The sequence below is a fragment of the Anomaloglossus baeobatrachus genome, chromosome 1 (genome assembly GCF_048569485.1).
Source record: "Anomaloglossus baeobatrachus isolate aAnoBae1 chromosome 1, aAnoBae1.hap1, whole genome shotgun sequence".
NCBI classification, from domain to species: Eukaryota; Metazoa; Chordata; class Amphibia; order Anura; family Aromobatidae; genus Anomaloglossus; species Anomaloglossus baeobatrachus.
Genome location: NC_134353.1, coordinates 459,726,421 through 459,798,509, shown reverse-complemented (window position 1 = coordinate 459,798,509; position 72,089 = coordinate 459,726,421). Strand labels below are relative to the sequence as shown.

At 45.8% G+C, this 72,089-nt stretch overlaps 1 protein-coding gene across 1 annotated transcript; it reads left to right on the top strand.

Moving 5' to 3' along the window:
- Positions 1 to 16,692: 16,692 nt before the first annotated feature.
- CIMAP1D (CIMAP1 family member D) lies at positions 16,693 to 70,666 on the top strand. Its single transcript, XM_075353317.1, has 4 exons — positions 16,693 to 16,744; positions 24,903 to 25,013; positions 27,149 to 27,262; positions 70,182 to 70,666. The coding sequence occupies exons 1-4, from the start codon at positions 16,693 to 16,695 to the stop codon at positions 70,664 to 70,666; spliced, it is 762 nt and encodes a 253-aa protein (XP_075209432.1).
- Positions 70,667 to 72,089: the final 1,423 nt, after the last annotated feature.

Here is a 72,089-nt window from a genome sequence, read left to right as displayed (position 1 = left end):
TACACATCTCATTTGCTGCAGAACCTCATCATACACATCTCAGTTGCTGCAGAACCTCATCATACACATCTCAGTTGCTGCAGAACCTCATCATACACATTTCAGCTGCTACAGAACCTCATCATACACATCATACACATCTCAGTTGCTGCAGAACGTCATCATACACATTTCAGCTGCTGCAGAACCTCATCATATGTGACGCCCTGGCAAAACCAGGGTGTCACAGAGCCTGCAGAAATCCAGCAAAGTGCAGGCCATTCTCCTCCTTGGCACCAACACAGTCCTCACACTGAGGTCAGTGAAAAGCTGACAGGGGAGGCTTGCAGTTCTCCGGAGAAAGTGGTAGCCAGGGTTGGGGGCCCTGGACTACCGGACTAGGTGGCTGTAAGGGCCCTTGCTGTGCATCCGTGTGCAGGACCAGAGAACACCCCTGCAGAGTCTACCGGCATCCGGCCTTGGTTCACTATAAGGACTCTGTGTGACTTTAATCTGAATAGTGAGTACACCAGTACCCTCAGGCCCAGCGCCACGCTACACCGCCCTGCCCTGCACCCCTCCAGCAGCTCCATCGTCATCACCCCAGGTTCAGCGTCCACAGATTCTGCCTATTTCAGCAGTGGGCGGCGCTCTAGGGGGTGCGGGGGTGGTGATAGGAGGGGGCGGTACCCTGAGACGCGTCGTGGGGCATGCCTGTTGCCCGGACATCGCTGCAGTGGCGTCCTTAACAGCGGGGCCGGAACAATACTTGTGACGTCACAGGAAGTTTTCTTCCGTCCGGTCTTCTCTGTGGACGCTGAACCTGGGCGGACTTCTGGTCTTCAGGACTTCCTATGACGCGTTCATGGAGGGTGGTTTCTTGAGATACTTTGGGTGCCTATTTAAGGTCAGTACTTGCACACTTTTTTACCCGTCCCCCAACGAAGCATACCTTAACGCGAAACACGTGTTGGGACGCCGGTCCCCTCGTGGTTACCCCGGTGGTGCAGTGATTTGAGTAGTGAATTGAGTAGGTGAGTTGTGCTGCTTGTACTATATGAAGGTTGTGTGTATTCCACATGTGGATTCCTCCTCACTGTGTTGTGATGCAGCTCTGCCTTTGGTTTGATAATCACCTCTAACAATTCCTTCAAAATCACGGCTGAGGAATTTTTCCCTTTCTACTCTCCGGGACACGTGGGGTTCTTTCCCCTTCAGCACCGCTCCCTCTGGTCCATATGTATTCTATATTTTTGTACCCAACAGCACTTTAATAAAATATTTAATATCTTTCTAACTTTGCTTGTATGGGCTTTTTATTAAGTAAATCTAAAGACTGTCCATCTCTGTTCTCATCATATATGAGTTGTTGCTAATAATTTGATTTTGTGATTTTCCGTGTTCCTGTATGTCTCAATTATTGTTTCTGTGGCTTATCACAGCTTATTTGCAGGATCTAATGGATCTCAAGGCCCGGAAGAAAGCGTGGGAGACACAACTGGACCGAGTGTTTGAAACTGAAGGGGATGAGTTACATAACCTGAGTTCCAGGACTGTCCTGGATCGCATGGGCGGCCTTAAAACAATGCTCAATAGGAAAACGCGCCTGTGGTGGAATGTGGCCTTCATGAAAAGATATGTTGAACGGGGTCTGGTGCCAAGGGGGCTGAGGGTCAGGGTATTTCCCTCTTTTGTTGTCTCGGAGGAATCCTTTAGGAAGAGGTGGGAGGAGGCTGCTGCTAGCTGATCCAACACCTTTATGAAGCTCCTCATTGAGATGAATGAGAAAAGTATTCACGATCTAGAAATAGAAATATCTGACTCTCAGGCCCAGTTGTCCTCGGAGCTAACCCCTGATGAATTGAGCAAATTCAATGAGTCGCTGAACAGGGAGTTCTCTAAGTGGGAGAGGGATATTTTGAGCATTAAGACCAAGAAATACCAGCGGGACGTCACAGATTATAGGAATGGCCAGGTTTTTCGATGGCGGGGTGCCTCCCAGAGCAAGAAGAAACATCATGCCTCATCTGTGTCTGTCTCGGCATCGTCGGTTTCTTCACTGGAGGAAAAATCAACATTGGAAAGGGCTAGGAATATTAGACCAAACACGAGAGCAACAACAACCCGGAATAAAAATGCGCCGGCTCTTGGTGGTGGGTGCGGGTCTCCTCTTCCGGGTCAAAGGAAGGGTGGCGATACTAATTTGGAGGTGATTAATTTGTCTCAGCACCAGCTTACTCCAACTCAGCTGGAGGTCTTTAAGCTGGGACTGACTTTTGTTCCACAGTCTAATTTTAGTGTTTTCACAGTGATTAAGGACCTTCATTTGTCCCTCCGGAGGCTGGTGCTGCATAAGTTACACTCCAAGAAAGACTCAGGAGAACCCTCTATGTTAGCTATGGAAGAGGAAGCTCTGGCGGCACTTGAGGAGCTGGAGGAGGAGTCCGCGGGCCACCCACCAGGTAATTTCCCCCATCATGTGAGGCCAAGGTCAACCACGTTCCCCCCTCTGTCACTTTGCCCTCCGATCCAGATCTTTGGAGACTTGGTCACCAAGGACATCCAGGAGCTCTCTCGGAGAGGTGGTACTAACAACCTCTCATTGAAACAGGAGAGGGCATTGAGAGAAATACAGGCCCTGGAAGGAGTGGTTATAAAACCTGCGGACAAGGGGGGTAACGTCGTAATTTGGCCAGTGGAACTCTATGAAAGGGAGGCATGGTGGCAGCTTAAACACCGGGAGGCTTATACGCCCCTCCACTCCAATCCAGTGAAGTCCTATACACACGATCTTGAGCAGATACTGTTTAGTGCTTTTGAGGCAGTGACCATTCCCAAGAAGATATATGAGGGCCTCCTAGTTAGATCGCCAGTGGTACCAACTTTCTACCTCCTCCCAAAGATCCATAAAAACCCCAATATACCCCCGGGGCGTCCTATTGTCTCGGGCATAGGAGGGCTTTGTGACGTCACGTGCAAGTTCATTGAACACTATTTGCACCCATTAGTTGAGACGTTGCCCTCTTATGTCCGAGACACCTCGGACGTCCTGAGGCGATTGGAGGGTCTGGTCTTAGAGGAGGAAGTATCACTGGCGACTATGGACGTGGAGGCTCTATATTCCAGTATAGGCCATCAGGAGGGACTTAAAGCTGTGCGATTTTATCTGGATGCCAGTAATCTTGATAGGTCTCTTGTCTATATTAATTATGGAATTGTTGGAGTTTGTGTTGACGCACAATTTCTTCGTGTTTCGGGATCGGTTCTTCCTCCAGCGGCGCGGCACTGCGATGGGGGCGGCTTGCGCGCCGTCCTACGCAGACCTCTTTCTCGGCTTTTGGGAGAGGGAGGTTTTCGGGGACAGCGTGCCGGCGAGCTCCCATGCGCAGTGCTGGCTCCACTATATTGACGTCGTGTTGGTCGTCTGGGGGGGAACCGGTTCTGAGTTCAAGGATTTTGTGCGTCGACTCAACTCCAACAATCTTAACATCTATTTGACCTACCATATTGGTCCATGGACCATCGACTTCCTGGACATCCGGATCTCAATCGAACACAGCAGGATGGTATCCACTAATATCTTCCGCAAGCCCACTGCGGTGAATGCTCTGCTTCATGCTACCTCGGGACATCCACAGTCCACAATTAACGCGATTCCGACCAGCCAGTTTTTGCGGTTGCGCAGACTGTGCTTGTCGGATCGGGTTTTTGAAGTGGAATCATGTGACATGAGGGAGAGATTCGCCAATAGGGGCTATAGCAGAAGGTCTATCAAGCGGGGGTACCAGCGAGCGAGATCTTCTCAACGAGACCAATTATTGGTGGAGAGAAAGTCTTCAGCAGCGAATTCTAAACCTGTGGCTAGATTTATCTCCACCTACTGCCGTCAATGGGACCAAATAAGAGGGGTGCTGAGTAAACACTGGGGGGTTCTTCAGACTGAGTCCTCCCTGGTGGGATATCTTCCAGCACGACCTCTTATGACAGCCAAAAGAGGCAGGAGCCTTAGGGATACCTTAGTACACAGCCAGCCATTATGTGGCTGCGGTGCCCCCTCTTTTTGGCTGTGGTCCTCAACGGGTAGGTTGTTACCCGTGCGGCAGCTGTCGGGGATGTCAGAATATTATTTGGGCTACTCATTTCTCTACAGCCAACGGGAAGAGAGAGTATCGGATCCGAGAGTATATCTCCTGCAGCACATCTGGCATAATTTATTATGCCATGTGTGGCTGTGGCATGATATACATCGGTTTGACTTCCCGTGAGCTTAGAATATGCACAAGAGAACATGTGCGCGACATCCTCGCAGCCAAGGAAGCTGCAAATCCAGACACCTTGAAAACGATACCCCGACACTTTAGGGTGGCCCACAATTGTGATCCAAAAACTCTTAAGATTCGAGGTATTGACAAGGTTCACATGGGTATTCGGGGTGGAGACATTAAAAAACGACTGGCACAGGTCGAATGTCGCTGGATCTTCACCTTGGGGACTATGTCCCCACATGGTCTCAATGAGCGCCTCACCTTTGCGCCTTTCCTGTAGTCTGACGTTTCATTGTTCCCCCCCCCTTTTTAGGTGATGGGGTGCATTAGCGGCACTGGCGTGCACGTGTGACCGCTTGGCACTTATGATATATCATCTGGTTGAGCATTTTGGATCGCCCATACGGTCCTTCTTTTTCTTTATGATATAAATATATAAATATGATTATTCACATGCTGGATTCCGTTTTACATCATGGACAAGGAAGATATGGTGTGTCGACATCATCCCATATATAATTGGCCATATGGACTCCTATGGGGCAAACTCTTGCATTATTGTTAAAACATCTTGGAAAATTTGGAATCTGGTGTTTGTCCATATGCATTGGGAAGGTGTTATGTATTACATATTGAATTCTGTTCCTTTCCCTGTCTCTCTCCTATGTTAGTAGTCTGACAGGGTTTCGTGGATTCTTTTACATCCTTCCTGTCTCCCTCCATTGCATCTGGCTCTCCCCTGTGATATGGGATAGCTAATGGATGGTCTTTTTGGGATTTTCTGTTTGCTTACTTTTCCTCTAGTGGGCGACAGCTGCCCCTTTGTTGAGGGAGGAAGATTGGATGTATTGTGAGGCGTCTTGGGGTATACCCGTTGTTTTGGATATCACTGCAGTGGCTTTGCCTGCGTTGGTATGGGGCGGGCGTTCCCTGGCTGGCTATGCGGAGAAGATTCTGCCTATTTCAGCAGTGGGCGGCGCTCTAGGGGGTGCGGGGGTGGTGATAGGAGGGGGCGGTACCCTGAGACGCGTCGTGGGGCGTGCCTGTTGCCCGGACATCGCTGCGGTGGCGTCCTTAACAGCGGGGCCGGAACAATACTTGTGACGTCACAGGAAGTTTTCTTCCGTCCGGTCTTCTCTGTGGACGCTGAACCTGGGCGGACTTCCGGTCTTCAGGACTTCCTATGACGCGTTCATGGAGGGTGGTTTCTTGAGATACTTTGGGTGCCTATTTAAGGTCAGTACTTGCACACTTTTTTACCCGTCCCCCGACGAAGCATACCTTAACGCGAAACACGTGTTGGGACGCCGGTCCCCTCGTGGTTACCCCGGTGGTGCAGTGATTTGAGTAGTGAATTGAGTAGGTGAGTTGTGCTGCTTGTACTATATGAAGGTTGTGTGTATTCCACATGTGGATTCCTCCTCACTGTGTTGTGATGCAGCTCTGCCTTTGGTTTGATAATCACCTCTAACAATTCCTTCAAAATCACGGCTGAGGAAATTTTCCCTTTCTACTCTCCGGGACATGTGGGGTTCTATCCCCTTCACCACCGCTCCCTCTGGTCCATATGTATTCTATATTTCTGTACCCAACAGCACTTTAATAAAATATTTAATACCTTTCTAATAGTGATGAGCGAGTACTAAAAATCTCGGGTGCTCGAAGCTCGGGCCGAGCCTCCCAAGATACTCGTGTACTCGGCCCGAGCAACGAGCCCAATGTTATCCTATGGGAAACCCGAGTATTTTTGTGAAATGACCACCGGCAGCATGTAGAAACCCTAAAAATGGCACAAAAGTCTCAGAAGAGTGCTCAAATGACATGGCAACAGCATGGGGAAGACCCCTTGAAGCATTTATCACTCAAAAGTCACAGCTGTGAACAATTTTGTCCGCGTTTTACGCCATTTTTACGGACTCACCAGAAAACCTTCCAAAATGACACCAAAATGAATTTTCATGGCGGAAATGTTAAGGGCACATAACCAATAGTGAGATAGAGCTAATGTATGTTACTTTTTGAGATTACTACATGAAAGATTTTACGTAAAACATTGTGTGGCACTCCGATGTCCCTGAGAAGAGACGTACATAAAGGCCTCTGAGTCTAATGTGCCCATTTTGAGGAAGTGAGTCTTTGTAGTATTTTCCTTTGCCAGGGCAGTCCAAAATTGTGAGGTTCACCAATGCCCCTGCATACAGACGTGCATGATGGCCTGTAAACCTGAAGTGCCCATTGGAAGGAAGTGGGTCTATTGTAGTATAGCCCTTAGGCAGGGCAGCCAAAAATTGGGAGGCTCCACGTTGTCCCTGGATAGAGACGTGCATGAGGGCCTGTAAACCTGAAGTGCCCATTGGAAGGAAGTGGGTCTATTGTAGTATAGCCCTTAGGCAGGGCAGCCAAAAATTGGGAGGCTCCATGTTGTCCCTGGATAGAGACGTGCATGAGGGCCTGTAAACCTGAAGTGCCCATTGGAAGGAAGTGGGTCTATTGTAGTATAGCCCTTAGGCAGGGCAGCCAAAAATTGGGAGGCTCCACGTTGTCCCTGGATAGAGACGTGCATGAGGGCCTGTAAACCTGAAGTGCCCATTGGAAGGAAGTGGGTCTATTGTAGTATAGCCCTTAGGCAGGGCAGCCAAAAATTGGGAGGCTCCACGTTGTTCCTGGATAGAGACGTGCATGAGGGCCTGTAAACCTGAAGTGCCCATTGGAAGGAAGTGGGTCTATTGTAGTATAGCCCTTAGGCAGGGCAGCCAAAAATTGGGAGGCTCCACGTTGTCCCTGGATAGAGACGTGCATGAGGGCCTGTAAACCTGAAGTGCCCATTGGAAGGAAGTGGGTCTATTGTAGTATAGCCCTTACGCAGGGCAGCCAAAAATTGGGAGGCTCCACGTTGTCCCTGGATAGAGACGTGCATGAGGGCCTCAAAACATTAAGTGTCCCTTGTCAGGAAGTGGGTCTTTTGTAGTATAGCCCTTTGGCAGGGCAGCCAAAAATTGGGAGGCTCCACGTTGTCCCTGGATAGAGACGTGCATGAGGGCCTCAAAACATTAAGTGTCCATTGTCAGGAAGTGGGTCTTTTGTAGTATAGCCCTTTGGCAGGGCAGCCAAAAATTGGGAGGCTCCATGTTGTCCCTGGATAGAGACGTGCATGAGGGCCTCAAAACATTAAGTGTCCATTGTCAGGAAGTGGGTCTTTTGTAGTATAGCCCTTTGGCAGGGCAGCCAAAAATTGGGAGGCTCCACGTTGTCCCTGGATAGAGACGTGCATGAGGGCCTCAAAACATTGTTCCCATTGCAAAGGAGCGGGTCTCCTGTCGTTGTAATGTCCATTCTGCAAAGAATGGGCAAAAATATTTACCGCTGGGGGTATACCTGAAACAAAGGCCTAACTCTTGTAACGGTCATCATGGTGGCGCATGAGGAGAAGGAGGAGCAGTCCAGCGATTATCCAAAGTCCAGAAGTGTGTACCCATGGGTGACTGGAGGTACATGGCAAATTCCCGTTACAAACTTTAAATTCCGCTCTCATTTGCTGGTGGTGTGGTGAAGTCTGGCCCAATCCAACCCTTGTTCATCTTGATCAGAGTCAGCCTGTCAGCATTTTCAGTTGACAGGCGGGTGCGTTTATCTGTAATGATTCCACCTGCGGCACTAAAAACACGCTCTGACAAAACGCTAGCGGCAGGGCAGGCCAGGACTTCCAAGGCGTAGAGAGCCAATTCATGCACGTGTCCACCTTGGATACCCAATAATTGTAAGGCACAGAGGAATGTCGGAGTACAGTTGTTCGATCTGCAAGGTACTCCTTGAGCATCTGGGCAAACTTAGGATTTCTTGTGGCACTACCCCGCACCTCAGGGGCTGTGGTACGTGAGGGGCTGAGAAAACTGTCCCACATCTTAAAGACTGTTCCCCTACCTCTGGCGGATTGGACTTGTGCCTCTCTCGGCTGTACGCCTTGGTTGTCCACTGATTCCTGACCTATGCCGCTAGCGTTTTGTGAGGGGAATGCTTTGCCTACTTCCGTGACTATGGCCTTCCGGAACTGCTGCATTTTGGTTGACCTCTCCGCCTCGGGAATAAGAGACATAAAGTTCTCCTTGTAGCGTGGGTCTAACAGTGTTACCAACCAGTAATGATTGTCGGCCAAGATGTTCTTAACGCGAGGGTCACGAGACAGGCAGCTTACCATAAAGTCAGCCATGTGCGCCAGACTCTTAACAGCCAGGACTTCAGTAGCCTGACCAACACGTTGACTGAACATGCTGTCCTCCTCCTCCTCCTCCTCCTCCTCCTCCTCATCTACCCTGTCCTCTGGCCAGCCATGCTGAACCGAGGATATGACTGGTGTGCATGTGATATCCTCAATTTGGCCGGAGATTTGCTCCATGTCTTCATCCTCCTCCTCGTCATAGTCCTCCACTGCACGTTGTGATGAGACGAGGCTGGGCTGTGTGTTATCACCCACACCCACTACTGTTTCTTGCTGCAACTCATCGCGCTCCGCCTGCAATGCATCATGTTTGGTTTTGAGCAGAGACCGTTTTAGAAGGCAGAGTAGCGGTATGGTGACGCTAATAATGGCGTCATCACCACTCACCATCTTGGTGGAGTCCTCAAAGTTTTGGAGGATGGTACATAGGTCGGACATCCATCTCCACTCCTCAGGTGTTATGTGTGGAGTTTGACCCATTTCCCGACGGTTTAGGTGATGCAGGTACTCAACAACTGCCCTCTTCTGCTCACATATCCTGACCAACATGTGCAGAGTTGAATTCCAACGCGTGGGGACATCACACACCAGTCTGTGAGCCGGAAGATGCAAACTGCGCTGAAAGCCGGCAAGGCCGGCTGAAGCAGTAGGTGACTTTCGAAAATGTGCAGACAGGCGGCGAACTTTTACCAGCAGATCAGACAGCTCTGGGTATGACTTTAGAAACCGCTGAACCACGAGGTTGAGCACATGGGCCACGCATGGAACATGTGTCAGCTGGCCTCGCCTCAAAGCCGCCACCAGGTTCCGGCCATTGTCACACACGACCTTTCCTGGCTTTAGGTTCAGAGGTGTGAGCCAGTGATCTGCCTGCTGTTTCAGAGCTGTCCACAGCTCTTCTGCATTGTGGGGTTTGTCACCTTATGCAGATTAGCTTCAGCACAGCCTGTTGCCGCTTCGCCGAGGCAGTGCTGCAGTGCTTCCAGCTTGGGACTGGTGTGGAGGGTACAGTGGATGAGGATGCGCAGGAGGAGGAGGAGGCTGAAGAGCATGACATTCCGGAGCTGTAGAGTGTGGGTGAAACACTGACTGAGGTAGGGCCTGCAAACCTTGGTGTGGGAAGGACGTGTTCCGTCCCTCGCTCAGACTGGGTCCCAGCTTCCACAATATTAACCCAGTGTGCCGTCAACGAGATGTAGCGGCCTTGCCCACAAGCACTTGTCCACGTGTCTGTGGTTAGGTGGACTTTGGGTGAAACAGCGTTGTTCAGGGCACGTGTGATGTTTTGTGACACGTGGTTATGCAACGCGGGGACGGCACACCGGGAGAAATAGTGGCGGCTGGGGACCGAGTAACGTGGGACAGCTGCCGCCATCAGGTCGCGGAATGCTTCTGTCTCCACCAGCCTAAAAGGCAACATTTCCAGCGCAAGCAGTCGCAAAATGTTAGCATTTAGAACTGTGGCATGTGGGGTGTTGGCAGTGTATTTGCGCCTGCGTTCAAAGGTTTGCTGAATGGATAACTGAACGCTGCGCTGGGACAAGGACGTGCTTGATGATGGTGTTATTTCTGCGTAGGCAACTGCAGGTGCAGGACCGGAGGAGGCTTGTTCGCAGGCAGCATGGACAGGGGATTGGCTCGCATGCACAACCAGCGAAGACGTAGCAGTGACATTAGCAAGCACTGCTCCTCGACTCTGTTGTACTTCCCACAAAGTCGGGTGCTTGGCTGACATGTGCCTGATCATGCTGGTGGTGGTCAGGCTGCTAGTTTTGGTACCCCTGCTGATGCTGGCACGGCAGGTGTTGCAAATGGCCTTTTTAGAATCATCTGGATCCAACTTAAAAAACTGCCAGACTCGGGAAGACCTAACATTTGTACAGGCACCTTGTGTCGTGTTGTTGTTCCGGGGAACGGTTGCCTGACTTCTGCCTGGAGCCACCACCCTGCTTCTTACTGCCTGTTGGGATGCTACGCCTCCCTCCCCCTGTGCACTGCTGTCCTCGCTCTGCATATCCTCCTGCCAGGTTGGGTCAGTTACTGGATCATCCACCACGTCGTCTTCCTCTTCCGCACCCTGCTCCTCCTCCTGACTTCCTGACAATTGTGTCTCATCATCGTCCACCCCTTGTTGAGACACGTTGCCAACTTCGTGAGAACGTGGCTGCTCAAATATTTGGCCATCTGTACATACGATCTCCTCATGACCCACTTCAACATGAGCTGGCGAGAGGCCAGAATGTGCGAATGGAAACGTGAACAGCTCTTCCGAGTGTCCAAGTGTGGGATCATTAATGTCCGAGGACGTGTACTCAGCCTTGTGGTAGGAAGGAGGATCAGGTTCTGAAATGTGCGGTGCAGTATCACGGCTACTGACACTTGACCGTGTGGAAGACAGAGTGTTTGTGGTGGTGCCAATCTGACTGGAAGCATTATCCGCTATCCAACTAACAACCTGTTGACACTGGTCTTGGTTCAAGAGCGGTGTACTGCTGCGGTCCCCAAGAATTTGGGACAGGACGTGCGAGCGACTAGATGTGGCCCTTTGTTGTGGCAAAATTAGAGCTTGCCCACGACCTCGACCTCTGCCTGCACCACCATCACGTCCACTTCCTTGTTCCTTGCCAACGCCCTTGCGCATTTTGCAATGCTGTGCTGACGTGTATTCACTAGACTTGGGCGTTATATCAAAGTTTGTGCAAATCGTGCACCTGTACGCTGCCACCGACAGGCACACACGTGCGGTTTTTAAATGCAAGCACGGACGCACTAAGAACCTAACACAGGTTTTAGGAGAAAAAATTTATGACGAGAACTCTGACACTATCAGCCACTGCTGACTGACGTGTATTATACACTACACTTGTGCGTTATATAATAGTTTGGTAAAAACGCACACAAGTGCACCTGTACGCTGCCACCGACAGGCACACACGTGCGGTTTTTAAATGCAAGCACGGACGCACTAAGAACCTAACACAGGTTTTAGGAGAAAAAATTTATGACGAGAACTCTGACACTATCAGCCACTGCTGACTGACGTGTATTATACACTACACTTGTGCGTTATATAATAGTTTGGTAAAAACGCACACAAGTGCACCTGTACGCTGCCACCGACAGGCACACACGTGCGGTTTTTAAATGCAAGCACGGACGCACTAAGAACCTAACAGGTTTTTAGGAGCGACAATTGCTGAGAAGTCTGACACTATCAGGACTGTTTTAGACTGTGTACACCAGCCCCAGATATGATGAAGGCTGGTATACGGTCACCACTAGGAATAGTCCTGAGAAGGACTTTTGGTCACACTGTTTGCAGCCCTGCTACGGAAATAGCTATAAAGGGCCGCAAACCTTTCCCTGAAGCAGCGACACTCTCCCTGCACTGATTGTCTGGATAGCTGTGAGCAGAGCACAGCGCGCCCGCCGGTATAAAGGCTCGGTCACGCTGTCCAGGCCGGCCAATCACTGCAATTCCACAACTAACAGGGCTGTGGCATTGCAGTGGTCTGCCAGCCAATCCCTGCATGAGGGCTGGCTCTCAAAAGAGCGCCAACATGCAGAAATGAAGACCACGAGTACAGCACGAGTATCGCGAGATTACTCGGTCCCCGCCGAGTAGACCGAGTACAGTGATACTCGTGCGAGTACCGAGTAGTAACAAGCATGCTCGCTCATCACTACTTTCTAACTTTGCTTGTATGGGCTTTTTATTAAGTAAATCTAAAGACATTTCAGTTGCTGCAGAACCTCATCATACACATTTCAGCTGCTGCAGAACCTCATCATACACATTTCAGCTGCTGCAGATCCCCATAATACACACCTCAGCTGCTGCAGAACCCCAGAATACACATCTCAGCTGCTGGCGATGCATTACATTGATAGAAAGGCCTTCATACCTACACTAAACCATTACATGTGATGTGCAGACCACAGTGACGCCATGTCACGTATGAAACTCCAATGTTCTTTAGCTACAAGATAAGTTCTCTGACCGCTGAATCCTCCTGCACGACCCCCGGGTGGAAGGAATCAGACACTGGCTCCATTATTTCAGTCGTGTATATTTTTCTCTGATGCTGCCGCGTTTCAAATAAAACACACATTTAATATCTGGCCGGGGACGATGCAACCAGGATGACGAGACCAGGAGGCCAATCCGCGGCGGCTTCTCCCTGCTCGGCTTCCCTAGACTGACCAGTGTCTCCCCTGTGTGACATTCTGCACATTAGCCGAATTCCCAAAGTATATAATATATGGCTAGGATTTCACTTGCCAATATGAGTAGTCATGTGATCGCCATCAGTGATTTGCGGACTGAGGGTCATCTGCCGAATGACGTCTCCTCCTGCTTCTCTCATTGTTATAATTTTCAATTTAAGAGAAATAGGAGGAGACATCATTCAGCAGATAACCACACATTGTAAATTGCATGTGAGCGATCAGATGACTACCACTCGAATCAGCAAATTAAATCCTAACAGAGCACATATTACACACCTTAAGGATATGGCAGGTCAATATTCAGAATTACATTACATTACACGTGACAGGTACAGGGCATATGTAGGGTGTATAATAATATATATATATATAATATATATATATGTATATATATATATATATATATATGACTCGCCCACCCCAGGGCCTTAGGTGACTCGGTCTCGAGCCGGACTAGTCCGGGGTAGTCAGTGGTGGCGGGGCCCGACTCCGAGACCCTGGTGGAGTGGAGTCAATTAATGATGCGGTATTGGGGAGGTGATGATAATGTTTATATGAATATTCGTGACGCCACCTATGGTAATTTGCGGCTATGGCGCCGCAGCTGCTGGGAGGGTCCTCCGGGGCTGGTGTTATGGCAGCTGAAGTGTTTCTTGCTCTCCACAGTTAGAGCTGATACCCCGGGGCAACCTTTGGGTGCTTGGTAAAGTCTATGGTGTTTGTTAAAGAGGTGCAGGATAAACCAGATGACACCGGGATTGCAGTTAAGATGTTTTACTCACTGTTCAGTCTCAGTACTGCAGTTGACCGGTTACCCACGGAATGCCAGGATCCGCTGTCAGGGGCCGCCGCCGATCCCGGATAGGTCAAGGGTCAGTCCCGGTGTACCCCTTTTGTGTGTGTCCTTTTCTGACTGGCTTCCTAGCCTTCGACTGTTTTAGCTGGTCTCGGGCCTCCACCACAGGGCCTGTACAAAGGGGGCTGACCGCAGTCGTATCTTGCCCCCTTCACCGGGGGTCTGTGGCAGGAAGTGGCCCTGGGCGCTTGCAACGATCTCCCAGGACTTCGGTTTTACTTTTGAGGAATTGTCTTTCTTCCCTCTGTCTAGGGACCGTCCCTGAATGCAGCCAGATCCCTCCACCCGATGTTGTCAGTGGAACAGGTCACGGGACAATTGCCCTTCCGTGGCCCTGGAATCATTTCTTCCTTTCTTTCGGTGTCAACCGGGCCTAACAAGACCCCAGGATCTCCACCAGGAACCTCCTTCTGTCTCTGCCTTCTCTATCTGCTGTCCTTTCCTAACAGCCTACCTCCTCACTCCTCTACTCCTTCTGACAGACTGCCCAAACTAAACTTGAACTTCCTAGTTCCCTTTGTCTACTCTCTCTTTCTGACTCCTCCCACACACCCACTGACTAGGCCCCACCCACACCATTGGGACCAGCGATGGGACTTACGGCCCCATGAGCTAAACATCTATGGGGGTTGGTGCCACTATCTCTGACCCAGTGTATGCCTACCAATTGGTGTGGGCAAGTTTTGTCTGTACACCGGCAGTTGACCCCATTCCTTCCTGCGATGAGATACCACACCTCTGGCTGAGGTGCAATATATTCTGTGGCGAAGGAAGCCTCAGGGGCGCCACATATATAAAATTTATTATACACCCAACATATGCTCTGCACCCACTCTGGCCGCAGCTGCAGAGCACACTGGCATCACGTCACACGCTCCCCCTGATGTCATTGCACCTATCCGGGGCCCACAGCTGCAGAGCAAGGGATAAACGGAGCCAGTGGCCAACTGCTCCTCAATGGTGTTCAACCATGCATCTGAGGAAATAGCAATGGCCACCATCACCCACACGCCCAGTCATTTTGCCACTGCATAAATTACACCATATACATAACACACACATAGATACTATAGAAAAGATAGATGGATGCAGGGTCGGACTGGGGTGTCTGTGGTCCACAAGAGTTAAATCTAGAGGCCACACTAAAACTATATGCAAATACCTGGAGGAGCCCCCACCCAGTCTCCTATACGCAACAGGAGCCCCCACACAGCCTCCTATACACAGCAGCAGCCCCCACACATCCTCCTATACACAGCAGGAGCCCCCACACAGCCTTCTACATGCAGCAGGAACCCCCACACAGCCTCCTACATGCAGCAGGAGCCCCCACACAGCCTCCTACATGCAGCAGGAGCCCCCACACAGCCTCCTACATGCAGCAGGAGCCCCCACACAGCCTCCTACATGCAGCAGGAACCCCCACACAGCCTCCTACATGCAGCAGGAACCCCCACACAGCCTCTTACACAGCAGGAGCCCCTACACAACCTCTTACAAACAGCAAGAGCCCCCCACAGCCACTGCAGCCCAAACAGACAGATATCCAGCTGGCGGTCCTCCAGCACAGAGAGGCAGGCAGCTGGCAGGCCTCCAGCACGGAGAGGCAGGCAGCCGGCGGGCCTCCAGCACGAAGAGGCAGGCATCCACCCGGCCTCCAGCATGGAGAGGCAGGCAGCCAGCGGGCCTCCAGCACGGAGAGGCAGGTAGCCGGCCGGCCTCCAGCACGGAGAGGCAGGCAGCCGGCCGGCCTCCAGCACGGAGAGGTAGGCAGCCGGCCGGCCTCCAGCACGGAGAGGTAGGCAGCCGGCCGGCCTCCCGCACACAGTTGCCAAGCTTCAAGAAAAGGATGGAGAGACGCCGCTGGAGACAGTACGTTTAGTTTCAAACATAAGGTCTCCCTGCGGCTCCCCCATCAAAGCCTGCTGCCCGCGCGGCGGCAGTTACAGTAAAAACGCAGTGCTGGGACCGGAGGAGACATGAAATTTATGACTTCTTACCTCTCTGCGGCGCCCCCTCTGAAGCATGGCCGTCGGCGCCCTGTGCGACTGCACAAGTCGCACATGCCTAAAGCCGGCCATAAACTCTGGAAAGATGAATTGTTTATCTATATGTATTATGTATTATATTAAAGTGTACTTTGTTTCCTTTCTCTTAGACTCTTAGACTTACGGAATGTATATGTTTATACATATATGTATGTACAATTAAGGTCCCTAATGTAGCTCATTTTTTTTATTCTTTTCTTATTCTTTTTGTTTTTTTCATCCCCTATACTGGTCTATCCACTAATAGATCTTGATGTATTTTGAGATATATATATATATATATATATATATATATATATATATATATATATATATATATATAGATATATATATAGATATAGATATAGATATATATATATATATAGATATATATATATATATATACATATATATATACATACATAAAAAATTCTATAGATTAATTTTGGACTTTGTTATTGGTGAATATTTTTCACATATATAATGTATATTTTTTCTTTTCTTTATTGTATAGTGTGACTCTGATGAAGGTCGTATTAAAAGACCGAAACGTCAAATATACTCCTTGTAATCACATGTTCACATGCTGAGTTATAATAAAGCACCTGTTACCACGCATCCTTGTTTGCGTGCCAGATTTTTTCTGGCACCGTATTTTAACAGAGTGCCGTATTTCTTTGATTAGAATGTATTTAATCATAGTGATAATGATACTGTTACGTTAGAAAGCATGATAGCGAGCAAGCTAACTGATTAAGTAAATAAATAATTAAATAAGTGTGAGCGATAGTCATAATGGAACTGGTTTTGCACCAGTGACTTGGAACCTGAGTGAGTGGGACTGATGGGTATGTTTGGGAGGGGTTGATAAGACAGCCATGGGATAAGCTTACACTTATTAGAACATCCTCAGGTCATATTACCATGCTGTGACCTGCAGAGTAGCACGGTGACATCTGTGACAAGACATCTTTACTCATTCAAGGAGCGTAATATGTGAAATAGGTGACATTCCTAAATTCTATTGAATCCATTACATTTATAACATTTGTAGTATTCTAGTTTTAGTTCTGAAAATAACATTTATGTTTTACAAGATTACCAAGTGATTGGCAAGAAATGGGAGAGTACACAGAAAGAAAAACACCCATGATTGCAGCAAAGGAGACTGGTAAGTATTACAAGTATTACTTTAGGAACTATTAGTGTATTAGTGTTACTATTTACTTTATCACTATTAAAGGAGGCATCTCCTCCTGTAACACAGGGGGTCTCCAACTAGCCGATGGAAAACTACAACTCCATACATGTCCTTTTTTTATTTTTTCTCTATATATTAGATGTAAAGGTTTTCTGATCTTCTTGCCAATTCTGTATAATTTTGTCTTTTCTTTACCACAGGTTTTCCATATATGCATTTTCTCAATGATCTGTAACTAAGGCTATGTTAACACAGTGTATCATTTATTGCGTTTTTGGTGTGTTATTAAGGTCACAAAGATGTACCAAACTGAATGCATTTCCTTCCCCCAGCAAAGTCTATGAGATCTCTATTTTTCGGTCCACACTGTGCATCTTTTTTTTGTCTGCATCTTGGCTGCACTTTTGAAGATGCACCCAAGATGCAGCATGTCAATTCTTTTTGCGTTTTTCCAGCATTTTTGAGCCCTTCCAATCAATAGATTTGACTTAAAAAATGCATTGGGCAAAATGCGGTAAAAACCCGATAAAAACACGTAAAAAATGCATGCGGTTTTTGATGCATGTTTGCCGCGGTGCGTTTTTTTGTGCGTTTTTTGGGGCCAAAAATGCTGCATCTTAATATGTACTGTGTGAACATAGCCTAAATCTGCCATGCATGGTACAATAAACCTACCTTACCTTAGACCCGCAACACACATCCATGTAATTTGTACGTGTGCGGTACGTATTTGCACGTACCGGAGACACGTAGGCACGGAGACCCATGTTAATCAATGGTAGATGTCACACACACGTAAAATCGCACGGAACGTGTGTCCGTGAGGTAAGTATGTGTGTGCGCTTTTCTACACGGACGACATGTCTGTTTTTGGCCGGCAGCACACAGGCACGGACCCGCTTTAGTCTATGGGTCCGTGCATGCACGTACTGCACACTGAGTATGTCCGTGTTCAGCACGTTTCGTGCGTTTGCGTTTTTACACTAGCGATCTTATTTTTATTTTTTTTTAAATTAAAATCAGTATACTTACCTTTTTTCTGCTGTTCTCAGTCATACTTACATTGGCACTCGTTTTTTTTCTTCTCCCTGCTCATACCGCTCCCCGTTCACCAGCGCGGCGAGGAAGAGCTGTGCAGAGCATGCGCGGCAAGAATTACTTTGAATATGCCGGCCGCTCATTAATCAATCTCGTATTCCCTGCTTTCTCCACCCACAGACGCCTGTGATTGGTTGCAATCAGACACGCCCCCCACGCTGAGTCACAGATGTCTCACTGCACCCAATCACAGCAGCCGGTGGGCGTGTCTATACTGTGCAGTAAAATAAATAAATAATTCAAAAAAACGGCGTGCGGTCCCCCCCCCATTTTAGTACCAGCCAGATAAAGCCATACAGCTGAAGGCTGGTATTCTCAGGATGGGGAGCCCCACGTTATGGGGAGCCCCCCAGCCTAACAATATCAGTCAGCAGCCGCCCAGAATTGCCGCATACATTATATGCCACAGTTCTGGGACTGTACCCGGCTCTTCCCGATTTGCCCTGGTGCGTTGGCAAATCGGGGTAATAAGGAGTTATTGGCAGCCCATAGCTGCCAATAAGTCCTAGATTAATCATGTCAGGCGTCTCCCCGAGATACCTTCCATGATTAATCTGTAAATTACAGTAAATAAACACACACACACGAAAAATCCTTTATTAGAAAAAAAACACTAACAAATTGCCTGGTTCACCAATTTTATAAGCCCGAAAAAGCCCTCCATGTCCGGCGTAATCCAGGATGGTCCAGCGTCGCTTCCAGCTGTGCTGCATGAAGGTGACCGGAGCTGCAGAAGACACCGCCGCTCCTGTCAGCTCCACACAGCAACTGAGGTGAGTAGCGCGATCAGCTGAGCTGTCACTGAGGTTACTCGCAGCCAACGCTGAATACAGCTGATCGCGCTATTCCCTTCATTAGCTGCGTGGAGCTGAAAGGAGCGGCGGTGTCTTCTGCAGCTCTGGTCACCTTCATCCAGCACAGCTGGAAGCGACGCTGGACCATCCTGGATTACGCCGGACATGGAGGGCTTTTTCGGGCTTATAAAATTGGTGAACCACGCAATTTGTTAGTGTTTTTTTTTCTAATAAAGGATTGTTCGGGTGTGTGTGTTTATTTACTGTAATTTACAGATTAATCATGGAAGGTATCTCAGGGAGACGCCTGACATGATTAATCTAGGACTTATTGGCAGCTATGGGCTGCCAATAACTCCTTATTACCCCGATTTGCCAACGCACCAGGGCAAATCGGGAAGAGCCGGGTACAGTCCCAGAACTGTCGCATATAATGTATGCGGCAATTCTGGGCGGCTGCTGACTGATATTGTTAGGCTGGGGGGCTCCCCATAACGTGGGGCTCCCCATCCTGAGAATACCAGCCTTCAGCCGTATGGCTTTATCTGGCTGGTATTAAAATGGGGGGGGACCGCACACCGTTTTTTTTTAATTAATTATTTATTTATTTTACTGCACAGTATAGACACGCCCACCGGCTGCTGTGATTGGGTGCAGTGAGACAGCTGTCACTCAGCGTGAGGGGCGTCTCTGACTGCAACCAATCACAGGCGTCTGTGGGTGGGGAAAGCAGGGAATACGAGATTGATTAATGAGCGGCCGGCATATTCAAAGTAATTATTGCCACGTATTCTCTGCACAGCTGTTCCTCGCTGCGGCAGTGATCGGGGAGCGGTAAGTATGAGAGAGGGCTACTAACTTCATTCACTCGGGGGATTAGCGGTCACTGGTGAATCCTTCACAGGTGACCGCTAATCAGTACGCGGCACACAGACAGAACCGCGGCATGACAATGAAGTCGGGTGAAGTTCACCCGAGTTCATTCTCATTGCGCAACTCTGTCTGCTGTCAGCCGACATGTATCAACGACATTGTGCAACACACAAATGGACATTCCACACGGACATTCCACATACACATACACGGGCATTTTACACACAAACACGGACATTTTACACGTACACACGGCTCGCATACGCCATCACATGGATGCCATACGTACCGGAGAAACGCCTCAAAAAAACGGAACACGGACCCAGAAAACGGACCGTAAGACACGTATGTTTTTTTGCGGAAGTGTGTTTTAGGCCTTAAAGAGAGTCTGTCAGTAAGATCAAGCCATCTTTTTTTAGGAAACTGAATAAAATGATATCTTGATATCTTTGATCCAATGTCTTATTCCAGAGAAATCGAGGTTTTTCTTATCTGTAAATGAACCATTAAGATTCATAGGCCAGATACAGATTCGCATGAGAATCTGCCTCCAGAGCTTAATTTAAGTGAACGAGGGCAGTACCACTGTGACACATATAAATCAGGAAAGCAGACTGTCAGTCATTACATGTATCACACTGGTAATGCCCTTTTTAATTTGAAATAAGATGTGGTGGCAGATTCTCAGGGAGATCTTTGTCCATCCCAAAGATCTTAAATCATTTACATATAAAGGAAAACATGGATTACCCTGGAATAAGAGATTGGATTGCAGATATCAAGGTATCATTTTAGGATACTCCATATACTGCCCATATAAACAGCTTAGGTGGGTAGATCCTACTGACATATTCTCTTTAAGACATACAGGTGACACCTGTTTGTAAGGCTGTTTTAGTGGCAGAAATCATCAGATTGAAATACGAAATATTAGTCATTCTGAATTTGATACTTTTTTTTTTTTTTACAAAGCACAGAAATGAAACTTTCATTGACAATTGGAGAAGTATGTTACATCAACTCATTAAAGTGAACCTATCAGGTGCAGTATGCACACAGGACCACGAGCAGTTCTGGGTGCATATAGCTAATCCCTGCCTAACTATACAGTAGCATAGATAAAGGGATCTTTACAAAAAGTATTTCTAAATATCCCATATCATATGCTAATGAGGTCAGCAACTAATCACAAGGGCATTTCTTCCCTTGGACAGTCAGCCACCTTAGCATGTAAGCATGCCACTGTGGGTGTGCCAACATGCTAATGATGCGCAGCGTCAGAGGATGATCGCGCTCCCCTCTCTGCTGCCATCGCATCCAATTCTGGATTTTTGCTCAGTGCGCATGATCCCGGACTTTCGGTCATTCGCACTATGAAACCGGGTGTACGTGTCCTGGCTTCAAACTTGTATAGTGCACATATCCGAAACTCCGAAATCATGCGCACTGAGCCGAAATACAGCGATGGCAGAAAAGAGGTAAGCGCGACCATCCTCTGACGCTGCACATTCATTAGTATGTTAGCACGTCCACAGGCGCGTGCTTACATACTAAGGGAGCTGACTATCCAAGGGAACTAACGCCCTTGCGACTAGTTGCTGGCCTCATTAGTATACTGCAAGATCTTTAGAAATCCTTTTTGTAAAGATCTCTTTATCTATGCTAGTGTATACAGGGACAGTTAGGCAGGGATTAGCTACAGTTAGGTCCAGAAATATTTGGACAGTGACACAATTTTCGCGAGTTGGGCTCTGCATGCCACCACATTGGATTTGAAATGAAACCTCTACAACAGAATTCAAGTGCAGATTGTAACGTTTAATTTGAAGGTTTGAACAAAAATATCTGTTAGAAATTGTAGGAATTGTACACATTTCTTTACAAACACTCCACATTTTAGGAGGTCAAAAGTAATTGGACGAATAAACCAAACCCAAACAAAATATTTTTATTTTCAATATTTTGTTGCGAATCCTTTGGACCTTTGGAGGCAATCACTGCCTTAAGTCTGGAACCTATAGACATCACCAAATGCTGGGTTTCCTCCTTCTTAATGCTTTGCCAGGCCTTTACAGCCGCAGCCTTCAGGTCTTGCTTGTTTGTGGGTCTTTCCGTCTTAAGTCTGGATTTGAGCAAGTGAAATGCATGCTCAATTGGGTTAAGATCTGGTGATTGACTTGGCCATTGCAGAATGTTCCACTTTTTTGCACTCATGAACTCCTGGGTAGCTTTGGCTGTATGCTTGGGGTCATTGTCCATCTGTACTATGAAGCGCCGTCCGATCAACTTTGCGGCATTTGGCTGAATCTGGGCTGAAAGTATATCCCGGTACACTTCAGAATTCATCCGGCTACTCTTGTCTGCTGTTATGTCATCAATAAACACAAGTGACCCAGTGCCATTGAAAGCCATGCATGCCCATGCCATCACGTTGCCTCCACCATGTTTTACAGAGGATGTGGTGTGCCTTGGATCATGTGCCGTTCCCTTTCTTCTCCAAACTTTTTTCTTCCCATCATTCTGGTACAGGTTGATCTTTGTCTCATCTGTCCATAGAATACTTTTCCAAAACTGAGCTGGCTTCATGAGGTGTTTTTCAGCAAATTTAACTCTGGCCTGTCTATTTTTGGAATTGATGAATGGTTTGCATCTAGATGTGAACCCTTTGTATTTACTTTCATGGAGTCTTCTCTTTACTGTTGACTTAGAGACAGATACACCTACTTCACTGAGAGTGTTCTGGACTTCAGTTGATGTTGTGAACGGGTTCTTCTTCACCAAAGAAAGTATGCGGCGATCATCCACCACTGTTGTCATCCGTGGACGCCCAGGCCTTTTTGAGTTCCCAAGCTCACCAGTCAATTCCTTTTTTCTCAGAATGTACCCGACTGTTGATTTTGCTACTCCAAGCATGTCTGCTATATCTCTGATGGATTTTTTCTTTTTTTTCAGCCTCAGGATGTTCTGCTTCACCTCAATTGAGAGTTCCTTAGACCGCATGTTGTCTGGTTACAGCAACAGCTTCCAAATGCAAAACCACACACCTGTAATCAACCCCAGACCTTTTAACTACTTCATTGATTACAGGTTAACGAGGGAGATGCCTTCAGAGTTAATTGCAGCCCTTAGAGTCCCTTGTCCAATTACTTTTTGTCCCTTTAAAAAGAGGAGGCTATGCATTACAGAGCTATGATTCCTAAACCCTTTCTCCGATTTGGATGTGAAAACTCTCATATTGCAGCTGGGAGTGTGCACTTTCAGCCCATATTATATATATAATTGTATTTCTGAACATGTTTTTGTAAACAGCTAAAATAACAAAACTTGTGTCACTGTCCAAATATTTCTGGACCTAACTGTATATACACACAGAACTGCTCGTGGTCCTGTGTGTATATTGGACCTGACAGGTTCACCTTAAAGAATAGTATCTTCAAATACATCAAATGTGTCAGTTTCGATGCATTAAGTTAATTCTGACATCATTTAATCATCATTTAATCATCAATCATCATTTAATTCTGACATCATTTTGTAAATTCTTTTCAACTGTATAGAATAGTATTCTTTGCTATTCTTGCATTCAAAATGCAACAATAAATCTGAAACTATATGACTTACCTAGTAACCACTAATTATTTTTTACCACTCAACAATATGGGGAATATAAAAATCTTTGTAATATATTTTATTACAGATAAATTGATCTTTCTTAACACACCTATCACAATCGTCTCTTTCTGAGATTAGTGATAGGCTCAGGTTTGGAGTATCTTTTATCATCTGAGGCCATATACATTAAACATGTTTTTCTTTTGGAAGTCGCAGGGTTAATGTCAGTTCACCTTACCAGCAGCAATTCATTAACTCTGCTCAGGTGTTTTCTCTGATGACGACTTCCAGCCTGGATAAAAACCCTCTGCTCCCTACTAGTGATGGGCAGTCTGGCTCTTTTTGGTGATCCGGTTCCCAAGGTTCCGGCTCTTTCGGGTTGTTCATGGATCCCGCAGGTGAACACATATTTAAGCTTGTGTTAACGCCATCGAAACTATGTCCATCCGCGGTTAAACACTGCCAACCAAACACCAAAAGTTTACTCCCAGTGAAAGCCATTAAGAGAATTTAGTGGCTCTCCCTAGGGATCAGTCACAGCAGGGAGCCGGAGCTTTGTGTTGGATCGTTAGTGACTCTCTACAGAGGCTGCCAGTTATTTAGTTAATTGTGGAGCTAGGCCTGGTATTGTGAGGAGGTGGTTACTACCACTACTACTACTGCTGCAGCTAGTGCTGTCTGCTGCTTTGGTGTATGAAAATAGACAGTTTAATTACTCTCTCCTTTCCTTAGTTATCCCTTCCTGTACACCTTCTGTGGTCCCCTGGTGTTGGGTATAGGTGTGCGTGAGCTTTGTTATTACCCCTATCTGTGTGTATTTGTCAGTGGGGTTTTTCACTTCTGTCCTGGCCTGTCCCCTTGGGTGGTGGGTTGTGGAGGGGGTCTTACCATCAGGGGCAAGGACAGGAGATAAGGACATGCTGGGGGCTCAGACCTTGCTACTTTCAGCATACCTCTGCGTTGAGGGAAAGCTTAGGGTATGCTTAGTCTGAGGGCCCCTTACAGAGGCTCTATTCCAGTCACTCCCTTTCTGTCACAGTCGTGACAATACCTGTCTCTTATTGCCTTGCACCCAAAAAACTGCTTAAATCTGTGCACACATCTGTCTTCAGTGGGGGATCATATTACACCTCCAACTATAAAAGTATGGAAAAGGAGGGGGGAACTGTAGGGGGACAGGGGCAGAGAGTGATAAAAATACACTTCTTTTGTAGAGGGAAAACTGAAAATAGACATGGCATACAAGGGTTATGATGACTGGAAATTATGTTACTCCTCATGTACACGCATGAAAGCTTATTCTGTAAGGTAACCGGAAAGCGCAGTTACTCTTTGCATGAATGGAGCAGCAATTTATCATACTCAGAAGTTATAACTACTAAAATTGCTTTCAACAATCTCATTTTATATACAAAGTGTGTTGCTGTAGCATTGAACCACATGGATCATCTGTAATCTTTGCTCATTTCCTGCAGTGCCATCAGTGCATTCCACAATTGTCATAGAAATTAATGGGCTGTCTGTGAAGTGAATAGATGCACTGGATCCTACAGATGGAGAGGTGCAAAGAGATAGTGACCCTTAAAGAGGGGCTTCTCTTGAAATGTTTGTAAAAATCTTCTGTCCGCACCAGGCAAACCCTTATAATACCCCATCTCTTTGGACTGATATCTACATTATATCTAAACATCATCTACTCATGTAGTTTGTATGTTTAGTGAGAAATATCACTGACTTTTCCACACTCTTAGGTCCTGGACCTGGACGGTACAACCTACCCCCTACAGTAGGGTTTGTGGGCCATGACTATACCAAATATTCCAGCCCAGCATACTCTTTTCCTGGACGGACTAGTCACTCCGGTGAGTATGATGCTTAAAGAGGTTGTCTAACTTTATTTTAACAAAATGTGTTGGGGATGTGATTTTGATGTGTGCCGCTCCCTTGCCGCGCTGCTTGGGCCCGGACCTTCCGGTGGGTGGCTCGAGGGTCTCCGGACCCGGGGGTCTCGCGGACTCGCCAAATAAATGGGAGGATGTAGATGTACAGGCTAGGCCGTAGTAAGTTTGTGACGCCACCAACGGTGTGTGGTGAGGTGGGACACCACCGCTGCTGTTATGGGGCACCCGAGGGAGATGTTATGCAGCAAGTTGTTAACCCCTCCGTGGGCAGGGATGGTGGCCCCGGGACCCGGTGGCTCGGTGCAGGGGATAGCGACCGCAGGGAGTGTTGATGTACTTACTGTTAATGAACCACACAAGTCTCTGGTAAACCAAGGTGATGGTGCCCGGTGCCGTGGCCGGTTGCATTTGGGTCCCCCACCCGGCTGGTGGTCTCTATCCTTTTCCTCTGCACTGTTTGTGTAAGGTGGACTTTCCTAGTGTGAAACTCAGGAGTCCGCTCCCGGCTGGATGTGGCCTACGGAGCCGTGCCCGCAGACGCTGGCCCATGGGATCTATGGGCCCTGGCGGTGACCTCTTATCCCTATCGGTGGGCTGTTGTCTTCTATGAGGGACTTTGGGTGGGACAGGACCTCTAGTCCTGGCCTCAATCGGTTAATTAACCAGTTCCGCTTGTTTCCGGTCGTGGCTTCAGGGTCGGAGTACCCCCCTTTGTGCTCCGGTTTCCGGGTTGGTTCCCCGTGTCAGTACCGGCGTGCTACAACCCTGTCCCTGTCCCGTCTGCCGAGCCGTCTTCTTCGGTGGTCTCCTGCTGACGGAGACCACCGTCTGCCTCCTAGCCAGTAGCACCAGGGCTCCAACCCTGGCACCGTTCAACTTGAACTTTCCTGCTGGAGCTACACTTAGCTCCAGCCCACACTCCTCTCCAAACTGAACTTCAAGCTTCGACTCCTTGTTTTCCCGCCCCGGGCTGTCTGGACCCCTGGGTGGTTGTGTCCCAACCGCCGTGTCATGCCCACTGGTGTGTCTATCTTTCCCTAAGGGGGGGTGACTAGGGTTTCTGGTTGGCTGTGTGTTTCCTAGTGAGGAAACGGTGTAATGCGGGGGCCTATTTGTGACTACCTGGTTTTGCCAGGGCGTCACAGATGCGCTTACTAATATATACGTATCAAAAGTTCACCTCCCATTTATTAGTACAGTCTTAGGGCTCATTTAGTCATCAATAATTTTTATTCTCTGAGAAAAGCTGTCCAAGTTTCACCAGTTTTTTTGAGCAGAGTTTGGGCAATGACAGTTTTTACCGTCAGAGTTTGGTCAGTTTTTCTTGGATGAGTAAAAGAAAATGTTTCTCCAGCTTCTCCACTCTATCATCCGAGTGCTGTCCAATTTCAATATGTCTCTTGTATATACTCTTGTATTAACAATTTTGATCCAACACACAGACAATATTGGACTTGTTTCTACAGACCACAAAATCGGACATGTGAACTTCCCAAAAGACGTTCATAAATACAAGTACTACAGTCATATGAAAAAGTTTGGGCACCCCTATTAATGTTAACCTTTTTTCTTTATAACAACTTGGGTTTTTGCAACAGCTTTTTTAGTTTCATATATCTAATAATTGATGGACTGAGTAATATTTCTGAATTGAAATGAGGTTTATTGTACTAACAGAAAATGTGCAATCCGCATTTAAACAAAATTTGATCGATGCAAAACTATGGGCACCCTTATCAATTTCTTAATTTGAACAGTCCTAACGACTTTTTACTGACTTACTAAAGCACTAAATTGGTTTTGTAACCTCATTGAGCTTTGAACGTCATAGGCAGGTGTATCCAATCATGAGAAAAGGTATTTAATGTGCCCACTTGCAAGTTGTTCTCCTATTTGAATCTCATATGAAGAGTGGCATCATGGGCTCCTCAAAACAACTCTCAAATGATCTGAAAACAAAGATTATTCAACATAGTTGTTCAGAGGAAGGATTTACATTCTATGGTTTCATACTTAACCTCACAATATTTAACTTCTTTCTATTTTTTTTTCTATTTTGAATACATATAATTTTCTTGTTTGTCTTTCTTTACTAGCTCATATCAGTGACTGTAGTCCAGGACCTCGGTATTATGTGGAACCAAGTCTAACACGTTTTGGCCGGTGTGCTGGACCTTCATACTCCATAAAGGCACGAGGCAAATCAGCAGGTAAGATTTAAAGGCAATCCGTCATCAGGTTTTTGCAAATAATCAGAGCGCTACATAATGTAGGGGCAGAGATCCTGATTCCAGCATTGTTTCACTTACTGGGCTGCTTAGTGAAGTTTTGATAAAAATAAAAAAGCAACAAGAAGAGGAATAAATATCCTACAATAATTAAAGTATTACTTACAGCAAAGAAGGGCTGAAGTGTGTACATCGCCCAGGCCAAAAACTAGTACTTTACCAGGATACAGGTAAACCCCCACTAAATGGAGACATCACAGGTGCAGGAGGAGCAGATCACACACACACTTCCATGGAATGGAGAGGGCAATTGCTGGATGGTAAAACTGCACACTAATGGCTTGCATAGAGCGCTGTTCACACATGCAGATAACACAGTCCCCGGTTGAGATTACCGTGAAGTTGGTTATGGGACAGTAATGAATTGATCAATACATTAGCTAAATATCTATTTTTTTCGAATAATCCTCGGCAGTTATGCAATGTCACATTTAAATTTTTTTTCCATTTTTCATATGGCTAGTTGTATTTTCCATTCCTTATGTATCATAAAGCAGTTATGCTTGTTCATATTTCTCTGAATTTGGTGTGCAGCTTTCACTTCCCTCTCACCATCACCGAGCCCCGGGGCATTCCCCCTACCCACGGATGGATTAAACACCTGGCTGCCATCCCATCGCCACCGGGCGCTCCCAACAGCAGCGGTGGGACTCCACCTTACCGCACACCGTGGGTGGTGTCACGAACTCTAAACAAAAAATCGCCTGTAAATACCCCCCTTTTATTTCGAGTGTCCGCGCGACCCCTCCCGGGTTCGGAGACCCCTCGAGCCACCGCGGATCCAGATCCGAGTAGCAGCCCAACTGCTGGCGCTGGGGCGGTCCACATGAATTCTGTAGAACTGCTAGATCTGCAGCAGAGAAAACATTGATTTTATCAAAATGACAGCAAACAGCTCAGTACGTAACACATCGCTGGAACCAGGGTCTCTGTCTCTATATTACGCTGCTCTCAGATGGGGTAGTAAAAACCTGGTGACAGATTCCCTTTAACAACATTAGGCTAGGATACATCAGAGGTGTTCTAGTGACTAGAGGTGAGCGAACCTTTCAAAGTTTAGTTCGCCAAGCCTTGGTGAACAAACCCTATGCTCGCCAAACTGTTCGTTGAACCGTTCGTTGGACCTTTTCAAATCGCATTGGATTCAGTGGGAGAAGAAACCTAAAGCAGAGAAAACACCTTTATGTTTTACAGTGCAGCCTCACTGTTTTGGCATAGCTATTAGCTTCCTAGACTATTGACATAAGAAATATTGAGGTGGTGAGAGACAGGTATAGGGCTGGTGCTCCCACACCCATGCCAGTACAGACAAGACACAACTTGGAGACCCATCTTGGAGTCTTGATATTTAAAAACATTTCAGGCAAATAGCAGTACCATGGCATCAATAGCACCCTCCCCTCATTTCCCCATAGTGTCTCTGCACAGCAGTGAGGTATGGTCCATGCAACATACAGGACATAGAGAATGTGGCTTGGCATTTCTATTTTTAAAAGTGAGTATACAGCAAACATGCCTTCTACAGCAGTGCATCCAGGCAAGAATAGTGGCCTATAAATTTCTGTATAACCAGGTTGAGGACGTGAGCCATGCAAGGCACATGTGTGATGTTGCCCACACATACAGCCTCTTTTCACACACGGCCTTTCCTGGCTCCAGTTTCAGTGGAGACAGCCATTGTGGCGTAGCATTTTCATTTTAAAAACAGTGGGATCAATTGTTCCACCCACCCCCCTCCCCCCATTTCCTCCTAGTGTATTTGCACAGCAGTGAGGTATTTACACAGGATGTGGCCTGGCATTTCCATTTTAAAAATCAAAAGGTGAATGAGTGATAGAATTATGCCGCGTGCTAGTTCTGGTGCTCCCATACCCCTGCCAGTACAGACAAGACACAACTTGGAGACCCATCTTGGAGTCTTGATAATTAAAAACATTTAAGGTAGACAGCAGAATAGTAGAATCACTTGCACCCTCCCCATTTCCCCGTAGTTTATTTGCACAGCAGTGATGTGGCCTGTCATTTCAAATTTAAAAAGTGCGACTGTGCCTTCTGCAGCAGCGCATCCAGGCCAGAATAGTAGGCTATAAATTTCTGTACAACCAGGTTAAGGACATGAGCCATGCAAGGCACATGTGTGATGTCGCCCAGGCATAGTGCCGCCAACAGGTTTGCACCGTAATCGCACACAACCTTCCTCGTCTCCAGGTTCAGTGATGACAGCCATTGATCAAACTCGGCATGGATAGCGGTCCACAACTCTGCAGCTGTGTGGCTGTTCTCCAATGCATATTAATTTCAGCACTGTGATTGTGTTGACTTAGACACAGGACATGGCCTGGCATTTCCATTGTAAAAATCAAGAGGTGCGTGAGTGACAGGATTAGGCCTCTTGCTCCCACACTGCTACCAGTGCAGACAAAACACAACTTGGAGACCCATTTTGGAGTCTTGATATTTAAAGACATTTCAGGCCAGCCGCAGGATAGTGGCATCAATTCCCCCAATTCCCCATAGTGTCTTTGCACAGCAGTAAGGTATGCTCCATGCCACACACAGGATGTGGCCTAGCATTTACATTTTAAAACTAAAGAGGTGTGACATGGCATGAGTGACAGGATTCGGCCTCTTGCTCCCACCCCTGGCACTATAGACAAAAGACAATTTTCAGACCCTACTTGAAGTCTCCGCATTCCAAAAATTAAGGTCAGACAACAGGAAAAGGGGCAACAATTGGCACAGACTACAAATAGTAGCAACATGGATCCGTGGCATTGGCCCTGTAACAAGGCCTGAACAATCATTTATTCCTTCATCAGAAACAGCAAGATGACAGACCAGACAGACATAGGCCTCTTGGTCCTAGAACCCTGACTCTACAGATAAAAAACAATTTGAAGTCTCCACATGTCCAAAAATATAGGTCAGACAACAGGAAAACTGGCAACAATTGGCACAGACTACAAATAGTCAAAGAATGCAACATGAATGTATGGGACCAACCCTGTAATAAGGCCTGAACCAACATTTATACCTTCACCAGAGATAACAAGATGACAGACAGGCGTAGTGCTGATGCTCCCAGACCCCTGGCACTACACCATCGCCTAGTCTACATAGTCTGGCACTGGGGTGGCGAAGTCATTGGACATCCACAACTTGTTGATCTTTATGAACGTTAGGCCATCTACACTTTCAGGGGACAACTGGATGCGCTTACCCGTCAATACACTGCCAGCAGCACTGAAGACATGTTCTGAGAGAACGCTAGCTGCTGGGAAAGCCAATACTTTCAAAGCTTGACTGTAAAACTCAGGCCATTCTTCCATTTTTAAAGATCAAAATGTAAAAGGGTCCAATCCCCACTTATGGCATCGATATTGAGCTCTAGATACTCCTGCACCATCCTCTCCAATCATTCACTATGTGTCAGACTTCAAATCTGTTTTGCTGGTGCTTGCGATGGTTTAAAAAATGAGTGCCAAACCTCACAAATATTGCTTCTGCCCCTTGAACTGCTGCTGCTAATATTTCTACATTGGTGACGCAATGTTACCATGGTTGGAATTGTAGAACTGCAATGCACACTGCATGCCTCAATGCTGTCTTGTGGAAAACTACTGTTAAGATGGGCTACAAGATTGTTTCAATACATCAGCATCCACGCGTCCCTTTACGGCAGGGGTGGGGAACCTTTTTACTGCCGGGGGCCATTTGGAATTTCCTACTAACCTTTGGGGGCCGCACAACATTATCAACCTGAAAAATAACCCTGCTATATTTGGTCAAACGATTAATTAACTCACCCCTATTGTGGTGGCCGGAGCTGCTTCTCTTTGGTGCGATTGTAATGTTCGGTGATATTGATCATCTGGTTTCTCACAGCTGCTTTTCCAGGTTTGTCTCTGTCTGGAGATGCTGGGGGCATACACATCACAGGAGGGGCCAGGGCGCATAAATTACAGGAGACACTGGGAGTACACATCACAGGAGGGGCTGGGGCATATACATCACAGGAGGGGCTGGGGCATATACATCACAGGAGGGGCTGGGGCATATACATCACAGGAGGGGCTGGGGCATATACATCACAGGAGGGGCTGGGGCATATACATCACAGGAGGGGCTGAGGCATATACATCACAGAAGGGGCTGGGGCATATACATCACAGGAGGGGCTGGGGCATATACATCACAGGAGGGGCTGGGGCATATACATCACAGGAGGGGCTGGGGCATATACATCACAGGAGGGGCTGGGGCATATACATCACAGGAGGGGCTGGGGCATATACATCAGTAGGGGGTATGGACAGCCCTGGTGGTGGCACAGACATGACTGGGGACACGCACAGCACTGGGTGGCAGCACGCACTGCACTGGGTGGCAGCACGGACTGCCCTGGGTGGCAGCACGCACTGCACTGGGTGGCAGCACGGACTGCACTGGGTGGCAGCACGGACTGCACTGGGTGGCAGCATTAGGGAGACAGACAGGTCTGGGGGAACATAGACATCAACAGGAGAGCACGGACTGGGGAGCATAGAAAGCAGTGGGAGGGTACAGACAGCAGTAGTGAGTTAAGAGCACTGAGGGGTGGCACACAGCACTGGGGAGCATGGACAGCATAAGGGGGGCACAGGCAGCACTCACCGTGGCATGGACAGCACTTGTGGCAGCATGGACAGCATTAGGTGGTGCGGACAGCACTAGGGGGGGCACGGACAGCAGTGAGGGGTTACACCGCGCTGAGGGGGTACACAGCACTGGGGTGTACACAGCATTAGGGGGTACACACAGCACTAGGGGGTACACACAGCACCTGGGGGTACACAGTACTGGGGGGTACACACTGTACTAGGAGGTACACAGCACGAGGGGGTACACACAGCACGAGGGGGTACACACAGCACGAGGGGGTACACACAGCATGAGGGGGTACACACAGCACGAGGGGGTACACAGCACTAGGGGGTACACAGCACGAGGGGGTACACACAGCATTAGGGGGTACACACAGCATTAGGGGGTACACACAGCATTAGGGGGTACTCACTGTACTAGGGGGTACTCGCTGCACTAGGGGGTACACACTGCACTAGGGGGTACATAGCACGAGGGGGTACACACAGCATTGGGGGGTACATACAGCACGAGGGGGTACACACAGCATTGGGGGGTACATACAGCACTGGGGGGTACACACTGTACTAGGACACAGCATGAGGGGGTACACACAGCATGAGGGGGTACACACAGCACGAGGGGGTACACACAGCACGAGGGGGTACACAGCACGAGGGGGTACACACAGCATTAAGGGGTACACACAGCATTAAGGGGTACACACAGCATTAAGGGGTACACACAGCATTAGGGGGTACTCACTGTACTAGGGGGTACTCACTGTACTAGGGGGTACACACTGCACTAGGGGGTACATACAGCACGAGGGGGTACACACAGCACGAGGGGGTACACACAGCATTGGGGGGTACATACAGCATTGGGGGGTACACACAGTACGAGGGGGTACACAGCACTGAGCGGGGGGGGGCAGCGATGGGTTGAGTACTCGCAGTGAGGGGGAGGGAGAGTCACACACACACAGCACAGTTTCGGGAGGCTGGTAAACCTGCTGCAGCTCTTCTGTGTGACTTTATCGCAGCGTGCTGCTTACCCGCCCACCAGAGCACACAGGCCGGGGATAAGCCTAGAATGTATGGGCTGCAGTCAGGTCCTTGAAGTCAGGATCTGGAGAGAGCCCGTACATTCTAGCATCTACCCACAGGGCATCAGGCAGTGGGATTTAAAGGGCCGGCAGCCGGGAAAAGCGCGGCTGCCACCAAAGCACAATGGTCCCTGGGAATGTGCCCGGGGGCCGCATAACAAGTCGTCACGGGCCGTATACGGCCCGCGGGCCGGAGGTTCCCCACCCCTGCTTTACGGGACCATCTTGCTAAATTTACTTTTGTGCCGTGGATCTAAGAGAGAGAGTGAGAGTGGCAACCCAGTAGTCAGCATTATTTCTAATCCTAACAATACAGACATCTTGTTGCAGATTGTGCTGCAAGAAGGCACTGATGTGTTGGACATGAGGTCCAAGTCCATGTTCTGTTGGTGGTGGGGGAACGCTAAAGTTTGCCTCCTCCATCCATTCCCACCAACCATGGACAACAGAGACGTGATCAACATCTTCTTCATCTCCTGAGTTTTATGCCCCCATCACCTCTTCCTCCTCCATTTATGCCTTGACTCCTGCACCTTCACTACCAGTTTAGCTGTTACCATGAGCCCACATCAATTGATGGATTGCACCCTCCTCTGACACCCACCTGTTCAACGACTGTCCAGACCTTACAAAAAATGGTATCCCTGCCTCATCCTCCTCTGCTTCCTCCTCTTCCTCTGGGACCAACATCTCCTCCCACATGCGATTCAAAGTGTGCTGCAACATATACATGGGCAGAATAGTGATGCGGATGACAGCATCGTCAGTGCTAACCATCTTTGTAGCCATTTCAAAACTGTGCATGAGGGTGCAAAGGTCCTTCATCCATGCCTGCTACGCAATCATGATTTGCCTCACATTGGGACTGCGATGTCTCAGGCTGTGCATCATCACATAGTGCACCAGGGCTTGCTGCTGCTGCCACAGTTGCTGCAACATGTGCAGAGTGGAATTCCACAGTGTTGACACATTGCACATTAACCGGTTAACCGGTAGGCTGAAAGACCTTTGTAGCAATGCAAGTTGAATAGCTGCAGGGTGCGAATGGTGGAAGTGAGCACACAGCGACTGTGCTTTCTGCAGCAGCACATCCAGGCCGGGAAACTGGCCTAGAAATTGCTTTACAACCAGGTTGAGGACGTGAGCCATGCAAGGCACATGTGTGATGTCACCCAGGCGTAGTGCCGCCACCAGGTTTGCACCGTTATTGCAAACTGCCTTCCCTGGTTTCAGGTTCAGTGGAGACAGCCATAGATCAAACGTGGCCTGGATAGCAGTCCACAACTCTGAAGCTATGTGACTGCGATCTGCAATACATATTAATTTTAGCAGTGCCTGATTGCGTTGTGCCCTAACTGGGTTGTATGGAGGTGGGGAGATTCTCTCTGCGCTGTTGGAACGTGTGTTACATTAAGAGAGAGGTTGAGGGTGCAGGTGGAGGCCCTAGAGGAGGTGAAGGAAGCAGAAGCAGTGGAAAAAGTGGTACCTGCAGATGTTTGTCCCGCAAGCCTTGAAGAAAGCCCCTTCCCCAACTGCCCCGGGAGCCACCAGAGTAACCCACTGCCCAGTCAGCGAGATGTAACACGCCTGACCATGCTTGCTTGTCCAGGTGTCAGTGGTGAAATGCACCTCGGGAGACACAGAGTTTTTCAAGGAAAAGGTAATGTTGTCTGCAACATGATAGTGTAGCCCAGGCACAGCTTTATTAGAGATGTAATGGATGACTGGGCAACTGGTACTGAGGGACAGTAATGGCCATCAGCTTTCAAAAACCCTCTATATCCATTAGGGGGAAAGGCATTATTTCCGTGGCCAACAGATTGGATATGGTGAAGTTCAAGCTCTTAGCTTTGGCATGTTTTGGAGGAAATAATATTTTCTGTAACCAGAACTGCGGGACCGAGGACTGGCTGCTGCGCTGAGAGAGGGTAGAGTAGGTTATACAGGACAAACTGGTGGGGTGGACTGCAAGGGAGATGCAGGCACGAGTGTTGTGGTGGATTGCAAAACATGTGGTGTTATCGGTCTGTGAGATTGATCAAAATCCACAGGCATGTCCACCTTCATAACAACTGACAACCTCTCACTCACCCCAACTGTAGTTGGTAAACAAGTGGAGGTTCTCCAGGTGGAGACCTGGGTGAGAACAGTTTCGAGTGTGACTGAGGAGGAAGAGCATGAGATGCAGTTGATGGGGCATCGAGTGGTTGGGATGCCCTCTAGGCAGCATTATAGCACAGTAAGATTCCCAGACTAACACAAGTTGGATGGTCATGTAACGGTTCATGCATGTAGTAGACAAATTATTTGTATTTCTGCCTCTACTGAGTCATTTTTTACAAAGTTTGCAGACAACGCGAGTTGGGTCATCCATTCCAGTTGCAAAAAAACCCTTGCGAAATGTTGACCTGCCACAACAGCTGGACACAGCCAGAGTTGTCTCTGAAGATGCAGTGGTTTTCCTGTTTGCATCACTCCATGTCTGTGCGGGAGGCATCTCGTCTTCCTCCTCCTCCACCTTCTCTGCTGAGCTACTCGGCTGCATCCCTCTAGGTTCACATCAGGTGGGACCTACAACTTCATCGTCCTCCTCTCTGTTGTCCCACTCTTTACCCTGACAGTCACGCTCCTGCTCTTCCTGACCTGACATCACAGTACAGCATACGTGCAACTCAGTCACCCGAGTCTCATCATCATTACCTCCACCTCTGCGAGTTAACATCTGTTGAAGAGGGTCTGGATCCTGCTCGGATTCGACTTCGTCTGGGCCCAGATCCAACTGACAAAAATTTTGGGCATCGGTGCGATGCTTTCCTCCTCTTCAGTCTGTGAATCTTTGGAGCAGACCACTGATGCCATGAGATAGAATGTGTTAATAACTCTGCAGACTCATCCATGTGTGGTTCCCCACAGTCAGTTGGGTGGTTGGAGAGTTGTTACACGGGGGAAACAAATGTAATTGGGGTGGCACCTCTGAGGAATGAATTGTGTGCTATATTGAGGTGCTAGGAAAAGAAGGAGAGGCCATTTGATGTAAGCGCTTGCCATGCACTCTAGGACATGCTGTTTCTGGCCATTATTTACAATTTGGAGAGATGTGTGTGCCCCCCCTGTGCCAGCAGCCGACGCTACTCGGATCCGGGCCTTCAGAGGTGGTGGCTTGAGGGTCTCCGGACCCGGGAGTCTTGCGGACACGCCGAATAAATGGGGGGACGTACAGTCATATGAAAAAGTTTGGGCACCCCTATTAATGTTAACCTTTTTTCTTTATAAGAATTTGGGTTTTTGCAACAGCTATTTCAGTTTCATATATGTAATAACTGATGGACTGAGTAATATTTCTGGATTGAAATGAGGTTTTTTGTACTAACAGAAAATGTGCAATCCGCATTTAAACAAAATTTGACCGGTGCAAAAGTATGGGCACCTCAACATAAAAGTGACATTAATATTTTGTAGATCCTCCTTTTGCAAAAATAACAGCCTCTAGTCGCTTTCTGTAGCTTTTAATGAGTTCCTGGATTCTGGATGAAGGTATATTTGACCATTCCTGTTTACAAAACAATTCCAGTTCAGTTAAGTTTGATGGTCGCCGAGCATGGACAGCACGCTTCAAATCATCCCACAGATTTTCAATGATATTCAGGTCTGGGGACTGGGATGGCCATTCCAGAACATTGTAATTGTTCCTCTGCATGAATGCCTGAGTAGATTTAGAGCGGTGTTTTGGATCATTGTCTTGCTGAAATATCCATCCCCTGCATAACTTCAACTTCGTCACTGATTCTTGCACATTATTGTCAAGAATGTGCTGATACTGAGTTGAATCCATGCGACCCTCAACTTTAACAAGATTCCCGGTGCCGGCATTGGCCACAAAGCCCCAAATTTTACTGTGGGTAGCAAGTGCTTTTCTTGGAATGCCGTGTTTTTTTGCTTCCATGCATAACGCTTTTTCGTATGACCAAACAACTCAATCTTTGTTTCATCAGTCCACAGGACCTTATTCCAAAATGTAACTGGCTTGTCCAAATGTGCTTTTGCATACCTCAGGCGACTCTGTTTGTGGCGTGCTTGCAGAAACGGGTTCTTTCGCATCACTCTCCCATACAGCTTCTCCTTGTGCAACGTGCGCTGTATTGTTGACCGATGCACAGTGACACCATCTGCAGCAAGATGATGCTGCAGGTCTTTGGAGGTGGTCTGTGGATTGTCCTTGATTTTTCTCAGCATTCTTCTTCTCTGCCTTTCTGATATTTTTCTTGGCCTGCCACTTCTGGGCTTAACAAGAACTGTACCTGTGTTCTTCCATTTCCTTACTATGTTCCTCACAGTGGAAACTGACAGTTTAAATCTCTGAGTAAATTTTTTGTATCCTTCCTCTGAACAACTATGTTGAATAATCTTTGTTTTCAGATCATTTGAGAGTTGTTTTGAGGAGCCCATGATGCCACTCTTCATATGAAATTCAAATAGGAGAACAACTTGCAAGTGGCCACCTTAAATACCTTTTCTCATGATTGGATACACCTGCCTATGACGTTCACAGCTCAATGAGGTTACAAAACCAATTTAGTGCCTTAGTAAGTCAGTAAAAAGAAGTTAGGACTGTTCAAATCAAGAAATTGATAAAGGTGCCTATACTTTTGCATCGGTCAAATTTTGTTTAAATGCGAATTGCACATTTTCTGTTAGTACAATAAACCTCATTTCAATCCAGAAATATTACTCAGTCCATCAGTTATTAGATATATGAAACTAAAAAAGCTGTTGCAAAAACCCAAGTTGTTATAAAGAAAAAAGGTTAACATTAATAGGGGTGCCCAAACTTTTTCATATGACTGTATGTGTGTATGTATGTATGTCAGCTAAAGGAATCCGCACCGTCGCATTTACAATCACGAAATTTTGCACAGACACGTCATGTGACTCAGGGGATGTCATAGACTGTTTGGATGGGAAAATTTAACCCCACGCTTTAGTTAGTCTCCAAAACACCTGCCTCCATTAAAGTCAATGGCGCTGCGAGCTATTAGGTTATTAATAGGAGCTGTGACTGGTTGCTATAGGAACAAAATAAATTGTTAGTATAAGAAGCTTATGTTTGAGGTAATAAGATGTCGGTGGGGAGACAGATAGAGAGAGACAGAAAGAGAGAGACAGACAGTCAAAGGCAGACAGACACAGGCAGACAGGGAAAGAGACAGACTGGGAAAGAGACAGAGACAAGGAAAGAGGCAAGGAAAGAGACAGAGACAAGTAACTAGACAGGGAAAGAGACAGAGACAAGTCAAGACACAGACAGGTAAAGAGACAGGGCAAGAGACACAGACAGGTAAAGGGACAGGGCAAGAGACACAGACAGGTAAAGGGACAGGGCAAGAGACACAGACAGGTAAAGGGACAGGGCAAGAGACACAGACAGGTAAAGAGACAGGGCAAGAGACACAGACAGGTAAAGAGACAGGGCAAGGTACACAGACAGGTAAAGAGACAGGGCAAGAGACACAGACAGGTAAAGAGACACAGAGACAGGGAAAGAGACAAAGAGACCTGGAATGAGACAGACGGGGAACGAGACAGACGGGGAACGAGACAGACTAGGAGACAGAGACAGACAGACAGATAAAGAGATAGAGAGAGACAGAAACAGACAGAGAGACTGATACAGACAGACAAACAGAGACAGACAGACAGAAACTTGAAGAGAGACTCAATTACTATCCCGGGCAACTCTCGGATACTGCAGCTCAGAGACATATCTAGGGGGGGCTGGCTGGGCATCTGCCCCAGGCGCAGCTGTCAGGGGGAAGCTGTTGAGCCACCTGATGCGGCGGTCTGAAGGCCACGTCACACTAAGCAACATCGCTAGCAACATCGCTGATGAGGCATGACTTTTGTGACGTAGCAGCGATGTTGCTAGTGATGTTGCTGTGTGTGACATCCAGCAACAACCTGGCCCCTGCTGTGAGGTCGCTGGTTGTTGCTGAATGTCCAGGACCATTTGTTAGTTGTTGCTCTCCCGCTGTGAAGCACATATCGCTGTGTGTGACAGCAAGAGAGCAACAACTGAATGTGCAGTGAGCAGGAGCCGGCTTCTGCGGACGCTGGTAACCACAGTAAACATCGGGTAACCAAGAAGCCCTTACCTTGGTTACCCGATATTTACCTTCGTTACCAGCGCGTCCACTGCTCTCAGCTGTCAGTGGCGGCTCCCTGCTCTCTGCACACGTAGCCGGAGTACACATCGGGTAATTAACCCGATGTGTACTGTGGCTAGGAGTGCAGGGATCAGGGAGTCGGCACTGGCAGTGTGAGAGCGGCGGACACTGGTAACGAAGGCAAATATTGGGTAACCAAGGTAAGGGCTTCTTGGTTACCCGATGTTTACCGTGGTTACCAGCGTCCGCAGAAGCCGACTCCTGCTGCCTGCACACGTAGCAGAGTACACATCGGGTGATTAACCCGATGTGTACTCTGGCTAGGAGTGCAGGGAGCCAGCACTAAGCGGTGTGCGCTGGTAACCAAGGTAAATATCGGGTTGGTTACCCGATATTTACCTTAGTTACCAAGCGCAGCAACGCTTCCACGCGGCGCTGCTGGCTGGGGGCTGGTCACTGGTTGCTGGTGAGATCTGCCTGTGTGACAGCTCACCAGCAACCCGTGTAGCGATGCTCCAGCGATCCCTGCCAGGTCAGTTGCTGGTGGGATCGCTTAGTGTGACATCTCACCAGCGACCTCCTAGCAACTTACCAGCGATCCCTATCAGGTTGTATCGTTGTTGAGATCGCTGGTAAGATGTTTACTTTGATGGTACCTTGAGTCTCCTCGGCGGCTGTGTGTTGTCGCCCCAGTACTAGATAATTTAGAGTAAACCTGTCTCAACTATAAAATTGGGTGCTCTGGAGTAATAAAGTCGAAATAATCGAAAAAAAACTCCGGCACACACAATAAAGTTATAAAGAAGTCCGAAATGGTGCTTGAAAATAATGATTTATTCAGTACTTGAAAGTATAAATATAGTCCGTCCAATGTTTCGATCCTAAGGTGGATCTTTCACAAGGACCATGAGACTAATGACATGAAAAAAACAAAAAGATAAAAATAATAATGTTACAATAAGGAAAAAACAATCAATTAAATGGTTTCTACAAAATATGTGGCTTGACATGAGAAATGCTTTAAACATATGGGAGTATAATTTCACTAATATGTGTTATCAACAATGTTGCAGTGTTTACAAAAATAATACACATTATTATCATAAGCATCCATCGTAATAGACATAGGAATCTCCTTAGTAATATGTAAGATCTGTTGAGACATAAACAATAAGACAATTAATGAATGTGACTAGTCAAGAGAGTGATGCAAAGACATACCTAAGTACTATAAAAAAAATCATCAATTCGCACCAAAAGGAATTACAAACAGGCGTCTTTATCTGGAATGACTATACAATCAGTCTATGGTAGAAGGAGACAAGAACAAATGTCAGGAAAGAGTCATAAATTGATTCTGTCAAGATACAGTGTGATATAGGGTTAGAGGGCGTACCTTAATAAATACCTTCATATGTATGATACAATGTCAAAATAGCCAATGACGCTTAAACATTAAGCGTTAAGCATTCAACGAGGAGCTTTCTTCTAATGGATTAGATATAGAACAATAAATGTTTGTATCAGTGAAACATGCATGTGATTTTAAAGGGTTAATTGCTAAATATAGCCCATTACATATACCCATATGAACATACCATGAATAATATTAACATGCAAGTAGGGTGGTATAATACCCCCAGACTAGATATCCCATCTCGTCTCAATGGATATAATTCACAATTGACAGGATGTCTGTGTGAGTAATGAGTAGATGATTAGATGTATTACACATATACCAAAAAAAGTGGATGGAATAATGTTATTAGAAATAAAATGTATACCTTCTAGGGGAATAAGGGAAATGGCAGCAATACCAGTGAATGGAAGTACCTGTAACTTTAAAGGTATGCACGTTATCTACCAGTGAATATGTGTGGCTATAAGTGATCTATTGGGAGTGCAACCTTAAACATACCTGAGTTGGTGGTTAGGGTGAAAATCCAATAATGGCGTCAGGACCGTGCAGTGGTGGCTGTGGGCTATATAAGGAGTAGCGCTCGTTAGCTGCACTTCCTGTTAAGGAAGTGGAATGCAGCGTGACTGTGATTATCCGCACGCCCGCGCATGCTTACTGGGACATAAAGTCGCGCATGCGCACAGCGGTAAGGGGCTGCGTGCACTTCCTGGTTACAGGGAGTGGAACGCAGCATAGCAGCGGTGAGGCGAACGCTGGCGCTTGCATAGAGTAGCTAGAGAGCTGCGCGTGCGCACAGCGTAGTGCATGTGAGTAAATGGATGTGAGCGGCTACAATATTGGAAAGGAGGAGTAAATACCTATGCAGGTAATAATAAACTGGAAAAAGAATACATGTGATTAATGCGATATTTGTGGAACGTACATACCCATATACAAACCTATGATATAAAAAGTGCTGGAATTGTGAATCTATAGTACTGGATATGTGACATCGTATAGTAGATAGTGAAACACTATATTGTGCTGCAGGAAAATGGCGATTTTTCACGTGACTAAAGGAACCTGGAAGGCAAGAAAATATATCGATACAATTAGTTGAATAAACCAAGATTGATGCATCCAAATTGTATTCATGATGGACAAAATGTCAATCACAATTTAAATTACACTTTATAGAACATTATGCATATATGACTGATTTCATGCAATCTTATATTCAAGAGGTCCAAGTACCAAGTAGAATGTCCGTAACCTACAAGAAGTTCAAATGTACACCTCATATTCCCAATTTAGGCCCCCGGGTTCTAAAGTACCAAGTGTATATATCCAAAAAGCCTCCCTTTCTTTAAGTTTCCGAATTCTATCACCTCCTCTCCGCATGTATGGAACGTGTTGGATTATTTGGAATCTTAGCTGTGCAACTGTGTGACTATGTGTCACAAAATGAGGGATCGGTAGTAGAATCTGTTTGCACCAGATAGTGGACTTATGCTTACTGATTCGATCTCGGATATGTTGGGTGGTCTCCCCAACATATCAGAGACCACTTGGGCATTTAATAAGGTATACGACATAGCACGAATCACAGGTGAAAAAACTCCGGATGGGAAAAATCTTGCCAGTATGCGGATGTGTGAATGTATGGCCTTGAGTAAGGTTATTGAATTGTAAACAGGGCAAACAGGGAAAATTTCCCTCCTTGGGGGTCCCTAAAAAGGTTTGTCAAGACTCCATTTTAGCAGATCCTATGTCTGCCCTAACAAGATTGTCCCTAAGATTCCTAGGTCTTTTATGACAGAATAAAGGTGGTGCAGAAAACTCGGTGATGGAAGGATACGCTGTTTGAAGGAGGGGCCAGTGTTTTGAAACGATACCCTTAAATAGTGGTGAAAAGGGATGATAGGTCTGAACACATGTGATGCGGGGAGTCTTGATTCTGTCCGCATGGGATTGTGATGTTCGATTGTTAGCGATGGTGGTGGGATAGCCACTGGATATAAATGTTTCTCCCATTTGATGAAATCTTAATTGGCGCTGTAGGGGGTCAGAGACAATTCTTTCAATTCTTTTATGCTGTGAGATGGGTAATGCTTTTTTAGTATGTGAGGGATGACAGCTTGAAAAATGCAACGAGCTATTTCTGTCAGTTGGCTTGACAAAGAGATCAGTGCTTATTGTCCCATTAGATGATAATAGGACCATGGTGTCCAAAAAATGAATCTGATGAGGATCACTATGGATGGTGAATGTGAGTCCTGGTCTATATGAGCTGATATCATGGTGAAACTCATTTAGAGAATTAGTGTTGCCGTGCCAGATGACAAAAATATCATCTATATATCTCTTCCATACGATGACATGCTGTGACCATAAGTGATGATTATAGATATATGTAGCCTCGAAGTGTGCCATATAGATGTTTTCATACGGAGGTGCCATATTCGATTCCATAGCTGTGCCCTTTTGTTGCTTATAAAATTGATTCTCGGGGGGCGTGGCCGGAGCTTCATGGAGTAGGACGCCTGAGGGTTGAGCTCCTCAGCACGGGAGAAAAATAAGCACTTTTATATTAGCTTGAGGTGCCCAGGATGGGGAAGAGGAAGCCCCTTAAGACCACCAGGGACCCGGGAACCCCAGCACCGCTTACCATGGACTCCTTCCTGACGAGAGAGGTGTCCGAGGAACAAGACCAGGAGGACGCCCAGGCAGCCGGAGCAATGTGTCACCGGCCTACACAGACGGCGGCAGTGCAAGGAGGTATGGAAGGCAGAGGACATGGAGCGCCGGTCGACGTCGCGGACGGGAGGAGAGGTGAGGGGCCAGAGGAGACCGGCGGCGCAGATGGAGGAAGAGCCGGAGATCTCGCGGGCGCCGGCGGGAGGGGAGCTAGCCTCGTGGTCAAGATGGCGGCGGAGGAGAAGACGCGAGGCGACCTACCCTCTCGCGGGCAGGAGCGAGACTGCAGCGAGCTGGCCGGGAGTGTGAGCCCAGGGACTGCAGGACCAGACACGAGGTACATGTTCTCCCTGGACGCGAGCTCCGGCAGTCACATAGAGATAGTGGAGATGCCGGCCCTCCCCCCTCTGGAGATCCTGGAGAGCGGCGGCGGTTGGAGCCCGTCGGCCCCTATGGAACATTCACAGAGGGAGTCTGGTGCCATGACCCGGCGCGGCGAGAGTGGAGAATGGGGGAGCTCAGATAGTGGGATGTTGGATGGCGGAGGGGGGGACTGGGGAGAGGCACAGGAGGGGGCTCGAGTGGCCAGAAATGAGGCCCTACAGCCTGCTATAATCTCCCAGCCTGTGTGGGAAGACCCTGAGTCTCCTAGAGGTGCCCCCCTGACCTCCCCACTGGGACCACCAATATTACAGAATGAGTCTCTCCCCTCCAGACCCCAAAGAAACCAGAACCTGTCTGGAGATACAGGGTCAGGGAGCCCAGCTCCAGTAGCACAGCTTGCACAGCTTAAAGAGACCTCCGGGACCCCGCTGAATTCGCCTGCTAGAGAGGCTCCCAGGAAGAGAGCTCCAGAAACCCCGATAGCTGCACCCACACAGCCTCCATGTCCTCCAGCAGATTGGTGGGAATTTGTGCGTCAGCTTCCTACAAAAAAGGACTTCCAAGCACTTATTTCCGAAGTAAAAGACACCTGCAGGTCTGAAATAGCGGCAGTCCGCCAGGATGTAGTCTCTATCTCCAAAAGAATAAACCAGCTGGAGACCGACCATAATGATGCTAGAACAGCCATTCGCCACCTCCAGTCCCATGCCTCCTCCCAAGCCGACGTCATAAGAGAGTTACAACGTCATATTGAAGATCTTGACAACAGAGGCAGACGCCACAATATAAGGGTCAGAGGTGTCCCTGAGGCCCAAATAAAGGAGGACGTTACAAAAATTCTGCAGATCATATTTAACTCACTCCTCCAGCGTCCTCCTGATAGCCCAATTCCTATGGACAAAGCGCACAGGGCCTTGCGCCCCAAAAATTTAACAGGGAACCCGAGAGACATTATCTGTCATATCGTGGACTTTCAACTTAAGGAGGAAATAATGTTCAGAGCACGACCGCCGAAACAAGTGATGTACCGAGATACTAAGGTTCAACTGTTTCAGGATCTCTCATGGTTGACACTACAGCAATGGAGGGCCCTCCGACCATTACTGTCATCCCTAAAGGCTAATAATATCCTCTATAGATGAGGGTTCCCGTTCAGCCTTTCTGCACGGCGGGGGGAGACGTCGGCCAGTCTTCGGACCCCTGCGAACTTGGAGTCCTTTTGCCGGGCATTTGACCTTCCTGTTCCGGATCTGCCAGACTGGACTTTGCCCCAACAGATACCGCAGCTTCCTCAGACCTGGCAACCAGCCACAACAGCACGGAAACGGCGACCTAGAGGCCCAGGATCGGAAAGACCTACCTGATTGCTTATTCCTGAGATTTTAAAGTCATTTTTTTATTTCATATGGGAATCCCAAGGGGTCAACTGGTCTGCCTATACTGCTTCCCTTTTTCCTGGGACTTTCTCCTTCTAAAAAAAATCCCGGGGGGGGGAGGTTTGGACCCCTAGTCCGGTTTGTGAGGTTCCGCCACTCACCCTTCTGCAGAGTCGTACCAATTGATTCGCACTTAGGTTTATAGTGCAGGTTATATTTAGTTAGATACCTTTAACTTTGTATAAAAAAGTAAGTCGACTCTGCTGGTGGGGTAGTGGACGGTCGGGGTTAGGTCCATACCCCTATTGCATAATTGAAGAGTTTATATTTTGTAGTAGAACATAGGTATGTTTTGGTTTATATTTTATTGTTCTGGTTGTACACACAGGTATGCAACTTACTATAGTAGAAGCGCTCTGTCTCAGAAGGGCCCAAGGAGTATGTCTACCTCACATATTAAGCGACAGTTTCAAACATTAGTCCTTACACTAGCTTACTTTAAGGCACTGGGATGGCTACGTTGATGAGCCTTAACGTGAAGGGGTTGAATTCTGATATTAAAAGGAGGCTGGTTCTTCAGGAGATGAGAAAATCAAGGGCGGATGTGGTGTTTCTGCAAGAGACACACTTCACGGAAAAAAGCTCTTTTAACTTTGCCCGCCATTGGTTTCCTCAATCCTTTTCGGCCACAAACACAAAAAAGAAAGCTGGGGTGGCTATATTAATTTCTCGCACTTGCCCACTTCAAGTGAGTAAGTGGGAGGCTGATCCCTCAGGTCGTTACCTGATCATCCAGGGCACGCTGAATGGGATGAAATTAATTCTTTGTAACCTTTATGCCCCAAACTCTAATCAGAATAGATTTGTTTCCTCGGTCCTTTCACGCCTCCCGTCAGACCGGGGGGTCATGCACATTATAGGGGGGGACTTTAATATGGTGTTTTCACATAGAGCTGATAAAATGTTAGCAACCTCACACTCCACAAGCCCAGGTAAATCTTCTCCTCTGTCTACGGGATTTCGCAAACTGATCCATAAATACCAACTATTTGATTTGTGGAGAATTGATAACCCGACAGCGAGACAATACACCTTCTTCTCACACCCTCATAATTCCCATAGCCGAATTGATTATTTCTTTGGTAATGTTCTCACTCTTAGAACACTCCGACAAGCACAAATAGGCAGTATCACATGGTCAGATCATGCCCCTTTACTATTACACCTTAATTTAACAAATGTTACCTCAAAAAGAACCCACTGGAGACTAAATGAATCCCTACTCGCTAACCCTACTTCTCCGTAAGGCTATACAGAATTACTTTGAGGACAATTCTCAGACCCTTCCATCTTTCCCAGTGATATGGGAAGCCCACAAGGCGGTTATTAGAGGGGAGTGCATAGCCATTTCTTCCAAGCTCAAAAAGGACTCACAGCAACTTTACCATCAATGTGAAACAGACCTCCGAGCAGCGGAGGAACGCCTTCGCACCCACCCCTCTAGGACTCGCCTGAAAGAGGTAATAGACCTTAGAACTAAACTAAAAGAGATATCACACGGGAAAGTAGAAAAGCTCCTACGTTACTCACGCCAGAAGTACTATGAGTATGGCAATAAACCACATACGATGCTGGCCAGAAGGCTTCGGGACCAAACGATAACTTCCGCTCCCTGCGCCATAAAGGATACTTTGGGCACCCCTCATTATGATCCCACGAAAATCGCACAACTCTTCCACGCAGACTACACATTCTTGTACTCTATCCCTCCGTCATTATCAATGTCCCACCCAGATAGAACAACAATATTGAATGATTATTTGACAGACTGTCACCTTCCAAAATTGTCCCGGGAGGCTCTGGAGGATCTTAACCGAGAAATAGTCCCAGATGAGATCCACCAGACCATTAAAGACCTCCCAAACCACAAAGCTCCGGGCCCGGATGGGTTTACTTACCTATATTATAAAACCTTCCTGGGAGAACTGTCACCTCATTTGATCCATCTTTTCAATCTTTTTATGAAGGGTGAGGACATCCCAAATACTTTTCTACACTCTTACATAACTGTCATCCCTAAAGCGGGTAGGGACCCCATGGAATGTGCGAGCTATCGCCCTATTAGCCTTTTAAATTCTGATCTCAAAATATTCACCAAATTGTTGGCGGACCGCCTAAATAATTGGCTTCCACAGCTGGTCCATAAAGACCAAGTAGGTTTCGTTCGCTATCGACAGGCGGGGGACAACACCCGAAGGATCTTAGATCTGGTAGAGGTGGTGAATAGGGAAGGAGTGGAAGCACTTCTTCTGGGACTAGACGCGGAGAAGGCTTTCGATAGGCTGGATTGGTCCTTCATGTTTTCTGTGTTGGGCCACTTCGGCCTGTCGGGGCCATTTGTCTCAGCCCTGCGGGGCTTGTATTCTCTCCCTGCGGCGACAATTCACCTCCCTCATGCACACTCAAATCCCCGGCCCATCCGAAATGGAACTAGGCAGGGCTGTCCTCTGTCCCCTTTGCTATATGTCCTAAGCATTGAACCACTGGCAGCACATATTCGACTCAATCCGGACATTATGGGGGTCAAGGTGCGGGATAAATTCTTTAAAGTAGCCCTATTTGCAGACGACGTCCTGTTGTCCCTGACTAATCCCGTCATTTCCCTACCAAACTTACACGCAGTACTAACTCAATACGCTAGACTCTCGGGTTATAAACTTAACTCCGACAAAACAGAGGCCTTGCCGCTCAACATCCCAGAAACTAAATTACAGACCCTCAAACAAAATTTTAAGTACTCCTGGCGTTCAGACTCCCTACGTTATTTAGGAGTCAAAATAACCCCCAGTTATAAAACATTATACCAAGCCAATTTCCCGCCCCTGATACGTGAAGTGGAAAATAGTTTGAAAAAATGGTCATCATTACAGATCTCTTTTTGGATAAAATCGCTACAATTAAAATGTCAGTTATCCCTAAATTTCTGTATCTGTTTGAAACACTCCCGGTGCGGGTTCCCCTGGGGGTATTGAAAAAAGTCCAATCAAAACTCTTGCAATTTATATGGCACTCAGGAAGGCACCGCATCCCGGACTCAGTATTATATGCACCACGTACGAAGGGGGGCTTGTCGTGTCCGAATCTCAAGCTTTATTACTATGCCACACACCTGCGCAGCCTGGCGTCATGGACGACTTTGCCGGCTTTTAACAGGTGGACGGAGATAGAGAACCTTTGGATGGCACCTTTCCACCCTAGCTCTCTGATTTGGGGGCGCCCTAGTGAAACCCCCTCCAGAGACCTCCTAGGCCCGATGGCGTTTACGAGAGAGGTGTGGCGACAGTGTAGAATGAAGTTCCAGCTGGCCTCACAGTCTTCCTTGTTGACCCCTTTCTTGTTCACGCCACACTTGACAAAGGGCATGAATCCGGGGGTGACGGGGCAGTGGGCGAAGGCAGGCCTCTACTGTTTTCGGGACGTGGTTAACCCGGTTACGCTGAAATTGAAGCCATTTTCGGATTTACGATATAAATACAACCTATCCCTCCATCTATATTCCTCATATCAACAGTTATCACATTTTTTCACAGACATAATGGGACAGGCGGGGGTACGGCGTCCCACAGCATTCGAAACCCTTTGTTCTGGCAGGACCTCGACTAGGGGACTAATATCGGCCATTTATAACATTCTGATAATCGGGGACTCACCGGAGGCGCTGAGGCATTCATACATGAAGAGATGGGAGGGATGGGTTGGACGCCCCCTTTCAGATGCACTTTGGTCAGTAATATGGGCTAGGACATTTAGGTCCTCAATTAGCACTCTTTATAAGGAAAACCAAGTAAAGATCCTCATGACATGGTACCACACACCAGAACTCCTTCACAAATTTAACCGTACATATCCAGACGTGTGTTGGAGATGTGGCCTTGGGGGAGCATCCCAATACCATATATTCTGGACATGCCCGATCATTGATGGCTTCTGGGAGGAGGTGGAGTCCCTGATTGGCAGATTGGTGGGAGGTGGTGTGACCAGAGATCCGGTAGTGTATTTGCTGAATGCCCTCCCACCGTATCTAAGCAAACCTGTACTAAAGCTTTTACTCCATGTCCTTACTGCGGCCAAATGTCTAATTTCACTGTTCTGGAGAAGGGTAGCCCGCCCTCAGTCTCAGATCTATATGCCAGAATAAAAGATGTCAGGAGTATGGAAAAGCTCACAGCCCAGCTCCATAATACAATGGATAAGTTCATAGTGACATGGTCTCTTTGGGATGCCCTTGTGGACACCTGTCAGGTGTAGGGTCGGATATAGGATTGGAGTGACTGATATTCGAGATTTAGACTGGTTTCGGGGACACTTCCCACCTTCTATTTGACAATAAGAGTATTAATGATATAGTCCATCTGTAAGCATACTTGTGAAATGGTACAGCTATTCATGTAACTGCATATCTGTGTGTTATTCTTTTCTCTTTTGATGTACAACATGTTAAAAAAAACAAAACCTTTTTTCAAAAATAAAAAGTTGAATAAAAAAAAAATTGATTCTCAAATAGAAAAAAATTGTGGAAATATTATAAACTAGATTGGTCCTACCTTGTATTTGGTCTGTATACGGTATGATGGATTTGGCCTTCATATTGCCCCTCCTTGTCGTCCTCCTGGAGGTTGACGTGTGTCTAAAAAACGAGAGGAGTGGGTGGAATAAGGCTCGCTGTCTGAGCCAGACGAGGCAGAGTATCTATTGTAACTAGTACGACGTGTAGGCTTAGTGTCCATGAAGCGCCATCTGTATACAGTTAAAAATATCGTTAACAAACCTGCAGATAATGGAGGGGCGATAGTGGTACTGGACAAGACTTATTACTTAGCCGAAATACATAGACAGTTAGAGGACAGGTCCACATATCTGCCTATCCCGAGGGACCCCACAACTCACATCCAGAGTCTGATTAAGGATAAAGTTGATTATCACCTACAACAGGGGACTATTGATAACAAGCTTGCAGAATTCTTCACTAAACCAAATCCAGTAACACCGGTCTTCTATATTTTACCCAAAATCCAAAATTCATAAAAACCTTCAAACACCTCCAGGGCGTCCAATAGTGGTCTCCACTGAATCCGTACTTTCACCTTTAGCGATTACCATTGAAAAGATTCTGACACCACTTATATCTAAGATGCCCTCGTACTTAAAGGACACCTCTGATTTTCTGACACATGTGAGGCAATTACACACAATTCCATCTGATTGTTTGCTCGTCACATTTGACGTGAACAGCCTTTATACAAGTATTGAACACAGCGACGGTATCATAGCAGTCGATTGGTTCTTAGACCAACACGAAATACTTTCGTCAGCCCAACACTCATTTTGCATAGATCTACTTCATTTAGTTTTAGGACACAATTTTTTTCTATTTGAGAATAAATGTTATATGCAACAAAAGGGCACAGCTATGGGATCGAATATGGCATCTCCATATGCAAACATGCATATGGCACACTTCGAGGCTACATATATCTATAATCATCCCTTATGGTCACAGCATGTCAGCATATGGAAGAGATATATAGATGACATTTTTGTCATCTGGCACGGCAACACTAATTCTCTAAATGAGTTTCACCATGATATCAGCTCATATAGACCAGGACTCACATTCACCATCTATAGTGATCCTCATCAGATTAATTTTTTGGACACCATGGTCCTATTATCATCTAATGTTTAATAAAGAGGAAAGAAGTACCAAAAAATTGAGGGATCACCATATATATAATTAATCAAAAATGTATTATATATCAGAGAACATCAAAACACATTTGTGTCACACAACACCAAAAGGTATCACAACAACCATAGACAATTTTTAAAAACAACAAGATCCCAGGTACCTTCAGCTGCACCACAACCAATGTGGTGTACTTAATTATATGTACCAAATGTCCAACTGGGGGTCTGTATGTAGGGGAGACCGGACAACAGCTCAGGACAAGGATGAATTCTCACCGTCACACAATTAAGGAACAAAGAATAGATCTACCTGTGGCCAAACATTTTTGTAACCCAGACCACAGCATCATGGACATGAAATTCCTGGTATTGAAAGGGAATTTCAAGTCCCAGAGAGATAGGAGACTATGGGAGTACAAACGTAGGATGACCTTTGACACATTCAGAGCAGGAATGAATGTGTCTCATGGATTCATGTCTTTTTACATCAGTTAAGAGATGTGCTCCCCTGTGACCATCCGAGAGCGTCACAGCCTTGGACCAGACCCTATCAGAGGACAATAAAACTTTAGCACTGAACTGCAGCAATATTTATGGCCACAACAGTTTGCCCCCCTGCCATAGTGATAGTTCTGTTTCATGTAACTTGGTTTTTTTTTGTTTTTTTTCTGCACTACTCTATGTCCTGTTGTGTATAAATATGTGACCCTTCAGATTTTGTGTTATACCATGCCTGATGAAGAGACCTGAGTAGTCTTGAAAGCTTGCTATTATTACCATCTTTTCAGTTAGCCATTAAAAGGTATCAACCACTGAGGACTTCAGTTCTTTTAAACAATTTTTTATCTCTACTGGCTAACACGGTACAAAGATATATTTTACCTGTATCAAAATGGAGGATACCAGAATGTACCGCATCTTTATGGAACTAAAGACACTTCTGAAGAAACGTGCACAACTGGACAGGGACATATTTTTCTTATCCAAATGCAAAAAGGAGAATCTGATCCCCAAAGGACTCTGGATTACAAACCCAATTCTACATACCTACAATACCCATTATGCACAAAACCTTTGTCACAGGACTTCTGAGAGATTAAGGAACCACCTTTTGCATGTCTTCTACAGCATCAAGAGTAAAATCCAGAGAGAATTTGAAACACAAAGGTAGACACTTCCAGAAAGCACAGAAAAAAAGTACAATATTACTACAGACTACGAACCCTTCTGATCCACAACAAGGAAAAGAAGCTATATAGACTGCGCCTGAATTCAGGACTTAATATAAAAAGTTTGAGAACAAAGCCAAAACCTGACAACTTGGACAACCACTCCATTCAAAGCACAAAAGCATCTAACTGTGTTATCAATCTCTCGGATTATAAACCCAACAAAGTGGAACTTGCTGTGCTTTCTAGAGGACTCTCATTTTGTCCTACTAAAGCTCTAGACAAAACTGAACTCTGCAGTGACATGGAAGATTACTTCAGGAGACTACGTCTGAGGGAATATTTTAACGATGCAGATATTTCAGAATCCACCCAGCCTGAAGGAAGACGGATCTTGACAACCAGGAAAAGATCAGATTGGACACCTCCACCAGGACGAAACCCTCATTTGGATAACTATATAGACACTTTCAGACATTTGGTAAAATCCACTATCCTGGACACACACAGGAGGCAACCATCCAACATCAGTGCCCAGGAGAGAATGGCCATAAAATCTTTGAAAACCAACAAAGAAATCATCATTAAACCTGCAGACAAGGGGGGTGCAATAGTCATGATGAACAAATCAGACTACATGAATGGAGCACACAGACAACTGATGGACACACGCTACTATAAGAAATTGGAGTCTGACCCTACACAGGACTATTACAAAGAACTTAACAAGTTGGTCTCTTGTCTGCCTGACATATCCTCAACAGCTAATGAACTGATACCGGTAAGTCCAAGAATAGGCACATTCTACATGCTTCCCAAAATTCACAAATCTGGAAACCCAGGAAGACCCATCATTTCATGTGTGGGCACCCTCACTGAACAAGTCTCTGGATGGGTAGAGGGTATCCTTAAACCCTTGGTAAGGGCTACAACCAGCTACATCAAGGACACTACTGACCTATTGAAAAAACTATCAGCAATAGGTCCTCTTCCAGAGGGAACCATCCTTGCTACAATGGATGTGGAATCCTTGTACTCGAATATTCCACACCAGGATGGATTAAATGCTTGCAAAATTTTCCTGGAAAATACAGGAACTGATGCCGATTCTGTTGTGAAGCTTACAAAATTCATCCTCACCCATAATTACTTTGCATTTGACAATAACATATATCTACAGGAGACTGGGACTGCAATGGGAAGCAAAATGGCACCACAATATGCAAATCTTTTCATGGCCAAGCTTGAGAGTGACTTTTCATCCTCTTGTCCTATCAGGCCTCTGGCCTACTACCGTTACATTGATGATATTTTAATCATCTGGACAGAGTCTGAGGAACAGCTGAAGACCTTCCATGAACAATTTAATCAGTTTCATCCCACCATCAACTTAACACTCAATTACTCCTGCGCGGAAATCAACTTCTTGGACACCATCATTAAACTGCGGAACAATGAAATAGAGACATCCTTGTACAAGAAGCCAATTGACCGTCCAACATACCTGAAATGGGACAGTTTTCATCCAAAACACATAAAAAACTCTATTGTATACAGCCAGGCTATCAGGTACAATCGGATATCTTCCAACACTTGGATAGAGACAATCACCTTGAGGGCCTCAGAAAGACCTTTTTGAATCAAGGCTACCACCCAAGAACAATTGAAAACCAGATTACAAGAGCCACCAGAATATCAAGAAACCATCTCCTACATTATAAAATTAAAGAAGAAAACAATCGGGTCCCTCTTGTAGTCACCTACAATCCACATCTGGAGGTGTTTAGAGGAGCTACACGGAAACTACAACCATTACTGCAAAAAGATGCTTGATTAAAATCTATTTTTCCAGACCCCCCACTTCTGTGTTTTAGACAGCCCCCAAATCTAAGAAGCATCATTGTGAGAAGCTCCCTGTCCTCTCCAACAACAACAGGAACATTTCCCTGCAACCAGAAAAAATGTAAGACCTGTCCATTTATACTGACAACGGACAAGATAAAGATTCCCAGATCACATCATGACTACAAGATCCCAGGTACCTTCAGCTGCACCACAACCAATGTGGTGTACTTAATTATATGTACCAAATGTCCAACTGGGGGTCTGTATGTAGGGGAGACCGGACAACAGCTCAGGACAAGGATGAATTCTCACCGCCACACAATTAGAGAAAAAAGGATGGATCTACCTGTGGCCAAACATTTTTGTAACCCAGACCACAGCATCATGGACATGAAATTGCTGGTATTGAAAGGGAATTTCAAGTCCCAGAGAGATAGGAGACTATGGGAGTACAAACTTAGGATGACCTTTGACACATTCAGAGCAGGAATGAATGTGTCTCATGGATTCATGTCTTTTTACATCAGTTAAGAGATGTGCTCTTCTGTGACCATCTGAGCGCGTCACAGCCCTGGACCAGACCCTATTCAGAGGACAATAAAACTTTCACACTGAACTGCAGGAATATTTATGGCCACAACAGTTTGCCCCCCTGCCATAGTGATAGTTCTGTTTTAAAGAACTTGTTTTTTTTTTTTTTTCTGCACTATTCTGTCTTGTTGTGTATAAATATGTGACCCTTCAGATTTTGTGTTATACCATGCCTGATGAAGAGACCTGAGTAGTCTCGAAAGCTTGCTATTATTACCATCTTTTCAGTTAGCCATTAAAAGGTATCAACCACTGAGGACTTCAGTTCTTTTAAACAATTTTTTAAAAACATTTAAAAATATACAAAAAAGAGACCATGTGATTCCCTATATAAAATGGACCAAGATTCTAACCAAGCTAGCTGGTGTAATAAACAGATCAGAAGTTAGTTAAATTTTCAAAGCACATGATGCTGCAACATACCAGAAAATGTGCTATAGCGCTTCACAAGTAATTATTATACATATTAAACCCAGCAACAGCTTATAATGCAGTCATGATAGACCGAAATATTTAGACAAAGCAGCGCTGTGCAAAAAAATGGTGAAAACCCCAATATCTCAACTAGCATGACCCCAGGTTGGAACCTGAGCACTACAATTCCCAGAGCTGCAGCCTGATAATCCCTGGCCCTGGGCTGAGAAAATGAGTGCAGAAAATAGCCTGCCTCAAGTGAGACAGATCTTTGGCTCAGCTCGTGTATCTATGCAGCAAAGTCCAAGGGGTTAAAGCAAGATAATGCAAAGCACAAAGCTGTTTGAAGGTCCAGGGAATCACTTTACCCGACGCGTGTCGTCACACAAGGTGACTTTCTCAAGGGCAAAAAAGTAATGAGTCATTTTTCATCATTTTTTTGCACAGGGCTGCTTTGTCTAAATATTAGGGTCTATCATGACTGCATTATAAGCTGTTGCTGGGTTTAATATGTATTATAATTACTTGTGAAGTGCTATAGCACATTTTCTGCTATGTTGCAACATCATGTGCTTTGAAAATGTAACTAACTTCTGATCTGTTTATTACACCAGCTAGCTTTGTTAGAATCTTTGTCCATTTTATATAGGGAATCACATGGTCTCTTTTTTGTATATTTTTAAATGTTTTTAAAATTTATCTATGGTTGTTGTGATAACTTTTGGTGTTGTGTGACACAAATGTGTTTTGATGTTCTCTGATATATAATACATTTTTGATTAATTATATATATGGTGATCCCTCAATTTTTTGGCACTTCTTTCCTCTTTATTAAACATTAGCTTTCAGTGTCAGGGGTGATCCTAGGTTTTGGTGCCCTCCTACTTCTTGAGTAAACACTATTATCATCTAATGGCACAATAAGCACTGACCTCTTTGTCAAGCCAACTGACAGAAATAGCTTGTTGTATTTTTCAAGCTGCCATCCCTCACAAACTAAAAAAGCATTACCCATCTCACAGCATAAAAGAATTGAAAGAATTGTCTCTGACCCCCTACAGCGCCAATTAAGATTTCATGAAATGGGAGAAAAATTTATATCCAGTGGCTATCCCACCACCATCGCTAACAATCGAACATCACAATCCCATGCGGACAGAATCAAGACTCCCCGCATCACATGTGTTCAGACCTATCATCCCTTTTCACCACTATTTAAGGGTATCGTTTCAAAACACTGACCCCTCCTTCACAAAGCATATCATTCCATCACCGAGTTTTCTGCACTACCTTTATTCTGTCATAAAAGACCTAGGAATCTTAGGGACAATCTTGATAGGGCAGACATAGGATCTTCTAAAATGGAGTCTCGCCAATCCTTTTTAGGGACCCCCAAGGAGGGAAATTTTCCCTGTTTGCCCTGTTTACAATTCAATAACCTTACTCAAGGCCATACATTCACACATCCGCATACTGGCAAGATTTTTCCCATCCGGAGTTTTTTCACCTGTGATTTGTGCTATGTCTTATACCTTATTAAATGCCCATGTGGTCTCGGATATGTTGGGGAGACCACCCAACATATACGAGATCGAATCAGTAAGCATAAGTCCACCATTTGCTGCAAACAGATTCTACTATCGATCCCTCATCATTTTGGGACACAGTCACACAGTTGCACAGCTAAAATTCCAAATAATCGAACACGTTCCACACATGTGGAGAGGAGGTGATAGAATTTGGAAACTTAAAAAAAGGGAGGCTATTTGGATATATACACTTGGTACTTTAGAACCCAGGGGCCTAAATCGGGAATATGAGATGTACATTTGAACTTCTTGTAGGTTACGGACATTCCACTTGGTACTTGGACCTCTTGAATATAAGATTGTATGAAATCAGTCATATATATCATAATGTTCTATACAGTGTAATTTAAATTGTGATTGACATTTTGTCCATCATGAATACAATTTGGATGCATCAATCTTGGTTTATTCAACTAATTGTATCCATATATTTTCTTGCCTTCCAGGTTCCTTTAGTAACGTGAAAATCGCCATTTTCCTGCAGCACAATATAGTGTTTCACTATCTACTATACGATGTCACGTATCCAGCACTATAGATTCACAATTCCAGCACTTTTTATATCATAGGTTTGTATATGGGTATGCACGTTCCACCAATATCGCATTAATCACATGTATTCTTTTTCCAGTTTATTATTGCTGTGACGACATGGACTCTCATGGGTTAATGTTTCTTAAAATTCAGCCAGACAGCATGATAGATTGTTTATAGACAGGGGGAGAAGTCCCTCATTGTTTTTACAAGACTCTTGTTGACTCAATGTAATTGTGTTGGCCACTGAAAGCCAGACGTATTGTTCTCCAGACTTTTCCAGTAACCATTGTATTTTAGTTGTGTATTGCTACTGTGATTACCTTAGTAGCCATTGTTGAGTCTGTGACTTGCAGACTCCATGTAGAAATCTTCAGTCTTTCTGTAGACATCATTTGGATGAACATTGTCCATGCAGCTTGAGATTCATCCAATGGGAGAGGCGCTCTTGTCCAACCAATCGATGAGGACGCAGTGTATCTAAGTGGAAGACTGTGGCTATAAAAAGGGACTTCTTTAAGCCACCAGGTTGTTGGATGGTGCTGGATCCAGTCTAAGCTCTTCGGAGCTGACTAGAGGATCAGGATATCTTATGGCTTCAATCTAGGGACTCCGGTTCCGGTGGGAGACCATATCCACAGCCTAGGGATTTCGACTCCGGCTGCCTGGATTGTAACATCATACCAGGACTACCTAAGGAGGACACTCAGGTTGGGACAATCCGGTCACCTGGCTACAGACTTTACAGACCTCACACAGCTTCCTAAATCTGGCGCTATTCCTTTCTCGGTGGGTGCCCGCCGAAAGCGGGGTGCTGCTGGATTGGAGTAAGCGGCCCTGGAAGCTCTGAGGCATGGACATTCTAAATCCCTGGTGAGCCAGCGGAAGGGTGAGACTCTGTTGCCTGTTACATTGGTGTGTTTTGCTGGTTATGTGTTATGTGCCGTTAATTGTTTGGGGATCCAATAAAGTCTAATTATTGTGGTTCCCTCACCCTGTGTTGTCTGAGTAGTGTTACGCCCACGGTTAAGGAGGCCGGCGTTCAGTTGGGATGAGCCCTGAGCCACGCTGTCTTTCTAAAGGCGGCGGGTTTTAGTGGACGAGAGCACCCACTGAGCCCCGTGTCTCAACAATTGGTGGCAGCAGTGGGATACTACTCAGCCTGGTTTACCCAGGGGAGCTGCAGCGGACTGGTGTTCGTGGACACCGTCCAGGGCTCAACAACCAGGGAGGCACATAAGCATACCCAGCAGGCCATAGGGGAGGCATTCAGGTTTCGGACGCTGCCATGTCCAACCCCACCAGCTCAGCCATGGGACAAGGACAAGAGAGGAGTTACGACCGCTGCAGTAAATGGATACTACAGGATCTGTGCCAAAGGCGAAAGATTATCTACTGGAACGCTGAGACTCGGTCAGACTTGATCCAGAAATTAGTACATTGGGATGCCCAGAATGATGCAGAGGACAATGAGGATCCCGCCGATATTGACCCAGAGGATTTAAACTATGTGCCACATCATGGATCTAGTGACAATCTGGAATCAACTTTGTCCAAAATGGCCCAAGCCACAGCTTTGTTGGATGCATTGGGGCCTAGATCCTCAAGAGAAGAGAGGGCTTATGTTCTGGAATATGTTTATGGGATTCCAGCTGCAGTACTGCTAACATCAGCCGGTCGAGAAGGATGGTCCCGCTACCCAGCAGAAACTGCGCCAAAACAAAGGACTACAAACAGGACCTGTGACTCGCCCAATCTATGGCGCTGTTATACATGTGGGCGCCATGGACATATAGATAAAGATTGTCTCCAAAACCAAGGCCGTATGCTTGGAGCCCATCTACCAGCTCAGCCGGTCAAGAGCCAGGGACTACGAGACACTGGTTCCTCCATTACCCTGGTAAGCCCAGTTATTGTTTCCCCAGAAGACCCTGTACCAGATTCCCAATTATCCATCTCCCTGGCTGAGTGCCAGCGCTCAGACATTCCTCTGGCATGTGTGCAGTTGGACCTAAGGACTGACCAGGGAGAGGTCGAGGTGGAGCCTGTGGACAGCCTCCCCACACCTGGTATTTTGGGGACCAACCAGGAAGTGATCGATGTGGGGATTGTGAACAGCCTCCCCATACCTGTCATTGTGGAGACTGACCAGAGCAAGGCTGATGTGGAGCTTATGGACATTGTCCCCACAACAGTTATTTCGGGAAAGGACCAGGGAGAGGTTGATGTGAGACTTGTGAACAGCCTCCCCACACCTGTCATTGTGGAGACTGACCAGAGCAAGGCTGATGTGGAGCTTATGGACACCGTCCCCACACCTGTTGTTTCGGGGACTAGCCAGGAGGAAGTTGAAGTGGGGTTCATAGATGGCCCCACCAAGCCTGTTGTTTCGGATACCACTCAAAGGGAAGTGAAAGTGGGGCTTGTGAATTACCTGCTCACACCAGTCATTTTGGAGAATGACCTAGGACAAGGTCTATCCAGTCAGTTTGAAGCAGCCATCACCCACCTCCAAGTCAAGCAGGACCCTGATGTGGATCTTTCTAACATCTTTTCCAGGGATGGTTTGCATTCCCGGTCTCCATCATCCACTTCTGAGCCAATAACCGTGAGTAAGCCTAACCACACTGTGGCTATTGACTGGGGGAGGATTGATAGTGGGAGATTTGTGCAGGCCCAACTCATGGACCCCACCTTAGTGCTTGTCCACAATATGGCTGCTCAACTTGGGGGAGGTAATCAGGGGGAGGTGTATAGATGCGAGCCTCTGTTGCTGACCTCACCATTAAAAAGGACAATGCCGTTAAGAGGAGAAGGATGATCGGAAGCATATCATGTCTGGCTAATATTAAGAAGGGGGAGGAATGTGATGACATGGACTCTCATGGGTTAAAGTTTCTTATAATTCAGCCAGACAGCATGATAGATTGTTTATAGACGGGGGAGAAGTCCCTCATTGTTTTTACAAGACTCTTGTTGACTCAATGTAATTGTGTTGGCCACTGAAAGCCAGACGTATTGTTCTCCAGACTTTTCCAGTAACCATTGTATTGTAGTTGTGTATTGCTAATGTGATTACCTTAGTAGCCATTGTTGAGTCTGTGACTTGCAGACTCCATGTAGAAATCTTCAGTCTTTCTGTAGACATCATTTGGATGAACATTGTCAATGCAGCTTGAGATTCATCCAATGGGAGAGGCGCTCTTGTCCAACCAATCGATGAGGACGCAGTGTATCTAAGTGGAAGGCTGTGGCTATAAAAAGGGACTTCTTTAAGTCACCAGGTTGTTGGATGCTGATGGATCCAGTCTAAGCTCTTCGGAGCTGACTAGAGGATCAGGATATCTTATGGCTTCAATCTAGGGACTCCGGTTCCGGTTGGAGACCATATCCGCAGCCTAGGGATTTCGACTCCGGCTGCCAGGATTGTAACATCATACCAGGACTACCTAAGGAGGACACTCAGGTTGGGACAATCCGGTCACCTGGCTACAGACTTTACAGACCTCACACAGCTTCCTAAATCTGGCGCTATTCCTTTCTCGGTGGGTGCCCGCCGAAAGCGGGGTGCTGCTGGATTGGAGTAAGCGGCCCTGGAAGCTCTGAGGCATGGACATTCTAAATCCCTGGTGAGCCAGCGGAAGGGTGAGACTCTGTTGCCTGTTATATTGGTGTGTTTTGCTGGTTATGTGTTATGTGCCGTTAATTGTTTGGGGATCCAATAAAGTCAAATTATTGTGGTTCCCTCACCCTGTGTTGCCTGAGTAGTGTTACGCCCACGGTTAAGGAGGCCGGTGTTCAGTTGGGATGAGCCCTGAGCCACGCTGTCTTTCTGTTTTAGTGGACGAGAGCACCCACTGAGCCCCGTGTCTCCACAATTGCCATTTCCCTTATTCCCCTAGAAGGTATACATTTTATTTCTAATAACATTATTCCATCCACTTTTTTTGGTATATGTGTAATACATCTAATGATCTACTCATTACTCACACAGACATCCTGTCAATTGTGCATTATATTCATTGAGACGAGATGGGATATCTAGTCTGGGGGTATTATACCACCCTACTTGCATGTTAATATTATTCATGGTATGTTCATATGGGTATATGTAATGGGCTATATTTAGCGATTAACCCTTTAAAATCACATGCATGTTGCACTGATACAAACATTTATTGTTCTATATCTAATCCATGAGAAGAAAGCTCCTCGTTGAATGCTTAACGCTTAATGTTTAAGCGTCATTGGCTATTTTGACATTGTATCATACATATGAAGGTATTTATTAAGGTACACCGTCTAACCCTATATCACACTGTATCCTGACAGAATCAATTTATGACTCTTTCCTGACATTTGTTCTTGTCTCCTTCTACCATAGACTGATTGTATAGTCATTCCAGATAAAGACGCCTGTTTGTAATTCCTTTTGGTGCGAATTGATGATTTTTTTTATAGTACTTAGTCTTTGCATCACTCTCTTGACTAGTCACATTCATTAATTGTCTTATTGTTTATGTCTCAACAGATCTTACATATTACTAAGGAGATTCCTATGTCTATTACACTGGATGCTTATGATAATAATGTGTATTATTTTTGTAAATACTGCAACATTGTTGATAACACATATGGGTGAAATTACAGTTAGGTCCAGAAATATTTGGACAGTGACACAATTTTCGCGAGTTGGGCTCTGCATGCCACCACATTGGATTTGAAATGAAACCTCTACAACAGAATTCAAGTGCAGATTGTAACGTTTAATTTGAAGGTTTGAATAAAAATATCTGATAGAAATTTTAGGAATTGTACACATTTCTTTACAAACACTCCACATTTTAGGAGGTCAAAAGTAATTGGACAAATAAACCAAACCCAAACAAAATTTTTATTTTCAATATTTTGTTGCGAATCTTTTGGAGGCAATCACTGCCTTAAGTCTGGAACCCATGGACATCACCAAACGCTGGGTTTCCTCCTTAATGCTTTGCCAGGCCTTTACAGCCGCAGCCTTCAGGTCTTGCTTGTTTGTGGGTCTTTCCGTCTTAAGTCTGGATTTGAGCAAGTGAAATGCATGCTCAATTGGGTTAAGATCTGGTGATTGACTTGGCCATTGCAGAATGTTCCACTTTTTTGCACTCATGAACTCCTGGGTAGCTTTGGCTGTATGCTTGGGGTCATTGTCCATCTGTACTATGAAGCGCCATCCGATCAACTTTGCGGCATTTGGCTGAATCTGGGCTGAAAGTATATCCCGGTACACTTCAGAATTCATCCGGCTACTCTTGTCTGCTGTTATGTCATCAATAAATACAAGTGACCCAGTGCCATTGAAAGCCATGCATGCCCATGCCATCACGTTGCCTCCACCATGTTTTACAGAGGATGTGGTGTGCCTTGGATCATGTGCCGTTCCCTTTCTTCTCCAAACTTTTTTCTTCCCATCATTCTGGTACAGGTTGATCTTTGTCTCATCTGTCCATAGAATACTTTTCCAAAACTGAGCTGGCTTCATGAGGTGTTTTTCAGCAAATTTAACTCTGGCCTGTCTATTTTTGGAATTGATGAATGGTTTGCATCTAGATGTGAACCCTTTGTATTTACTTTCATGGAGTCTTCTCTTTACTGTTGACTTAGAGACAGATACACCTACTTCACTGAGAGTGTTCTGGACTTCAGTTGATGTTGTGAACGGGTTCTTCTTCACCAAAGAAAGTATGCGGCGATCATCCACCACTGTTGTCATCCGTGGACGCCCAGGCCTTTTTGAGTTTCCAAGCTCACCAGTCAATTCCTTTTTTCTCAGAATGTACCCGACTGTTGATTTTGCTACTCCAAGCATGTCTGCTATCTCTCTGATGGATTTTTTCTTTTTTTTCAGCCTCAGGATGTTCTGCTTCACCTCAATTGAGAGTTCCTTAGACCGCATGTTGTCTGGTCACAGCAACAGCTTCCAAATGCAAAACCACACACCTGTAATCAACCCCAGACCTTTTCACTACTTCATTGATTACAGGTTAACGAGGGAGACGCCTTCAGAGTTAATTGCAGCCCTTAGAGTCCCTTGTCCAATTACTTTTGGTCCCTTGAAAAAGAGGAGGCTATGCATTACAGAGCTATGATTCCTAAACCCTTTCTCCGATTTGGATGTGAAAACTCTCATATTGCAGCTGGGATTGTGCACTTTCAGCCCATATTATATATATAATTGTATTTCTGAACATGTTTTTGTAAACAGCTAAAATAACAAAACTTGTGTCACTGTCCAAATATTTCTGGACCTAACTGTATACTCCCATATGTTTAAAGCGTTTCTCATGTCAAGCCACATATTTTGTAGAAACCATTTAATTGATTGATTGTTTTCTTTATTGCCGGAAGGTTTTTTTTTAGATTAGTCGACCCAGTACTGGCCGCAGGCTATTCTGAGTCCCGGCTGTCACACTGAGGAAGTGCAGCGCACGGCTCCCACTGATCAATTGTCAATTGTCCTTGTATCTGTCAGAAGTGAGGACAATTGAAGCGGTGCCCATCGGTCCTGACTTCCGGGTCAGAGAAATGTCTGTAATGTGATCAGGTCAGCTGATCACACTGCTGACTCGGAAGTCAGGGCCTGAACACAGAGGTGGCAGAGAGCGCTGCTGATAAGTGCTCCAGTGTGGAGCTGAAGACCAGGAGGAGGAACAGTATGAGGTGAGAGGCGAGGCATCTATGACATAGTATGAGGGTGGGGAGAGGGAACTATCTGTGGACACAGTATGGGTGGACAGAGGGTGGGGAGGAAGCAGTATTTGTAGACACAGTATGGGGGAGAGAGGATGCGAAGAGAGAACTATCTGTGAACACACTATGGGCAGAGGGTGGGGAAAGGGAACTGTCTGTGGACACACTATGAGGGGGGACAGATGGTGGGTAGGGGGAAGTATCTATAGACACAGCATGGGGGAGAGAGGGTGGAGAGGAGGGAACTATCTGTGGACACAGTATGGTGAGAACAGAGGATTGGGAAGGGGAAGTATCTTTAGACACAGTAGGGGGAGAGAGAGGATGAGGGGTGATGTATATAGACATATTATAGGGAGAGAGGGTGAAGGGTAATGTATACAGACATAGTATAGGGAGTGAGGGTGAGGGGTGATGTATGGGGGGAGAGAGAGTGAGAGGTGATGTATGCAGACATAGTATAGAGCGTGAGGGTGAGGGGGGAATGTATACAGACATCGTATGTGGAGCGATTGGGGGAATATAGAGCAAACGGGAAAAATATTTTGAGGACACAGAATAAAGAGCGACATGGTATGGTATAGTGAGGGGTAAAAGTATATGGACATAAAGGAGGTAGTGAGGAGACAGTAAGGAATGAGAAAAATGTAAGGGGGCACAGAATAGAGACTGGGTAGTGGCGGGTGGGTAGGGCGGTATGGAGAGGGAATAGCTTGTGGGCACAGAATGAGGCCATAGTGAGGAGGGGTGTGTGATGAGAGAGCACAATATAAAAACTGTGCAGTATAGGGGAACACAGTGTAAAGGAAAGTGTGTGAAGAGGCTCAGTATGGAAAGGAGAGGGTAGTGTGCGGGGCATGTACCATAAGATGGACACTGTGTGGGTCATATTTTGTGCAGAGAATACAGTGAGGGGTCATTATATATTCTGGGGCACAGTGTAGGGCAGATATTTTTTTAAATAGTATTATAATCATTCTGCTATTTTTAGGGGCATCAAGTCGGGCTGTGCTGCAGAAGACTGGAGAAGATGGAAATTTGCAGAGACGAGATATGAATGTGAAGTAATCATGGCATCTGTCAAGATGAAGAATAGAATAGAAACAACTCAGAGACAACGTCATCTATAAGGTACCTGAATCTAATTGTTTATTTGTGATACTGACTATGTCTCATGATTAGGCCTTGGTCCCACTCGCGCATTGCTTGTGATATGAGAGCAATGTTTCCCCCACTGATCAGCTGTTCTTGGTGCAGGTGTCAAGAAGTGTTTATTTCTGGATCTGCTCCGTCCTCTGATGGTGTCCGCGGCCGGGTACTGCACATCTGCCTCATTGATTGTAATAGGAGACTGATGCCACTATCAGAAGACGGAGCAGATCCAGAAATGAGCACTTACGGCCACCTGCCACCACCGGCACGGCACCTAGAACAGGTGATTGTGCCGGACCCCGACCAATCAGACATTGGTGACCTATCCTAAGGAAAGGCCTTCAGTGTTAAAGTAGTGGATAATCTCTTTAATAAAGTCTTGCGCCGTCTGACAAGTTAAGGGTTACTATGTTTTTATTTATGTTGTTAGGACCATTGAAGAGGTTATCCAAGTATGTGATGAGCCTGCAGTCACTCTGTGTCACTCTATGTGACTGTAGACATCGGAATTCTCACAGTGCGTACACTGCATGCTGTCAGGATTCCCTGGTGCCGGCGGTGAGAGTGGGAGGTTACGAAGCTGCAAGTATGCGATTTACATAGATGAGGTCATGTTCTGAACAGACATGCATGGCCTCGCTCAATGAAAATGAATTGACTGAGGCCGGACATGTCAAATCAGAATGTGGCCAGAAGTATACAAATCTCATAATAGTGCTCACATAATCATCCACTCTTGTCACTGGCACCGGAGAATCCTAAAAGTGTGCAGAGCATGCGTTGAAAGAATTCAGAAGCCTGAAATCGCGAATAGCGTCACTGCAAACTTTTATCTTAAACCTGGACAACCCCTTTAATTATAAAATTAAGCAGTGTAGTATCCTCAGTTCTAACAGCATGTAATATACTCAATGTTGGGATTCAGCTCTGCTTGCTGGGTCCAGCAGTCACAACATGGCTGCTCCACTCATATGTGATTTTCATACTTGCATGTGACAATTCGCTTTTCTTCCTACGATTCTCATTGAGCATTGAGAGAATTATTAATAGACGCTTGTCATCACGTGACTGTAAGTATGCAAATCACATATGAGTGATTGGTCACATGACGTCCACCCAAACTGCCCAGGGGGGGCGCCAAACTGAATTCTTGCCCCGGGTGCTGGAAAGCCTAGATACACCTCTGCTACAGCTAGTATATATATATATATATATATATATATATATATATATATATATATAGATACACTGTATATATATATATATATATATATATATATATATATATATACAGTGCCTACAAGTAGTATTCAACCCCCTGCAGATTTCGCAGGTTTGATAAGATGCAAATAAGTTAGAGCCTGCAAACTTCAAACAAGAGCAGGATTTATTAACAGATGAACAAATCTTACAAACCAACAAGTTATGTTGCTCAGTTAAATTTTAATAAATTTTCAACATAAAAGTGTGGGTCAATTATTATTCAACCCCTAGGTTTAATATTTTGTGGAATAACCCTTGTTTGCAATTACAGCTAATAATTGTCTTTTATAGGACCTGATCAGGCCGGCACAGGTCTCTGGAGTTATCTTGGCCAACTCCTCCATGCAGATCTTCTCCAAGTTATCTAGGTTCTTTGGGTGTCTCATGTGGACTTTAATCTTGAGCTCCTTCCACAAGTTTTCAATTGGGTTAAGGTCAGGAGACTGACTAGGTCACTGCAACACCTTGATTTTTTCTCTCTTGAACCAGGCCTTGGTTTTCTTGGCTGTGTGCTTTGGGTCGTTGTCTTGTTGGAAGATGAAATGACGACCCATCTTAAGATCCTTGATGGAGGAGCGGAGGTTCTTGGCCAAAATCTCCAGGTAGGCCGTGCTATCCATCTTCCCATGGATGCAGACCAGATGGCCAAGTCCCTTGGCTGAGAAACAGCCCCACAGCATAATGCTGCCACCACCATGCTTGACTGTAGGGATGGTATTCTTGGGGTCATATGCAGTGCCATCCAGTCTCCAAACGTCACGTGTGTGGTTGGCACCAAAGATCTCGATCTTGGTCTCATCAGACCAGAGAACCTTGAACCAGTCTGTCTCAGAGTCCTCCAAGTGATCATGAATAAACTGTAGATGAGCCTTGACATGACGCTTTGAAAGTAAAGGTACCTTACGTGCTCATCTGGAACGGAGACCATTGCGGTGGAGTACGTTACTTATGGTATTGACTGAAACCAATGTCCCCACTGCCATGAGATCTTCCCGAACTCCTTCCTTGTTGTCCTTGGGTTAGCCTTGACTCTTCGGACAAGCCTGGCCTCGGCACGGGTGAAAACTTTCAAAGGCTGTCCAGGCTGTGGAAGGCTAACAGGAGTTCCATAAGCCTTCCACTTCCGGATGATGCTCCCAACAGTGGAGACAGGTAGGCCCAACTCCTTGGAAAGGGTTTTGTACCCCTTGCCAGCCTTGTGACCCTCCACGATCTTGTCTCTGATGGCCTTGGAATGCTCCATTGTCTTTCCCATGTTGACCAAGTATGAGTGCTGTTCACAAGTTTGGGGAGGGTCTTAATTAGTCAGAAAAGGCTGGAAAAAGAGATAATTAATCCAAACATGTGAAGCTCATTGTTCTTTGTGCCTGAAATGCTTCTTAATACTTTAGGGGAACCAAACAGAATTCTTGTGGTTTGAGGGGTTGAATAATAAATGACCCTCTGAATAAACTTTTCACAATTTAAAAAAAAAGAAATAACATTCTTTGTTGCTGCAGTGCATTTCACACTTCCAGGCTGATCTACAGTCCAAATGTCACAATGCCAAGTTAATTCCGAATGTGTAAAAACCTGCTAAATCTGCAGGGGGTTGAATACTACTTGTAGGCACTGTATATATATATATATATATATATATATATATATATATATGATGTATATATTGCTGAAAAAAATAAAGTAAACACTAGGATAACATTGTGTTATTTAAGCAATATTTATTTGAGCAATATACAGTTAGGTCCAGAAATATTTGGACAGTGACACAATTTTCGCGAGTTGGGCTCTGCATGCCACCACATTGGATTTGAAATGAAACCTCTACAACAGAATTCAAGTGCAGATTGTAACGTTTAATTTGAAGGTTTGAACAAAAATATCTGATAGAAATTGTAGGAATTGTACACATTTCTTTACAAACACTCCACATTTTAGGAGGTCAAAAGTAATTGGACAAATAAACCAAACCCAAACAAAATATTTTTATTTTCAATATTTTGTTGCGAATCCTTTGGAGGCAATCACTGCCTTAAGTCTGGAACCCATGGACATCACCAAACGCTGGGTTTCCTCCTTCTTAATGCTTTGCCAGGCCTTTACAGCCGCAGCCTTCAGGTCTTGCTTGTTTGTGGGTCTTTCCGTCTTAAGTCTGGATTTGAGCAAGTGAAATGCATGCTCAAATGGGTTAAGATCTGGTGATTGACTTGGCCATTGCAGAATGTTCCACTTTTTTGCACTCATGAACTCCTGGGTAGCTTTGGCTGTATGCTTGGGGTCATTGTCCATCTGTACTATGAAGCGCCGTCCGATCAACTTTGCGGCATTTGGCTGAATCTGGGCTGAAAGTATATCCCGGTACACTTCAGAATTCATCCGGCTACTCTTGTCTGCTGTTATGTCATCAATAAACACAAGTGACCCAGTGCCATTGAAAGCCATGCATGCCCATGCCATCACGTTGCCTCCACCATGTTTTACAGAGGATGTGGTGTGCCTTGGATCATGTGCCGTTCCCTTTCTTCTCCAAACTTTTTTCTTCCCATCATTCTGGTACAGGTTGATCTTTGTCTCATCTGTCCATAAAATACTTTTCCAGAACTGAGCTGGCTTCATGAGGTGTTTTTCAGCAAATTTAACTTTGGCCTGTCTGTTTTTGGAATTGATGAATGGTTTGCATCTAGATGTGAACCCTTTGTATTTACTTTCATGGAGTCTTCTCTTTACAGTTGACTTAGAGACAGATACACCTACTTCACTGAGAGTGTTCTGGACTTCAGTTGATGTTGTGAACGGGTTCTTCTTCACCAAAGAAAGTATGCGGCGATCATCCACCACTGTTGTCATCCGTGGACGCCCAGGCCTTTTTGAGTTCCCAAGCTCACCAGTCAATTCCTTTTTTCTCAGAATGTACCCGACTGTTGATTTTGCTACTCCAAGCATGTCTGCTATCTCTCTGATGTTTTTTTTCTTTTTTTTTTCAGCCTCAGGATGTTCTGCTTCACCTCAATTGAGAGTTCCTTAGACCGCATGTTGTCTGGTCACAGCAACAGCTTCCAAATGCAAAACCACACACCTGTAATCAACCCCAGACCTTTTAACTACTTCATTGATTACAGGTTATCGAGGGAGATGCCTTCAGAGTTAATTGCAGCCCTTAGAGTCCCTTGTCCAATTACTTTTGGTCCCTTGAAAAAGAGGAGGCTATGCATTACAGAGCTATGATTCCTAAACCCTTTCTCCGATTTGGATGTGAAAACTCTCATATTGCAGCTGGGAGTGTGCACTTTCAGCCCATATTATATATATAATTGTATTTCTGAACATGTTTTTGTAAACAGCTAAAATAACAAAACTTGTGTCACTGTCCAAATATTTCTGAACCTAACTGTATATATAAAAATAAATAATTGTGACTAAGATGAGATATATACAACCTATGCACATACACATATACCCACATAAATACGCATACACAAACCCACATACATATAAACATTACAAAGAATAATGCACTAACAAAATCATTACAGAAATACATAAACCCTCAACAGCACTCATAAATATATTGTATCACAGAAAAGACAAAAATATATATTCTCAGAAATATGGTCCAAGCTTTCCAACTGATCCATAGGGCAGCAACGATGGATACCCGGGTCCAAAGTCCCAAATTGTCATATTAGCAGCAGTGTCAGGTTAACAGAAAAGAAAGCTTGTTATGTTGACACATCACATCAATGCTGTTTCAAGGCTGTGGAGTCAGCCAGTCAGCCAACCTATGTCACACAGAACTGATGAGGTGTCGACAAAAGAAGTTCTCTAAAGAGTCGAGCTTTGGGCCAAACCTAGGACTGTTGTTGAAATTGAAAGACCTTTAGTATTATTAATTTTTAACATTGTAAATAATCATATTTAGAATATATTTAAAGGTAATATTTTACATTTGTTTTTAAATTAACAACCCCTTTAATTTGAGGATCAAATGTGTCTATCTTTACAGTTGTATTAAACCTATACTTTTTAGCCATTAATTTATGACCATTGCTGTTTTTTTCTCAGATAATAAGGAGATGGTTCCAGGTCCAGGAGTATATAAACCGGAGAAATGTCTTATTCCGACACATCGAAAACCACCATCATTCTCAATTGGGTCCAGAACACGATACCGATCAGTAGATCAAGTACCTGCTCCAAACACATATTCCTTGCCTCCAGTGGTGGGTCCCCGTGTTCCTTTGAAAGCATCTGCCCCTGCTTTCAGTCTCTCTGGCAGAATACATCATGGAGGGCATTCTGAAGATTTGTCTGATACACCTGGTCCAGCTCACTATAAAAAAACGGATAATAACAGCTATTTGCGAAGAGGTCCAGCTTTCTCCATGCTTGGTAGGCACCATACTTCAAAAGTAGATAATGCCACCCCAGGTCCTGGCGCACATAGTCCAGAGAAAGTAACAAGTCACAAGAGCAAAGCACCTGCATACTCAATGGGTATTCAACACTCTGAATATACTATCCCTCTGATAATAGAAGTACCCAACTGACTTTGTACCATAGAGGCGATTACTAAGAATAAAAGGATGAAATCATGATAAATATGATATTTTCCATTTCTAAACCGTAAATTAACATTTTTTGACATTGACATAATCTACAAGAGGTCTCACAATGATTCCAGCTCTGCTATATACATACTGAATGCACAGCACGCAGGCACAGAACATGATCACATTCTGTGGGCTTCAGGCAGAGAATGACTGAACTGCTCGATGAGCGGTGACATCACTCAGTTTATTTGTGGTCATGACTGGATGTTTCCACGGGGTACCCAGCTTTGACCGCAGGTAAACTGACCTCAGGTAACTTCATTAAACTCAGTGACCTCGTCTCAGATGAGGTCACTGAGTTCACATACAGACCTGCATCACGAGGTGCAAATTTGGTGCTGAAATGTCTGCACCAGATTTCAGCACCAAATTTGCACCACATGGCAGAAAATCACTCCAAAACAGAGACAAAACCATTTTTGTTAATTTTATTGGGCAAGAGATGCAGATTTGGTGCTGATATTTACATACCATATTCCCGCACCAAATCATCATCTCCTGTCAAAGAAATGACACATCAAAACCACATCATAATATAAGAGCTGGGTAAAATTCTGGGGTTGTTACATTATTTTGATAAACAGTCAAGATACGCGCATGGCTGGGGGCTGCAGCCTGTAACCATTTGCTTTATCTGTGCTGGGTATTATAAAATGGAGGGGACCCTACACCAATTTTTTTTATTTATTTATGGGATTGAAATGCTCTAATCCCCCTATCCCTTCTACCAACATTTTAAAGTGCCAGATTCTGGTCCAGATGGACTTATACCAGATATCTGGGATCAATTCTGGGCTGGAATTTGGGTTTGTTGTTTTTTTTTTTGTTTTTTTTTAAATCCCGGTTGGACCCGCTGATGTGCGGTTCCGCCCATCACTAGTCTCTATGAGTTTTCCACATCTTGACACTGGGATTTTGCCCATTCCTGAAAGCAAAACTGCTTCAGCTCCTTTAGGTTTGATGGTTTTCTCTGGTGAACAGCAATTTTCAAGTTTGATCACAGATTCTCAGTTGTATTAAGGTCTGGGTTTTGGCTAGGCCACTCCAATACATTTACACGTTTCCTCAATTGAGGGTTGCTTTAGCAGTATGCTTTAGGGTCATTGTCTTGTAAGGTGAAACATCCATCTTTCCCTCGACTTGGTCCATTTTCCCTGTCCTTGCTGCTTAAAAACATCCTCACAGCATGATGCTGCCACCACTATGATGGTGTTCTTGGTGTGATGAGCTGTGTAGGTTTGGCATCAGACATAGTGTTTACCTTGGTGTTCAAAAAGTTCAATTTCAGTGTCATTACTCAGGGAAGATTCCAGGTTTTTGTGGGCCCTGGGCAAAAGAGTCTCAGTGGGCCCCATCCACA

Excerpts from the sequence above, each read along its gene's own strand:
- CIMAP1D (XM_075353317.1), top strand. The coding sequence starts at position 16,693 with ATGGGAGAGTACACAGAAAGAAAAACACCCATGATTGCAGCAAAGGAG. Across the intron at positions 25,014-27,148 it reads TGGACGGACTAGTCACTCCG|CTCATATCAGTGACTGTAGT; the intron begins GTGAGTATGATG and ends TTTCTTTACTAG. Across the intron at positions 27,263-70,181 it reads GGCACGAGGCAAATCAGCAG|ATAATAAGGAGATGGTTCCA; the intron begins GTAAGATTTAAA and ends TTTTTTTCTCAG.